The sequence below is a fragment of the Cinclus cinclus genome, unplaced genomic scaffold (assembly GCF_963662255.1).
Source record: "Cinclus cinclus unplaced genomic scaffold, bCinCin1.1 SCAFFOLD_32, whole genome shotgun sequence".
NCBI classification, from domain to species: Eukaryota; Metazoa; Chordata; class Aves; order Passeriformes; family Cinclidae; genus Cinclus; species Cinclus cinclus.
The window spans coordinates 2621480-2692554 of record NW_026912098.1 but is presented as its reverse complement, the minus strand read 5'-3'; the positions used below and the strand labels follow the sequence as shown (position 1 = coordinate 2692554).

General features: G+C 51.3%; 1 protein-coding gene and 1 pseudogene across 1 annotated transcript; both read left to right on the top strand.

Moving 5' to 3' along the window:
- Nucleotides 1-27627: 27627 nt before the first annotated feature.
- Nucleotides 27628-40572, top strand: LOC134057312 (olfactory receptor 14J1-like; the record flags this gene model as incomplete). Its single annotated transcript, XM_062514303.1, has 3 exons — nt 27628-28089; nt 39324-39330; nt 40451-40572. Coding segments are annotated over 3 exons (591 nt in total), but the record flags the coding sequence as incomplete, so codon positions are not given.
- A 22024-nt stretch (nt 40573-62596) lies between these two features.
- Nucleotides 62597-64978, top strand: LOC134057311 (serine/threonine-protein kinase pim-1-like; annotated as a pseudogene).
- The last annotated feature ends 6097 nt before the right edge of the window (nt 64979-71075 follow it).

Below are 71075 nucleotides of genomic sequence, written 5' to 3'. Positions count from 1 at the left end.
GATCCCTGCAGGAGCTGCAGCTGCATTGTCCTGCAGCCAGAGGCTTCCTGTGTCCAGGGCTGGGAGTGATTCTGCCCCAGGCACTTGTGAGCATCTTCCCAGCCCTGACGGATTGAAGCTCTCTGTGCCTCTGTGCTGTGCCCAGGGTGGCTGCAGGCAGTGCCCTCAGCCCTGCTGGGCTGGGAGAAGAGCTGCTCATCAAGAGAAATGGGTGTTTAAAGCTCTTCCTGGTTGCCAGGATTGTCCTCTATGGCAGGATCCCAGTCCAGCTCAGCAGCACAGACACAGCACAAGGACTTTAATGAGCCTCTAGTGGATTTGGTGCTGTTTACATCAGACTCAATCCCTCAGAGAGTGTGTTCAAAAAACTTGTCAAGAACTGAAACTCAGACTTGAACTTCCAAATATCTTAAAATTTTAATAGGTCCCACTGAGGGAAAGGACTGAGAAAGTCTCCCCACGTTCCAGTTAGAGCAGAATAATGAAGGCACTGATGACAGGTGGGGACAAACAAGGGAAAGGTGTCTGTGATGCTGAGCAAACCTGGATGTGTCTCAGCAATGCCAAGGGCCAAGGGCTGAGCCCCAGCCCCTGGCAAGGCAGATCCTGTCCCTCCCTCCTTGCTCAGGGCTCTTCCCGGGGCACTGGGCTCTGGGGATGTGCAATGCCAAGGGCAGCACCATGGGGCGGCCCCTGCCAGGCTGCTGAGCAGGGACAAGGAGGCAATGAGGCCCCAGCACAGCAAGGCTCACTTGTCCCCTGCTGGCCAAGGGCCCAGGGCCAGCAGCCATGGCCAAAGTGCTGCAGCACTTGGCTCTGGCAGGGCCTTTCAGCTGTGCCCATCCCTGTGCCCTCTGCAGCCCAGGCTGTCCTACGGTGTCCATGCCCTGCCCCTCTGTCCCTGCAGGCTGTCCTCATCCCCCGGCTGCCCCACCTGGCTGGCCCCTTCCTTTGCTGACAGCTCTGCGTCCTGCCTGCCTCTGCCTGCACACACAAAGCCTTGGGCTGCTCCAGACTCCTTCTGGATGCCAGGTTTCACTACAGCCCTGCCCTGCGAGTGAAATTTCTTTAACCTTGGGTCCAGTCTGGACCATCCCAGCTGCTCTTGGCATCAATTCTTTCTTTTTTTCTCAGGCTGTTTTCAACTGTGTCCAAAGGATCCCCTATCTATGAAACCTCCCTTCAATCCCTCCCTGGGCTCTCTTCTGTCCTCAGTCTCCACTCCACTGAACACAGAGCTCCTTTGTCCTTATACATTGGTCATGTTCTTGCAGCCTCCAAACCCAAACTTGGGAGATTCACAGAATTCTTAGAATTCACAAAACTCACAGAATGAGTGGGTTGGAAGAGACCTTCAAGAACATCAAATCCTACCCATGCCCTAACACCTCAACTTGACCATAGTCACAAGTGCCATATTCAGACTTTTTTTTTAACATCCATGGGTGTTGACTCCACCACCTCTCCAGGCAGACCATTCCAGTACTTTTATCGCTCTTTCCGTGAAAAACTCTTTTCCTAGTATCCAGCCAATTGTTCCCTTTAAACAATTTGAGACTGTGTCCTCTTGTTCTGTCAGTTGCTGCCTGGTGATCTCTGGGCCCTCTCCAAGGTGTTGGCAAATGAAAATATTCTGCTCATAGTCTAAGGAAATCACCAGAGAACAAGACAGCCAAACCTGTCTGTCCTGGCTACTTTTGTCTAGTCCCAGTTCTTGGACAGATGTAATTTTGGAGGTGGAATCCAGATTTGGCATTGGCAGCTTGGTAAGGAGGGCAGTTCTTTTCCACTGGAAGGAAAGCACTGAGTCCCAGTGTGTGGTGGTAGATGAGAGACAGCCCTCAGGAGGCCAAGGCCAGCCTGAGCTGTCTGTCCTGGCAGATTTTGGCTGGGAACAACCCTTGTATATGAAGAACTTTTCATGGGGATTGCCAATTCCAGCCCTGGGCACCTGGAAAAGGGGATGGTTCTGCTCCACAGGAAGGAAAGCCCAGAGCCCCAGTGTTCCAGGGGCTGATGAGAGGCAGCCCATGACATGCCAGGATCAGCTGGACTGTGCAGGTGGCCCCCAGGAGGCCAAACCATCCCCACCCATTCCATATCCCCTTGGTTCCTTGAGGCCCCACACTGTTGCCATGGTCTCCATGGATCCATGGTGCCCTACAGTGTCACAATGGCCCTTTGGTTCCATGGCATCCCAAAGTGTCACAATGGTCTCCACAGGATGGAAACCACAGAGCCCCAGTGTTTCAGGGGCTGATGAACTGCAGTCAGCAGAGGCCAAGGCATGACAGACCTCTCTGTCCTGGCAGGTTTGTATGGAAATAACCCTTGGATATTTGAAATTTTTTAATGTGGAACCCCAGTTTCACCCTTTTTTGGCTGGAGGAGAAGGCCAGTTCTTTTCCATAGAAAGGGATGCACAAAGCCCCTGGGTTTGGAAGGCAGGTGAAAGTTGTTCCTCAGGAGGCCAAGGCCAGCCAGACCTGACTGTAATGGCAGCTTTTGTGTAGGAGCAATCTTTGGATCTAGGAGTTTTGGAGGCAGAATCCCCATTTTGGCTATGGGCACCTGGAGAAGTAGGATGGTTCTTTTCCATAGGAAGGAAAGCACTGAGCCCCAGTGTTTCAGGACAGAATAGAGGTGAGTGCCAGAGGCCAAGACCAGCCGGACCTGTGTGTCCTGGTAACTTCTGTCTGGGATAGAGTCTTGCAGTAAGGAATTTTGGAGGAAAAGTACCAATTATATTGATGGGTGCCTGTGCAAGAGGTACTTTTCCTTTCCATTTGAAGGAAAGCCCAGAACCCCAGTGTTTCAGGGGCATATGAGAAGAGAGCCTTGACATTGCAAAGGAAGTTGGACCTGTCAGGCCAAGCCAACCAGACCTGTTCCCTGTTCCAAGGAACCCTGCACTGTCACATTGGCTGTGTCATGTTGGATCCTTGGTTCCATGAGGGCTTGCGGTGTCACACTGGTCCCTTGTTTCTAAGGGGTTCCACAGTGTCACAATGGTCTCTTGCCTCCATGATGACTTGAAATGTCACGTGAGTGATGTAACCCATCTGCCAGTCTTCCCCATATATATTTGGACCACCGCCCCCCATACCAGAGGGGCTTCACTCGCTTGGCTTGCTTGATGGCAGCACACATCTCACAGTCATGGATAACCTGGGAAATGCTGTCCATGGTGAGATCCACCCCTCGGTCTCGTGCCCACTTATAGGTAGCATCTCTGCCTTGGTGACCTGAGGCATCGTGGGCCCATCGAGCCAGGAACAACTCTCCCTTGTGTTGCCAGTCTAAGTCTATCTGTGACACCTCTATCCTTGCAGCCTGATCTACTTGCTCATTGTGTTGGTGCTCCTCATTAGCCCGACTCTTGGGGACATGGGCATCTACATGACGGACCTTTACGGGTAGCTTCTCTACCCGACTGGCAATGTCTTTCCACTCATCAGCAGCCCAGATTGGTTTTCCCCTATGTTGCCAGTTAGCTTTTTTCCATCTTTCCAGCCAGCCCCACAGAGCATTGGCTACCATCCATGAATCAGTGTAAAGGTAAAGCTTTGGCCACTGTGCTGTGTCACAATGGACACTGAGTTCCACGTGCCCTGGCAATATCCAAGTGGCACCTGGCTTCCATGAGGCCCCGCTGTGTTTGCAGTGGACACTTGGTTTCCCCAGACTGCCTTGTGCCACAGTGCTCTCCTGGGTTCCATGAGGCCCTGCTGTGCAATAATGCAGCCTTGTTTATACCAGGTCTGGCAATGTCCCAGTGTCACCTGTGGGCCATGGCACCCATCCTGGTCAAAGTAGAGCCTTGCGCTGATGTGGGTGAGGGTCTCTACTCAGTTACACAGAGTCCCCAGGCAGGTGCAAAGGAGAGATGTTTTATTGCAAATACCAGTCCTTTCTAAGCAGTTAGCCCATTTCCAGTTACACTGTTTTAAATCATAACAAATATTTTGGCTTACCTTAAAGGGAGACCTGTCCATCTGGAATTAAAGCTCCCTCCATCGTCATCGCACCTTTTGCTGCTTTTTTGCCTCTCTGTCTGACAGCTCATTTTTTCCTCCAATTCTGAGCTCACCTTCGGGTGTGCCTTAATGTGCATCATTGCTACCTGCTCAGGTAGCTGAATTGCTTCCAACAGCAATATTTCCTGTGCATGTTTGATATTTTCCCCTTTTGAATTCAACAGTCCCCTTTTCTTTCCAGATGGCTCCATGTGCTTGTAGAACTCCAAATGCATATCTTCAGTCTGTATGAATGTTTATTTTCTTTCCTTTCATGATCTCAAGAGCACAGGTTAGAGTAGTTATCTCATCTTTCTGTGCCAATGTACCTATTGGTAAAGGTCCTGATTCAATTTCCACTTTGCAGGTGGTAACTGCATACCCAGAATGTCGCTGTCCACTGATGACGTGGCTGGTCCCATCAGTGAACCAGGTTTCTGCATCATCCCAAGGGGTGTCCTTCAGATCTGGGCAGCTGGAGGAGGAGGCTTCAATAGTCTCCAGGCAGTCGTGGTGTACTGGCTCCCCTTGATTTCCACTAAGGAAAGAAGCTGGGTTGATAATGTTAGTCACAATTATCTCTGCATCATCTTGTTCTACCATGGTGACTTGGTGTTTCAGGAACCTTTGTGGGGAGAGCCAGTGCCTGCCCTTTACTTCCAGCACTGCACACACTGTGTGAGACACCAATGCAGTCATTTTCTGGCACAAGGTGACTTTGCATGCCTCTTGAATATTCAGCACCACTGCTGCAATGGCTCTGAGCCTTCCCAGCCATCCCTTGGCTGCTGTGTGTAGTTGCTTGGAGAAGTGAGCAGCTGCTCTCCAGTACAGACCCAGGTCCTGGACCAGTATCCCCAGGGCAATTCCCTGCTTCTCATGGAGAAACAAAAACAATGGTTTACTCACATCTGGGAATCCGAGAGCTGGAGCTGACATGAGAGCATTCTTCAGCTGGTGAAAGGCCAGGGTGGCCTCTTTTGTGCACTGGAGTTCTCTGTCCCCATTTGTAATGAGCGCATACAGAGCTTTCACAAGTACGCCGTAGTCATAAATCCATAATCAGCACCACCCTGTCATTCCTAACAATGTCCACACTTCCTTTACTGTCTGAGGTTTCAGGGTTTGGCAGATTGCTCCCTTGTGATCTTGCCCTACAGTCCGTTGTCCCACACTAATTTCATAACCCAGGTAAATTACCTTTTGCTTCCCTACCTGGGCCTTTTTCTTTGATACCCTGTATCCCTCAACTCCTATAAAGTTTAGGACGCTCACCATCCAAGGAATACAAGCCTCTTTCATCCTTGTGGCTATGAGGAGTTCATCCATTTACTGCAGTGGTTTTCCTTTTGCTGGGGAAGCCTCCCAGGATTCCAGATCTTTGGCAATTTTTTTCTCCAAACAATGGAGGAGAATTTTTAAATCCCTGAGTCAACACCATCCATGTTATCTGGGATTTGCACTCGCTTTTAGGGTTTTCCCATTCTAATACAAAGATTTCTGTCTGTGCTCATGGAGAGGGAGGCAAAGGAAGGCATCTTTAAAGTCTAAAATGGTAAAACAAAATCAGCTCTGGTGTTAAGCACATTAGGAAAGCCTATGGGTTTGCTACCACAGGATAGAGATCTGCAGATATTTTGTTCACAGCTCTTAGATGCTGTACTGTCTGATATGGCCCATCAGGTTTTCGGACTGGTAAGATGGGAGTGTTGAACTCAGAGGGACGTTCTTTTGTAACAACCTTAATTGCAAAAAGTTTTCAACTATCGGGGTAATTCCTTACCTGTCCTCTCTTTTCAAGTGGTACTCCTTAATTCTTGCTGGTTGTTTTCCTTCCTTAAGTTAAATTCCTATAGGAGTTGCATTTTTCACCCTCCCTGTTACCTTAGAAGCCCACACATCAGGGAACACTTGATTTATCATTTCTTCACTAATTTCTCCCTCCATTTGAATGGCTACTAAGATTAAACTTATTGCCTCTATGTACTGTTCATCATTTACCTCCAAAACAATCTCCTAATTTTTAAATTTAATGGTCACGTGTAATTGTTCTAACAAGTCTCTCCCCAGAAGATGTCCCAGGGAATTGGGCAGATATAGAAATTTATGAATGCCCCATTGCTTTCCTAGCCTATACTTTAATGATTTGCCAAAATATGCTTTTTCAGGTTGGTCAGTTGGTCCTATTACTGTAACATAATCCTTTCCCCACAGGTTCCAGAGTTTTATTCAGACCCTAATACGCTGCCTCCGTGTCAACCAGAAATTCCACCTCTTTCCCCTTTCCCCCCAGCTTCAATTTTATAACCAGTGGATCTCCTGGGTTTAGATCTACTGGTCCTCCTCAGTCTTCTTTCACATGTGCAATCACTTTTCCCTTTTCCTGGTTCTCCCTTTTCCTGAAAGCCACCCCAACTTCATTCTGGACATTGATTTTTCCAGTGACCATATTTCTTGCAGATCACACACTGGTCTCTGCCCAGCCAGGACAGGCCTTGTCTAGGTGGTCCCTGTCTGCCTCTTCCTCTCTCCCTCTCACTTACAAGAGCTGCAAACTTCCTCATTCCTTCTTTATATCCTTCTTCCCACTTTCTAAAGACTCTCCACACCTCATCCACAGAGTCTCTAAGTTCCTCCCATCTCCTCCCCCAAAGCTTTTCAAGTTTATGTCTTATGTCACCCGTAGACTGCGCCAGGAATAAATTGACCAGCTGCTGTATCCGTGTCAGACCCAGGGTCCAGTGATGTGTGGTGGCACATTCCATCCCTTAATCGATCGAGGAATTTGGATGGTGACTCAGAGGCCCTCTCCTTAATTTCATAGAACTCTGACCAATTTATAGGTTTGGGAATGCCATTTCCATACCCTTTGGGATCCATTTCTGATAGCTTTCCAACTTTCTCAATTCTGCTGATTGGTTTGGGTCCCACTGTGGATTTTGGAGGAAGAAATAATCTTTCATATCTAATTGTTGTGTTTTATAATAATCTTCTGCCAAGTCCCCTGCAATTTTTATAAATTATTGTCTTTCAGTCTTGGTCAGTGCATCCAATAATAATTACATATCACTCTAGTATGGATTGTGTTCTTTTATTATATATCACAGACATTTAGACGTCTTAGCTGGATGGCTGCAGTAAGTTTTAGCAACCTTTTCTCATGCCTTCAGGTCGATGGTGGAGAAGGGAACTTTAAGCAATACCGTTCCTCCCTCTGGTCCCACTGCCTCTCACAGAGGTGCCTGTCATATGTGTGTCTGTTGTCTACTCTGGTGAGCGATTCGAGGGGATGAATGGGCTGGGGCTGATGGTACTTCTGAATCTGCATCCTCATCCTCATCCCTTTCCTGTCTTATGAGGGGAGTCATGAGAAAATCATCAGCCAGATCTTGTTCCTGGGCCACAGTCTGGAAAACCTCATCCAATTTTGTACATCTTTGCCCTGGACTGCAGGCTGAACAACACTGCTTTCCTCTCTTAGTCTTATTCTCTTTCTCTAGGACCAATACCAAAGGCTCAGATGGAGCCCTGAGCCCACACATCCCTCTGCCATTTGGGGTGACTTTGAAGGGACAAAAAATATGACAGTACAGTACATGACACCTCTGTCCACTTCCCTTCCCTTCTAAGAAATAGCATGAGCTGTAATAGTGTGTTATAGTCCAAAGTTCCACTGGGTGGCCACTTCTCTCCATCATCTAATTTTTATCAAGGACACCAGTCCTTGCAGAATCTAATAAGGTCTCTCTTGTTTTCTGAGCCCCAATGTCCAGCAATGTCTTTCCAGTCTGCAATAATACAGCCTAGTGGACTGGCTTTAGGAATGTCTTTATTTTGTCCAGTTCCCATTATCTCCTCCTTCTTGTCCTGTCCAGTTTCCACCTAAATCTCTTTTCAGAATTTCTCACAGATGTTTCTCAATCTTCGTCCCATACCCATGCCCAAGTTGCAGGTATTAAATGTGATTTTCCAAAAATCAACATGAGAATCTTAGGTTCAAAACTAGCTCAGTTACGATGCCTTGATTTACACTGAGGGCATAGAGCTTGCTGTTTATCAGAGGAACAATCCCAACATTTTTCCCAAGTCCTACACTGTAACAGTAACCACGCACTGTGCCAACCTCTAGAAGCCCAAAAGCTGCTTAACACCTGCCAGAACAATCTATTGCACTTCTTCTCTCTTCAATGGCCAGTTCCTAATGCAGACTGTTCCCAATACAAAGGTACCACTCTTCCTGCTCAAGTTCTACATATTCCTTACAGATAAACTTGATTGTTTCCCCTTTCTATCCAATAATTCACAGGATTTGTGAACTCCCACGGATCCACCTCGAACCACTGAGGGAGAGGAATTCCTTCTGTTGGTCTAGGTCTAGCCATGGTTAAAACAGACACCAGCCACTCCACATCCAAGCACAACGCTCCTCCATCCACACTTGCACTCACCCCACACTGACCCCGGTCTCTTCCCTTTCCTTTGGCCGCCTCAGTCACCTGAGGTGGAAAACGCGGATAGAGCTGCACGCTCGCTCTGTACCAGAGGTACATCTCACCCACTCATTCACTCACTGACACACTCAACAACTCAACGTGTCCAGACTGAGCAGTCACACAAAACAGCAGCAAAAACAAGGGTTCACTCGACTCACCCCAGAGTCACTAGTGGGCTGCTCTATCAGCTCAGTGAGACCCCTCCGTCGGCCGCGCTATCAGCTGGGGATAAACTCCTCTCCCTCTGTCTCTGGTCCCATTGTTTGGCTGCTAGAAACCCACCATGACAGTGTTGTACTTCAGATGTCTCTGTACAACTTACCAGCAGCCCTGTTATTGATATTTCATACATGCCATTTTATCTGCAATGCCAGCAGATCATTGTCTGTCCCCACAGTGAGCGAGACGAGGTTCAGGTTCCCTCCAGGGAAGATCCTGGGATGCACCAGAGAATCTGTTCCTTCACTGGTCCTGGAGCCAGACACAGATCTCCTGGCTGGCTCGCCAACATGAAGCATGGAGAAACTCTCCACAAAAAATAAGTTATAAGAGCAGGCATGTATTTATTCAGTGCTGAGTTGCATGGTGGATAGCTCCTCCAAAAACACTCACACCTTCAGTGACCTGTACCTCTCTTTTTATTCTCCTGAAACTGTGATTGCACAATGCACTTAATACATATTTGTTTCCTAACCCCACTTGTCCCTGCTTAGTATTAAAATTAGCTCCATGTCTCTTTGTGATTGCACACTGCTCGTTGCTGGTTGTTCTGGTGGTCATCTGAGGGTCTTTGTGATGAAGTCTCCCTCTCAGTTGAGCTTTTCTCTGTGGAGAGCATAACAGAAGAATGGCTGCGTTGCAAAGGCCACGATACAATCAGGCCAGTCAAAGTGTAGCCGTGGCCTACGTGACTGCCTGCAGGGACACGGTATCCTTGAGCACAGATATTATACAAAAACAAGGTTGTTGAAAGCAGAAGGAGTGCAGAAAAGTATCTAAAATAGAGGAACTAGCAACTGCAAGGCTTACTGCGAAGGTCATATGCGTCATGAACTATATAACCAATGAAGAGCTATAAGTTTGCAATATGTATGAGCTAATTATTACATGTATAAAAGTAATTATCTAGCGCATAATAAACGAGGCTTGTTGATCATGATAGCTTGAGACTCGTCTCCCGTGTTCTCCTCCGACAAATGGTGACCACCGACATGATAAATGTGATACGCCACGGATTTCGGAGAACATGTTGGGTCCGGGTCCTGCAGCTAGAGGGATGAGTACAGAGCTAAAAAAGAAAGTGCTCCGTGTCCTGAGCGACCACAGCGGTGGGCTTGGCCGGTACGTGCTGCCGAAGCCTGGAGGGGCTGCAACAGCGCTGACGTGAGTATGGACAGGCAAGGGGCATATGATTTATTTACAGCCTTCTTAAGAAAGAGGCAAATTAAAGGAATAGATTTAGCAAAGGAACTCCCATCCCTTTTGCAGTATGCTTATTTGTATGGGTATTTTATAAACCCTCATACTGTGCACGAATTGTCAGAATGGAAACAGTTTGGAGATAAGTTGTGGGAATTAGTGCTAGAAGGTGATAAACCAGCAAAAAAGATGAGCAAATTGTGGAAGGTAGTACACAATGAACTCTTGATGAGTCAGGCGGAAAAAAGAGTGGCACAGGAGGTAGCGACAGCCCAAGAGAGAAATAAAGTTTATACCCGCAATGGAATGCTAGTGCTCCAAATCCTCCCACTTTCACCAGTGTTAATTTACTGGCTTCAGTGCCGCCAGCTCTGTCTGCACCTCCTGCTGAAGATTCAGCAGACCCAGGTCAGGCGCCGCAAGCCCCAATGAGCCCTGAGCCTGTCCCTGAGGCAAAATCTGACCTCGCGGAGGCCATGGCAAGGGAGAGGCGCGAGCTGTGGGCTGCGTTAGCTCGTCAGGGGGTGGAAAAGGGAGACTCTGACCTTGTCGAAGCTGCCACTGAGTCTCTTGCATTTCCAGTTGTTTTTACTCCCAGTCCTCAGGGAGGATTGCAGGCGACTATTACAACGCTAGATTGGAAGCTTTTAGCACAATTGCGTGCCACAGTGGGAAGTTATGGAGTCACTAGTGAACCCGTTAGACAAATGCTGGACTATCTTTTTAACTCCTATATTATGTTACCTTCGGATATAAGGGGTCTGGCACGATTGATTTATACACCTCATCAGTTAATGCTGTTCAATGCACATTGGCAGCAAGAGGCCATGGCATCAGCCAGTGTACAGAGAGCCCCAGGAGACCCGTTGCATGACCTGACAGTGGAAGAATTAATGGGGTTGGGGGCCTATTTGCGAGTTGAAGCACAGGTGCTAATAGGTCCAGATAAATGTCGGGAAGCTATGAATGTAGCAAGGAGGGCCATGAGCAAAATTAAAAGTCCAGGAGGAGTACCTATTTATATGGGCATAAAACAGGCAAGGGAAGAACCACTGGGAGCTTTTGTGGATAAAGTCATAGAGGCAATAGAAAAGGCCGGAGTACAAGAATATATGCAGGGAGCCCTATTGAAACAGTGTGTAATGCAAAATTGCAATACAGCTACTAGAAATCTTATAAGTTCTATGCCAGGAGATTGGCAAATAGCAGATTTACTAGAGAGGGCTGCCTCCCTCCCCTCAGGCTCGCAAGTCTTTTTAGTTAATGCCCTACAAAAGATAGGAGAGGGGTTGCAGGAACAGGCAAAAGCGCTACAAGAGCAGGCAAAATCTTCACAGACTCAAGTCATGGCAGCTCTTGCACCCCTCCAAGCGGCAGTGGTCAACTCTCACCCCCGCTCTAATGGTAACAGCAAGATAAAATGTTTTCGCTGTGGCAGTAGTGGACATATTCGACAAGAGTGTGCTGCGACGAGAGTCTGGTGTGGGAAGTGCCAGTCCAACACGCACAACACCAGTGCTTGTCGCCGAAAGTCGGGAAACTCGAGACACAGCGCGAGCAGTGGCCGCGCAGGGACACAAGTTGCAGCTGCGATGCCGTCAGGACCAACCAACAACTGCAGCCAGCCACCAGCGGGAGCCTCGGCATGGACGTGGCAGCCTCAGTAGACATCACAATCCTAACCACAATGCCACACAAAATTCCCACAGGACTCCTTGGACCTATCTTAATAAACGGACAACCGGTGGGAGGACTACTTTTGGGTCGCTCATCTGTGTCAATGTTGGGACTTTTTGTTTTACCTGGCGTTATAGACTTGGACTATGAAGGAGAAATCATGATCATGGTCCATACCCCCTATCCCCCAATAAAAATCACCAAAGGGCAAAGGTTGGCTCAATTGGTACCGCTCCCACAATTAACCAGAGAAATAACTCCTTTACAACAAAAGCCCAGGGCACAAGGAGGTTTTGGCTCCACCGGAGGACTGACATTGCTCACATTAGACCTGTCAACACGCCCTAAGCGACCTTGTCACTTACATTTCCAGGGCCAAAGCATTAAATTAATTGGACTGTTAGATACAGGCGCAGACTCCTGTATTATTTCCCCAGGAGAATGGCCTTCCAACTGGCTGGTACAAGCTGCAACAACCACTGTAACCGGCATCGGAGGAATGACACTGGCTAACCGCACTCCCGTCCTCACCGTAGAAATAGAAGGTAAACAAGCAATGGCATCTTTTTCAATAGCCACGCTTCCTCCCACAGTACAATGTTTAATTGGGCGTGACGTACTGTCGCAATTGGGACTTGTTCTCACTAATGAACACCCTTTAGGGTAGCTGCCATTGCTTGGACTTTCCCGCTCCCACTCACCTGGACCACTAACGAACCTGTGATGGTAAAGCAATGGCCTTTAAAAAGGGAAAGTCTAAAACATGCACATCAGCTGGTACAAGAACAATTTCAACAAGGACATTTAAAATTGTCTACCAGCCCATGGAACACACCTATTTTTGTAATAAAAAAGAAATCTGGGAAATATCGATTGCTCCACGACCTAAGAGCAGTAAATGACCAAATGGAGCCAATGGGGGCCTTTCAGCCAGGTCTCCCTAATCCGACCATGCTGCCTGAAAATTGGCCCATTCTCATCATTGACTTAAAAGACTGTTTTTTCACGATTCCACTACACTCGAGCGACACCAAGCATTTTGCATTTACACTACCAGCAATTAACAGAGGAGAGCCAGATAAGAGGTTTGAATGGACTGTTTTACCACAAGGCATGCGAAACTCGCCCACCATATGTCAGCTTTATGTTGATGCTGGACTGCAACCTTTGAGAAAACAAATGCCTGACACAATTATTTATCACTATATGGACGACATTCTGTTTTCACAACCTAAAGACTTTACAAAAGAGCAAATCAAGACTATTACAAAAACATTAGCAGATTCCTCCTTAATCATAGCTCCAGAAAAAGTTCAAAAAACCCCACCGTGGAAGTACTTAGGCTGGACTATAACTAAACAAATAATCAAACCACAAAAGTTGTCAATTGCCACCACTATCACGACTTTACACAATGCTCAAAGACTCTTGGGAGACTTACAATGGCTAAAACCAGTTACAGGCATTCCAAATAATTTACTGGAAAAGCTACAACCATTGCTAAAGGGAACTGATCCCTGTACGCCTGTGAGCCTCACACTAGAACAACAAAATGCATTACAACATATCGGCACTTGCATTTCAGAAGGTTTTGTGTCACGCTTAGATCCGGAGCTACCCCTATGCCTTACCATTTGGCATAATGCACCCCACTTACTTGGAGCTATTACGCAACGTAAAAAGAAAACGGGGGAGAGGGTGCTAGAGTGGATTTCGCCACCACTGCAGAAGCGGAAAACATTAACCACAAAAATTGAAAACCTGGCCATATTAATAAAAAGAGGTCGCATGCGAATCCTGGAGATTACTGGCTTAGAACCAGCAGTGATTAACCTGCCCATTGAAAAACCTACATTGGATTGGTACCTGCTGAACTCCACTGACCTTGTAGAAGCACTGCTGGGAGCAGGAGCACGAATAGAGACAGGGACTCTGTCACCTAGAGCACTGCGATGGATAGGAGAATGGAGTTGGATCGGCAAGCCACTAAGAGAAGAAAAGCCCATCCCTAATGCTGTTACGGCCTTCACCGACGCGGGAAAAAGGACGCGCAGAGCAGCGATTGTCTGGGAAAAGGGAGAGAAATGGCACCAGCAACTCCTGGAAGCAATGCCCGAGGATAGTTTGCAGACATTGGAGCTTTTGGCTGTCATATGGCAGTGACTCACATCACTGAACCATTGAATGTGGTGTCCGATTCACTTTATGTAGTGGGGGTTGCTGCCAGAATCAAGGATGCTGATATTAAGAACATGCAGAACAAAAGGCTGTATGAGCTGTTTTTACAGCTCAAGCATGCTCTGAGAAACAGAACAGAGGCCTATTCAGTGTTGCATATTAGGAGTCATAAATGGAATGTAGGCCTAGGAGAAGGAAACAAAAATGCTGACGACTTGGTATCTGCGGCCATTACAGTACCTCTGCCTCAGTTTATATTAGCCAGAGAAGCTCACTCAATATTTCATCAAAATGCAAAAGGCTTGCAAAGACAGTTTCGCATCTCGCAAGCCGAGGCTGCAGCAATTGTTAGGAGCTGCCCTGTTTGTGCCAATCACAATAATGGAGTGGGCTTGGGAATGGGGGTCAACCCAAGGGGGACCGTAATTAATGAAATCTGGCAGGCAGATGTCACCCATGTAGCTAGTTTTGGTCGGCTGAAATACCTACATGTTACTATTGATACACATAGTCATTTTATTTGGGCTACAGCACAGCCGGGTGAAAAGGGGCTTCACGTAGTCAGACACCTGACTAGCTGTTCCGCAGTCATGGGAGTTTGCCAGCAGTTAAAGACGGACAACGGGCCCGCCTATGTCAGCCGCAGGGTTCAAAGCTTCCTGAGTCAATGGGGAGTCAAACATCTCACGGGTATACCACACAATCCTCGGGGGCAAGCAATAGTAAAAAGGGCCCATAACACATTGAAAAGATATTTAGACAAGTTTAAAGACACCCTAGACATACAAGAAAGACTTCAAAAAACTTTGTTCGTGTTAAACCACTTGTGTATCTTTGGGTCAGAGGAGGTTCCAGCTGCTGTCATGCATAAAATACGTGAGCCAGACGATGACAGGAAAAAAACCAACAGGGGTGTGGGTCAAGTACAAATGTCTCCAAACAGGACTCTGGCAAGGTCCAGCTGAAGTTCTTTTTTGGGGAAGGGGTTATCTCTGTGTTTCCACCCCCACAGGGCCCGAGTGGATCCCTGAGCGCTGGACTAGGCCAGCGAACCGACCACAAGGTGGAGACCGTCAGGAACCGACCCCTGCAGTTGGAGCTGCTGATTCGACCGTACCGACCTTTTCTGCAGGCAATACTTAGCCCAGCTATCATAGAGCCAAGGACAGCAGACCAATTAGCATATTTGCTTGCTTGCTTAGCCAATTATTGTGCCGAAGAGTTAAGGCTTTATGGATGCTTAATCTGTGGGGACCAATATCATCATGCCTGGGCACTGATACATTGTGGGGGTTGTGGTCGAGACACTTGGGTACATCAACAGGCAACAGGTAGGAGATTGTGGTGTTTTTCGTGTCGGGGAGCCTGGAGAAATAAGACTCATCGACAAGCACTTGAGGAAAGCACAGGATTACCCTTCCACCAAGCGGTTCCCTTATATGAGAGCCCTGAGCAAAAAGCTCTGGCATATGCCCGTTGGGAGCTTCAACGCTCAGTAGAGAGGGCTAGAGCAATACGTAACTCTCACATAGTACAGAAGCAGTGTGACGTGTATTACAGAATCCCTCGACAGTGGGTAGTCCACCCCCAAGAGTGGGAAGCACTCTGTAACAGACATCAGCGGTTGAGAGTTAAAAAGCAAGCACAAAAGAATAGAAAGAAAGATCAGCAAAGAGAGAAAGCGAGTTAAAGCTAGTGTTAACTATTGTAACATCATTTTACCTATATGCTTCCGCTGCTATTTGGGTCCCTCCGCAGCCAAAAGAGAACATATGGGTGACGTTAGCTAACAAGACAGGGCAAGAAGCCATATGCCTGGCACTGTCGTCACCAGAAAATCCCTTTTCAACGTGCCTGGTAGGAGTGCCACTGAATTTGTGGCCATGCCCAAAAGGAGTATCCTCCTGTAATGCCAGCAGTCCTAGTAACAATGTGGACAGCTGGGACAAAATTATATCCCATTTTCCACAGGCTCCACTAGAACCTCAAGAACTTGAAATATTCGGCTCAATTAAAGCAGATGCATGTGTCCAATTTAATTGGACAAGTGTGTATCGCGCAGGCCCTGGTAAGCAGGGTGCCAATCTCTTATTTCCTATGGTTGTTAACGCTACCCAGCTGGTATACCGCAACGTCTCTAGGTGGTGCAATTATACAACTAGCAATTTGTCGCTGTCCTCTAACTCGCCAGTTAGTTTGCCTCCAGGAGTATTCCTTATATGCAGAGATCATGCCTGGGCAGGAATCCCCTCCAAATTAGTAGGAGGACCCTGTACACTTGGGCGATTAACATTGCTTACACCAAATACGTCCATGATTTTACAACGACGTAAAAGCTATTTTAAAAGCAAAAGGATGGCGCATGCTTTCACATCCGAATGTGATGATAAAGCCACCTTCTGGTCCCATGGAAAGATTTTTGGGGCATCATTAGTCCCAAATATAGGTACCGCGCAAGCCTTAACCACCTTAAGAAAACTAGGATGCTGGCTTGCAAAACAAACTAATGCCACATCGATTGCACTGTCACAATTGTTAACAGACGTTGATTCAGTGAGACACGCTACCTTACAGAATCGAGCCGCCATCGACTTTTTGTTATTAGCCCAAGGCCACGGGTGTGAAGACTTTGAAGGTATGTGTTGCATGAATTTATCAGACCACTCTGTTTCCATACACGCACAATTGCAGCAATTACATACACTAACCACACACTTACAACAAAACTCTGGGTTTGGGCTTGAAGACTGGATAAAAAGTCTTAGTTTAAGTCCCTGGCTGTCGTCCGTATTGCAACATTTAATTACAATCGGGATTGTAATTTTTAGTGTGCTTAATATAGTGCCATGCCTTTTTAAATGCTTGCAAAGCACAATAATGCGAGCTATAAATCAAAAAGGGAATACATCCCTATTAGCACAAAAAGAAAACGGGGGAAGTGTGGAGAGCATAACAGAAGAATGGCTGCGTTGCAAAGGCCACGATACAATCAGGCCAGTCAAAGTGTAGCTGTGGCCTACGTGACTGCCTGCAGGGACACGGTATCCTTGAGCACAGATATTATACAAAAACAAGGTTGTTGAAAGCAGAAGGAGTGCAGAAAAGTATCTAAAATAGAGGAACTAGCAACTGCAAGGCTTACTGCGAAGGTCATATGCGTCATGAACTATATAACCAATGAAGAGGTATAAGTTTGCAATATGTATGAGCTAATTATTGCATGTATAAAAGTAATTATCTAGGGCATAATAAACGAGGCTTGCTGATCATTATAGCATGAGACTCGTCTCCCGTGTTTCCTCCGACAATGATAGACAGTAACTAGAGCTTTTTGTCCATGTTCTCGGGTCTCCTTCAAGGTTTTAGCCAGGTCTTGATGTTTGGTTAATTGTCTTACCATTGTATGGTCCATTCCAATAAGTGTAGGTAATAATTTGTGATAATTGTGTAATTACATCTTATCAGCTGGTAGGATCCAATGGTGTAAAATATGAGAAGTCACATCCAACAATCTTAGCAAAATGACTAATATGAAAATTGGAGTGATTCTTATCAGACAAAGTTACATAATTGCTGTTATCTATTTCTGTAAAAGCACAAGCAGTTCTTAGGCATACACAGCCTTGGTCAATATATACAGGCACAGTCTTTTGACTCGGATTTGGATGAATTTCAAAGTGACAGACTCCTTGCTCAGTGTCCAGACATATATTTTGGGCATCAATTCTATTGCCCTCGCAAATAAATCCTCGCTGTTCTCGGGTGATGCAGGATTCTAGGTTTGCAGTTTGCCATTTCTCATTCGGTTTTTGGGCCCCCATTCTATGTTCTGAGGGGTGGAGCACTGTCCCCTCATGGTTTAATCCTAGTGCAATAATGGGGTGAGTGACATGAATCGTGCCATTACGGAGAGTGAGAACAAAGGCAGTGTCCACATCATCAATGGGATCATAGGTGGAATTCACCAGGGTCCACCACGATTGGAACTTTCTTTCAAAACCTGTGGCATTATCCCAAACTGCCTGTGGAATTTCAATCTGGAAAGCTCCTTCATTCCCTTCCCTTATGATCAAAGTAGTTATTGATTGTATCCATAACTGTGCTTGTATCCAGCTGAGAGCTAAAGACACATTATCCTGGGCCACATGGAGTGCATCTAGTATTAATTTGTGCTCTTGCTCCTCCACCTTTTCCCATTTTGGTAACATTCTTGAGATCTGCCATTGGTTAGTTCCTGACACTAATAGGGATGACTGTAGGGGTTGTTCTAGTTTTGTCAAATCATTGGTTGCCATGGCCAGCTTATTCATTATGATTTCTGAATCAATTCCATTTAAAACCCCCAGTCCTGTTCCTAATATCCCAGTAAGATCCCTTCCACTCCTGAAGTGTGCCTGCTTCTGTAGCAATGTCATCCATCCCTTAAAGGATGTGTCTAGGCAAGAAGTGCAGACTGGCTGAACTTCTGGGATATTAATTTGCATTAGCAATTCAAGACGTTTGAGAGATCACTGTGGATTAAACAATAATTGCTGTTGGCCCGTATTTCTTATTACACAGGGACTGACTTCATAGATTTTAGGTTCCAGCTTGGGTGGTGAAGTCTGGGCTTGAGGGCCTACAGCCAATTGAGTTGTTGTAATGGACTCAGTTGTTGTAGGGGTGGCATTTATTTTAAATTTAAATGAGAGTCCCATAGTATTCCAGACCCCAAAGACAAATCACTGTAACAGTCTGTGTTAGAGTAAAATTATACCAACCGTCTAATTCATTTGGACAACTACATAATTCCTCTACAGTAGCTGTTGTGACACAGATTTTGGGTACTTCCTCATGGGTAGTCCCATTAATCATTCAGCACCCTACTCTGATGACCTCTCCTGTAGTTCCTGGGTGTCCATCCTTCCCACAACCCCGACTCTATATATTCCCAATCATGCCTTTTTTATATCTGGTCCCCATGTATGCCCACAGTTGATAAGTTTAGATCTTTAACTCTTTGCCAGTCTCCCATGTAACCAGTGGCTCTTTTAAAGGCTTTGGACCAAGGCCATCCAATATCGTTCTGGCTAGAAATACTTTCTAACTCTTGAAATATAATTACAAACAGAGCAGCTTTCTTAATTCAATTCTTAATATTTTCAGATTGAAATGGCCTCATTTTGCTTGGGTGAATTTTAGCTTTAGTTCATCATTGCCCAGTGTAACTTTCCAGGGAGCTTTGGGAGCTTTCTTCACTCGAGTGTGGTGTATCCAAGCACTCTGTTCTTTGATCTTAACTGCGGTAGAGGTGGTGAGAAGCACTTGGTATGGTCCTTCCCACTCTGTTTTCAAGGTGTTTTCTGCAGGAGACTTAACAAACACATCATCTCCAGGCTGTATGTCATGTACTGGTCCATCAAGCCCTGCACTTTGAGTTCCAACCACATGTTTTTTCTATTTCTCTGAGTTATTTATTAAAGCCACTATATATGCAGTCAGTGTTTTTTCCCCATCGTGGGTAGATATTCCCTTCTGGATGCCGTACAGTTTCCCATAAACCATTTCAAAAGGGCTTAGCTTTTCTTTTGTTCCAGGTTTAGTTCGAATTTGCAGCAGTGCCAGTGGGAGAACTTGAGCCCAGGGCAAATCAGCTTCCTGCCCCAGCCTCACAATTTGTTCTTTGATTAAATGATTCATTATCCCCACTTGGCCACTTGACTGAGGGTGAGATGGAGTGTGGGGTTTCCAATTTGTGCCCAAATGATGGCTGGTCTGCTGCACTATTTTTGAGATAAAACGTGATCCTCTGCCTGAGGCCATGGCGGCTGGAACTCCAAAGTGTGCTATTATCTCTTGTAACAGTACCTTGGTCACCTCTGGAGCTTTAGCAATCCTGGTGGGGAAAGCCTCTGGCCATCCTGAAGAGGTGTCTGTTAACACCAGCAAACACAGATACCTCCCTTTTCTTGGAAGTTCTGAACAATCAATTTGCCATTGTTGCCCAGGCCCCTGGCCTTTTCCAATTTTGCCAAGTTTAGGCTTGGGGATGTTTTTGGGTTTAGTCCGGAGGCAAAGATCACACTGCCGAGTCACTGGAGTGACAGTGGCATACAATTTCCTAGCAACAATTCTTTCAATTAAGTCCTTGTACAAGGCCTCTACTCCCCAGTGTGTTTTCTGCTGTTCTTCCTTTACCAGTGACCACAATAAATTGGAGGGGATGACCAGCTTCCCTTTTCCTTTTTTAGTGACAGCCCATCCCATTGAGTTATATTTTCCTCTTTGACTTGTAATTGGTTTCCTCTCCTCTTTGTTACATACTGGTTTACCTTCTAAGGAAATCTGTCTGTCTGCAATCAAGGCTCCCTCAGTTGCTACTGCACCTTTTGCTGCTTCTTTGGTCTCTCTGTCCTCCAGCTCATTTCCTTCCTCCAATTCTGAGCTCATCTTCTTGTGTGCCTTAATGTGCATCATTGCTACCTGCTCAGGTAGCTGAACTGCTTGGACAAGTAAGCACCTGCCCTTTGATAGGGGCCCAGATCTTGGGCTGGTATCCCCAGGGCAATCCCTTATTCTTCATGGGAAAATACAAATCATGGTTTACTTACATCTGGCAGTCCCAGAGCTGGGGCCAACATAAGAGCTTCTTAAGTTGGCTCGTGTGGCCTCTTTTGTCCACTGAAGGTCCCTGTTCCCACTTGCAACGAGAGCATCCAGTGGTTTTACAAGTAGTCCATAATTACAGATCCACAATCTGCACCACCCTGTCATTCCTAAAAAGGTTTGCAGTTCCTTGATTGTCTCAGGTTTTGGAGTTTGGCATATCTCTTCTTCACGACTTTGCCCCAAGGTCCGTTGTCCAGCAGAGATCTTGTATCCCAGGTAGATCAATTTCTGTTTCACTACCTGAGCCTTCTTCTTTGATACCCTGCTGTTGCAGCGTGTTTCTTGTTAATGCTCTGTTCTGTTATTGCCCAAGCTAATGGTTTAGTCCAAAATTATACCCTCCCACCCACCTTGTCAATCTATTCTGAATTACTTGTCAATCCTGCTTTGTGCCAGCCCCCTGCTTGGAATTCCTCTTTGGAAATCCCCTAAAACTCCAGGTCTCATTGTCCATGTCACCCAGTTTTCTCCCCTACCTCTCTCACTGGACAACGCCTTTGGAAACCCTACCCTTAATCCCTCCTCAGAATTTCTCCAGTTTGCTAGGAATTTGTACCTTCCCCTTGAACCTCCCCCATATTTCAGTTGTTGCACCTTCACCATTTTTGTCTTTTGTCCCATGAATTCCCCAAAGTAACGAATCTATTTTATGATGCGCAAAAGACCTCCCCCTCCTCCTTGCCTCCCTCGAACGTGATCTGACAGCTAAAAAGGCCATGGAGCCATAGCTCTAGCCACATCTAAGGCCTCCTGTTCCCGGCTGGAACTCACTCTAGGCATGGGACCGTAGTGACAAAGTGAGCGCAGCTCTGGCTGCTGCGACACCTTCTGACACTGTGGGAGCTAATGGAACCCAAATCCATTTTGACAGAGTGGGGCCACATGGAAGCTATGGTCTAGTGTGAGACTGCAGATCCAAGGAGATGATTGTGGCACTGAGAAACCTCCTGGAACCAAAAGTCCATTGTGACAGAGAAAGGCCTCATGGAACCAAGAGGCCATTGTGGCACTGTGGATCCAAGGAGACCATTGGGACACTGAGGAACCTCAAGGAACCAAGGGTCCATTGCACACAGGACTCATGGAACAATGGAGACTATTATGAAACAGAATCAAGTAATTAACTAGATTGGAAAAGACCTTGGACAACATCAAGGTCAACGTCTGACCTAACATCACCTCATCAACTAAACCATGGCTCTGAGTGCCACGTCCAGTCTTCTTTTAAATGCCTTCAGGGCTGGTGACTCCATCACTTCCTCAGGCAGAAGATTCCAGTGCCCAATCACTCTTTCACTGAAGAATTTTTTCCTGATGTCAAACCTAAACTACCCCTGGGTCAACTTTAGACTGTGACCTCTCATTCTGTCAGTGGTTTCCTGGCAGAAGAGACCAACCCCACCTGACCACAGCCTCTTTTCCGGGAGTTATGGAGAGTCTCACTGCAGACCATTGTAGCCATTGGGGCCATTGTAGAATGGCAGGGCCTGATGGAATCAAGGGGAGCACAGTGACAGTGTGGGGCTCCGTGGGACAAAGGGGCCATTCTGACACCGTGGAACCAAGGAGACCTTTGTTACAGCTCAGGGCCTCATGGAACCATGGAGGCCATTGTGACACTGCAGAGCCTAGTGGAACCATGGAGACCATGATGACACTTTGAGGCCACGTGGAACCAAAGGACCATTGTAGCACTGCAGGGCCTCATGGAACCAAGGGCACAAGAGTGACAGTGTGAGCTCCAAGGGACCAAGGGGACATTCTCACACTGCAGAACCAAGGAGAGCATTGTGACACTGTGGAGCACCAGGGAGCCGAGGGTCCAGTGTGACACAGCAGGGCCTCATGAATCCATGGAGGCCATTTTTACAATTTTAGTGAAACATACATGAAGCAAGAATATAAGTTTGCAGTTTAAGTAAAAATATATTTTAGGCAAACAGAAATATGTAAGCAAAACAATATGTTAAATAAGATAGTAAAATATTTTCAAGTTTAGCAATTATTGGAAAAGTTCAGGATTTGACAGGAAGGTCTCACAGATATGTTTGTATAACAGAAAGATCTTTGAATGTAGAATCTTAAGAAGAAATAGAAATGATAGCAAGTTTAGATATAGAAGAAAAGAATTGCTGAGCCAGTTTTACAGGATAACTAGAAGGCAAAGAGCAAGTTAGTTGGAAGGGGATTTTTTTGTCTCTGAGCAAAGGATAAATCCACCTCAAAGAAATGGTTTTTACCAAGCAAACAGATTTTCACAGGCAAACCACAATACCATGTTGCAAGTAGAGAGGCAGATCTCAAAATTTTCCACTGGAAGAAAACTGAAAAACAACTTCCATCTTGAACTGTAATAACGCACTAACATTTTTGTGATTGGATAGTAACATAAGTATAATAATGTTAGCAGATCTCATAGGCTGTAGGTAATAGTAAAAGTATTAATTGGTTGTCATGTTTTAAGATGCTCTGAAATGGAAAGTATATAATGCACTGTGACCAGAACTAGAGTTGGCTTCAGAGGAACCCAGAGCTGTGGCTGAAAAGGCTGTGGGCTGGGCTCTTGTCACCTGTGAATTGCTGCAGCATTTGGATACAATAAACAGCATTTTAAAGAGCACCTGGAGCCCCCCATCCCTCATTTGGGCTCTTTCAGGCAGTAGAACCTATTAAAAATTTAGAAGTTTAAGATGTATCAATGTAGGTTTGTGAAGTGTTAGATGATTTGCTGAAAAATGACGCCTTGTGGCAAAGCCATGAAAAGCAAAGCAATTAATGATTGAGGTTAAAACCCTAGTGAGATTTACAGAAGTATTTGATTGGCTAAGAAACTAACATAAGGCATTGTAACTAAGAATTAATGTCTCACCCTTCTATGAGACTGATGCCATGAGGCAATAAACCATCTTTTACAATGTCTCTCAGTTGCCCCATCTCTCGTAATATTTATATCCCAAGACTGTGGTACCCAGGAGAGCCCTGTGACACTGCAAGGGCTCATGGAAGAAAGGGGGGCCCATTGTGACACACCAGGGACTCGTGCAGCCAAGGGGCCATTGTGACACTGCAGGACCTGATGGAATAATGGAGACCATTGTGACACTCTGCGGCCTCGTGGCACCAAGGGGTCGTTGTGTCATTGTGCAGTCCTGTGGAACCAAGGAAAGCATTCTGACACTGCAAGGAATCATGGCAGCAAGGGAGCATGGGGACACGATGGAGCCCCATGGAAACAAGGGGCCAGTGTGACACAGCTGGGTCTCATGGAGCCAAGGATCCAATGTGACACAACCAGTGTGACACTGCAGGGCTCCATGGATCCAAGGGAGCAGGTAACAGGTCTGGTTGGATTGGCCTGACTGGTCCAACTACAACTGGCATGTCGAGGGTCTCTTCTCATGTGCCCCTGAAACACGGGGGCTCTGGGAGTTCCATCAAATGGAAAAAAATTGTCCTTCTTATCCAGGCGCCCATGGCTGACACAGGATTCTGCCTCCCAAAATCCCTATATCCAGGGATTGCTCCCAGACAAAAAGCTGACATTTCCAAAAACCCTGGCTGGCTTTGGAGTCCTGAGGGCTGGCTCTCACCTGCCTTCAAACACTGGGGCTCAGTGCTTTCCTTCCTATGGAAAAGAACCATCCTTCTTCTCCAGGTGCCCATGGCCAAAATTGGGATTCCGCCTCCAAACCTCCTAGATCCAAATATTGCTCCTACACCAAAGCTGTCATTGCAGACAGGTCTTGCTGGCCTTGGCCTCCTGAGGAACAGCTCTCACCTGCCTTCCAAACCCAGGGGCTGTGTGCTTTCCTTTCTATGGAAAAGAACTGGCCTTCTCCTCCAGGTAGAAAGGGCAGAACCTGGCATTCCACATTCAAAATTCCATACATCCAAGGGTTGCACCCAGACAAACCATCCAGGATAGACAGTTCTGCGTGGCCTTGGCCTCTGGTGGATGCAGCTCATCAAGGCCCTAAAACACTGGGGCTCTGTTGTTTCCTTCATGTGGAGACCATGGTGACACTGTGGGACCCCACAGAACCAAAGGGACACTGTGACCCTGCAGGGTCCCATGGAAGCAAGGGGCCATTGTGACACTGCAGAATCCAGGAGAACATTGTGACACTGTGGAGCCTTGTGGAGCCAAGGGCACATGGAACAGGTCTGGCTGGTCTGGTCGTCCCGGGGGCCACCTGGCAGGTCTGGCTGATCCTGGAGAGCTGAGGGTTTCTTCTCATCAGCTCCTGGAGCACTGGGGCTCTGTGCTTTCCTTCCTAGGGAAAAGAGCTGTTAGTCTTTCCTGGTGCCCATGGCTGAAATTGGTACTCCCTCTATAGAGTTCCCTATATACAAGGGATGTCCCAGCCAAAATCTGCCAGGACAGACAGCTCTGCCTGGCCTTGGCCTCCTGCTGGCTGTGTCTCATCTACCACCAAACACTGGGGCTCTGTTCCTTTCTTCCTTCCTATGGAAAAGAACTGGCCTTTTTTGTCTAGGGGCCATGGTCAAAAGTGGGATTTAGCCTCCCAAATTATGTCTATGCAAGTATTGTTCCCAGACAAAAATACTCAGAACAGAGAGGTCAGGCTGGCCTTGTTCCTCTGATTTACTATGAGCTGAAAGTTTTGATTTGCCAGTACCATGAAGAGGGCTCAGAAAGCTCCTCAGGATGGGGTTTGGAGCCTCAAGCCCATGAACAATGCATAGGAACAAGGACCTCTGTGTTAAGTGGAGTGGGGTCTGGGGACCAAAGAAGAGAGGCCATGGAGGGATTGAAGGGTGCTTTCAGAGACAGAGGACCCTTTTCACACTGTGGAAAACAGCCTGAGAAAATAAAAAAATATAATTCCAAGGAGAGAAAGGGAGGTCCAGAATGGACCTAAGGAGAAAGGAATTTCTAACCCAGGACTGTGGTGCAACACATCCCCCAGAAGGAGTCTGGAGCAGCCCAAGGCTTTGTGTGTGCAGGCAGAGGCAGGCAGGACGCAGAGCTGTCAGCAAAGGAAGGGGCCAGCCAGGTGGGGCAGCCGGGGGATGAGGACAGCCTGCAGGGACAGAGGGGCAGGGCATGGACACCGTAGGACAGCCTGGGCTGCAGAGGGCACAGGGATGGGCAGCAGCTGAAAGGCCCTGCCAGAGCCAAGTGCTGCAGCACTTTGGCCATGGCTGCTGGCCCTGGGCCCTTGGCCAGCAGGGGACAAGTGAGCCTTGCTGTGCTGGGGCCTCATTGCCTCCTTGTCCCTGCTCAGCAGCCTGGCAGGGGCCGCCCCATGGTGCTGCCCTTGGCATTGCACATCCCCAGAGCCCAGTGCCCCGGGAAGAGCCCTGAGCAAGGAGGGAGGGACAGGATCTGCCTTGCCAGGGGCTGGGGCTCAGCCCTTGGTCCTTGGCATTGCTGAGACACATCCAGGTTTGCTCAGCATCACAGACACCTTTCCCTTGTTTGTCCTCAATTGTCATCACTGCCTCCAATGTTCTTCTCTAACTGGAAAGTGCAGACACTTTCTCAGTCCTGTCCCTCAGTGGGATCTATTTAAAGTTTAAGATATTTTGAAGTTTCAATGTGAGATTGAGTTCTTGACAAGTTTTTTGAACACACTCTCTGAGGGACTGAGTCTGATGTAAACAGCACCAAATCCACTAGAGGCTCATTAAAGTCCTTGTGCTGTGTCTGTGCTGCTGAGCTGGACTGGGATCCTGGCATAGAGGACAGTCCTGGCAACCAGGAAGAGCTTTAAAAACCCATTTCTCTTGATGAGCAGCTCTTCTCCCAGCCCAGCAGGGCTGAGGGCACTGCCTGCAGCCACCCCAGGCACAGCACAGAGGCACAGAGAGCTTCAATCAGTCAGGGCTGGGAAGATGCTCACAAGTGCCTGGGGCAGAATCACTCCCAGCCCTGGACACAGGAAGCCTCTGGCTGCAGGACAATGCAGCTGCAGCTCCTGCAGGGATCTCCTAAAGCTGGAACATCCCAATGCCCACAGACTCTGTGAGTACATTCTCTGATTCTCTCTCCTGTAGAGCAGCCAGGGGTGCCCAGGGCTGTCCTGCAGAGCAAGGTCCTGCAGCCCAGGGTGCTGTGCTGGGCAGGGACTCTGCTGCCTGCCAGGGACAGCTCTCAGCCAGCCCTGGGAGCTGCTGACAGCACTGGGGGACAAGGTCTGGGTGGAGGGAGACAGCTGGTGAGACTTGGAAGTGTTCTCCTTGAGTGGTGAGGATGGTGCATTGATCAGGACTGACCCCAGCATGACATTTAACTACAGAACATTTCCAAAAGATTATAAAGGGAGCACAGCAAGTCAGGGGCTGCATAAAAGAGAAAATCCTGATTTTATAATCTACTGCTCAGGGTCACCTAGATAAAAAATTGAACGTTGATATTCATGTTTCAGATGAGGTTGAGAAAGATGAAAAGGTTTTCTCTCAGGTCTGAATAAACCAGACAGTGACAGAAATCAGCACAGGGTCCCTTACAGGCAGCATCAGTGTAGCTTTTCCAGCCTCCTCAGGGCTGCTCTGCCATTGCCATCAGAGGCTGCAGAGGCAGAGCTGGCCCTGGCAGTGCCCTGTGCTGGGAGGGGTCTGCAGGGCAGAGCTGAGCCCCCAGGGCTGGGCTGGGCTCTGGCAGCACTGGCAGGGCCCAGCCCTGGGCACAGGGAAGCAGCAGCTGGCAGGGAGAGCTCCAGGCAGCAGAGCCCTGGGCAGGCAGAGGGGGGAAAGGGACACCAAGCTGGGCTGGGATATTTCAAGTCATCTCCAAACCAAACTATTCCATTATTACTGTTCTTACAGATCCCCATGCCAAGACACAGCAAATGTCCAACAGCAGCTCCATCAGGCACTTCCTCCTGCTGGCATTGGCAGACACGCGGCAGCTGCAGCTCCTGCACTTCTGCCTCTTCCTGGGCATCTCCCTGGCTGCCCTCCTGGCCAACGGCCTCATCATCAGCGCCGTAGCCTGCGGCCACCACCTGCACACCCCCATGTTCTTCTTCCTGCTCAACCTGGCCCTCACTGACCTGGGCTCCATCTGCACCACTGTCCCCAAAGCCATGCACAATTCCCTCTGGAACACCAACAACATCTCCTACTCTGCATGTGCTGCTCAGGTGTTTTTCTTTGCATTCTTCATCTCAGCAGAGTATTCCCTCCTGACCATCATGTGCTACGACCGCTACGTGTCCATCTGCAAACCCCTGCACTACGGGACCCTCCTGGGCAGCAGAGCTTGTGCCCACATGGCAGCAGCTGCCTGGGCCAGTGCCTTTCTCAATGCTCTGCTGCACACAGCCAATACATTTTCCCTGCCCCTGTGCCATGGCAATGACCTGGGCCATTTCTTCTGTGAAATCCCACAGATCCTCAAACTCTCCTGCTCACACTCCTACTTCAGGGAACTTGGGCTTCTTGCTGTTAGTGTCTGTTTGGTATTTGGCTGTTTTGTGTTCATTGTTTTCTCCTATGTGCAGATCTTCAGGGCTGTGCTGAGGATCCCCTCTGAGCAGGGAGGGCACAAAGCCTTTTCCACCTGCCTCCCTCACCTGGCTGTGATCTCCCTGTTCCTCAGCACTGGGTTTTTTGCCTACCTGAAGCCCCCCTCCATCTCCTCCCCATCCCTGGATCTGGCCCTGTCAGTTCTGTACTCAGTGGTGTCTCCAGCCCTGAACCCCCTCATCTACAGCCTGAGGAACCAGGAGCTCAAGGCTGCACTGTGGACACTGATGACTGGATGGTTTCAGAAACAGTAAACCTTTCCAATTTGTGCAAGTTGCCATTTTCTCCTAGTCACTTGCAATATGAGTCATTTTTGAGAATTCTTTTTTTTCCTTCATTGCCGGAAGATTTTACATTTGTTTTAGTCTAATAATTTTGCACAAAATCATGCCCCTATTTGTGATATTATTTTGTCTCTCCTCCTTTGCTCTGGCCCCAGACTCTGTCCAGGACGGGCTCTGTTCTCTGTAGCTTTAAATTAACTAAAGGATCTCCCAAAACTGTTTTTACTGGAGATCTCATTTCTTTGGAGAGTCCTTCTGCTCCCTTCTCTAGAGCTGCAGCAGCAATATCTGTGTGCAGAGGTGGGGGCAGGTCAGGGGTGGCACAGCAGCTCGGCTCCTGATGGCCACACCATTCCTCATCCATTAATATTTTTACAACAACAAAAAAAATTACACTACTCTTAAAAAAAACACTATATATATATACAAGTCATACCAAAATTACACAAAATACCGTAACAAAACTACAATAAAAAATTTAAAAAAAACCAAAACACAAAAAAACCCAACAAAATTAAAATAAATCATAGTTTAACCATTCCCCATAACTTACCACCCTCTTATCATCTCTTACCAAACTAATAATAGTACTAATTTTCAATTATCATTTAAACCATATATTCTTAACAAAATAATTACTATTATAAAAACCCACCTAAAAACTACCCATTTAATACTCACCCAAACTAAATATAAACCAACAAAAACCCCCCAATCTTAACTAAAACTCGAATTCTAGATCATCAAAAATTACAACAGTGCAATAAACAAAATAAAAATAATAAAACAAAATACAATCAATATTTATTCACCAAACCTAATTCACAACAACAAAAAAGCCCAAAATATACATTTCCCAAAATTTAACTACAAATATAAAACCTAACTACAAACATAAAATCTAACTACAACCATCCAATATAATTAATAAAAAAAAATTAAAAATCCTAAAAATTATATAAGAAATATATAAAAATTCATCAAAACACCAAAATAATAAAAAACCTTCATCTTCACAACGACTAGAAAACAAAAAAAAACCCTAACAACACACCACATATACACAAAACACAACAAAAAAGATACAGGACACAAAAAATTAAAAAATATATAAATCAAAACTATCAAATAAAAAATCATGAACCATTAATAAAACAAAAACTCCCCAATCACCCAACACTCTTTTACTTACTATAACTTACTCAATAAATCATACTAAATCTAATCAAATTTATTTCTATCAATTCCTATAACTCACTTATAACACAGGCCAGGTGCCATTGCCCACCTGGGCACACTGCTGGCTCATGTCCACCCTGCTGTCCATCACTGCCCCCAGGTCCCTTTCTGCCTGGCCCCTCTCCAGCCACTCTGTCCCCAGCCTGGAGCACTGCAGGGGTTGTTGTGGTCAAGGTGCAGGACCCAGCTCTTGGTCTTGTTAAACCTCACCCTGTTGGATTTGGGCCCTGGATCCAGCCTGTCCAGGTCCCTCTGCAGAGCTCTCCTGCCCTCCAGCACATCCACACTCACACCCAGCTTGGTGCCATCTGCACATTTGCTGATGGTGCACTGTGCTCCCTTCTCCACATCATCAATAAAGATGTTAAACAGGACTGGGCCCACACTGATCCCTGCAGGACACCACTGCACACACGCTGCATGTGGCACCATTCCCCACCACTCTCTGGGCCCCGATGTCCATCCAGTTCTTAGCCCAGGGAGGGGTGAACCGCTCCAAGCCACAGGCTTCAGCTTTTCCAGGAAATGCTGTGGGATAGGGTGTCAAAGGCTAAAGTTCAAGTAGACAACATCCAGAGCCCTCCCTGTATCCACCAGGCCCTGTCAGAAAACTCCTGGTGGGCAGGAGCTGGGCAGGAGGCAGCCGTGTGCCCTGGCAGCGAGGCAGGGCAGGAGCACCCAGGGCTGTGGGACCAGGACATCAAGGACGTGGATTATCCAGGGCACTGGGGCCTGGTTTGGGTTGCCCAGGGCAGGAAAGATGTCTGGCAGCTGGAGCAGGGTGAGGGAAGGGCCTCCAAGGTGGGGCTGGAGCCCTTTGGCTGTGAGCAGAGGCTGAGGGAGCTGGGCTTGTCCAGCCCGGAGCAGGGAAGGCTGAGGGGCTCCTCATCCCAGCCTGGCAGTGCCAGCCAGGAGCTGATGGAGAACACAGAGCCAGGATCTTCACCGGGGGGCCTGGGGGAGGCAAAAGACAATGGGTGGAAAGGGGGACAGAGGGGAGATCAGACAGGACATGTGGAAAAATCTTGTTCCCATGGTCTCAGACAGGTTCTCAGATAATGCCCTATCACTCTTCTTTTGGATAATCAAATTCTGATCACATCTGGCCTTAAACCACTTGGTCTGACCCAGTTTCTGACAGCTTGGGCTGCAGACTTGCTGAGGTCCCTTCCATCCTCAGCACCTTGATGATCCTGGAACAATGCTGCGCTCGATTTTGGAATGGGCCAGAGCAGATTTTTAAGGGACAGGAGCCCTCTGGGGGTGTAGGGAACCTGACACTTGCAAGGTGCATGAACACATCTCACAAGCTGGGGCATTTGAGTACTTGAAGAAATATCCATGTCTTCCCACCAGGAGAGAACAGAAATTTCCTGGATATGTACTGATGACAGGAGAAGAAATCCTGCCCCTCCCATCTACCTGTGTCACTTCTATGCTGTCTATTATTTCATGTCCCTCTTCATTTGGGTGTTACCTGCTCTCCTGTTTAAATGGCCATGTCTAAGGATGTCTCTTCACTAGACGAGATGGTTCTATGGCCTTCCAATTTCGCCCAGATTTCCTTCTCCAGTTGCACTCTGATAATTTCTCATGAGTTTTAGTTGTGTTTTCATTTGTAATAGAATCACCCTTTATAATGTCTTTTTCTAAAACTGTTTCTGAATGGAAATCCTTTATGCATGGTGGACATATCTGATACTGCTTTGACATTGCACAGAGCTGAGGGAAGAATTCTGATGTTTATTAAATTATAACATTGATACACTTCTTACGTTGGTATATGAAGAGAAGCCTTCCTGTGCCTCTGAGTCTCAGCAGTTCCTGACCCCCAAAGGACACAAACCTGATGAGCTGTGGTGCCCACTGCACTGGTGGCTCTTGCACCTCCCTCCATAGGCACAGCAGAGCTCCCTTGTCCCACAAAGTCCCTGGCAAGGCAGGGATGAAGGAAACAGGACAGGCTGTGGGGATCAGGGGCAGGGCACGGCCAGGGATTTGGGGTGGTTGTGAGCCCAGGGCAGGATCCGGCCCTTGGCCTTGTTGAAGCTCATCCAATTGTCCTGGGCCCATGGCTCCAGCCTGGCCAGATCCCTGTGCAGAGCTTGCTGCCCTGCAGCACAGCCACACTCCCAGCCAGCTTGGGCTCCCCTGGACACTGACTCAGGGTGCCCTCCATGGCCTGGTCCACATCAGCAAGGAACACATTGAACTGCCCTGGCCCCAGTCCTGAGCCCTGGGGACACCCCTGCATGTGGCTCCATTGCCCAGCACTCCTTGGGCTGCACTTGTGTTTGCCATGGAGCTGGGCCTGCCTTGGCTTCTGTTTGCTGACCCCAAATGAACATCCCTCTGTGTCTGGGGCAGCTCCTTCTCCAAGGAAAGCAGCTGGGACTTGGTGCCAAGGAGCTGAAAGCTGCAGGCACAGCCTGGACTGGAGGAAGCTCAGATTTGCACTGGGCTGCTCTGAGTGCCAGGGCTTGGATGAGGGAAATGGTGGGGTGGGGGTAGGGACAGACTGTGATTGATTGTCAGCCATAAAGGGTCTTGATGTTCATATCTGTTCAGAGTGCATGAGGAGGTGCTGGGGGTCAATATCAGCTGGAGATTGGCGATATCAGTCTATAACGTGGAAAAGAATAAATGGGAAAACAATATATTCCTGCTCATTGTTTTTAAATAAAATATGTTACAAATTCACTGAAAGCTTAGACAAGTTCTGCCTTATGCTCAGGTTTGTGGCAGTAGCTCTGTTTCAAATACCTAAACCCCAAATTATTTTTGCCCACAAGTTCTTTAGAATGGAAAATTAGGTCTATAATAAATTTAATTATTTACTGAATGGACTCAAGATTAACAGACAAGAGATGTTAAATGGACTAAATACTGCACAGATATAAACCAAAGAAGTACAGGTAGATACAAACCCAGTGCACAATAAAGTTACCTATATTACAGCCAGTGAAGAAATAGCAGAGATCAACAGTCAGTGTAACTTACCACTGAACTGATGAGGGAGTGCACATGGAGCCCTTTCACTCAGCTTCCAGAAAAGGAACCACAAAGATTCATCCAGTTTTGGGAGTGAAGCCCTACCTGTTTCCAGGGACTATGCAGAAGAGTTTTGTATGGTGAAAGTTTTGTGTATATTTTATAGTTTGTACAGTGAAGTGTGTGTCACTCAGAAATTCAAGGCTTATCTCCCTCCCTTCAGTCTGCTCTCAAGGCAGGATGTTGATGGTCAGCTGGGAATTCCACCTCCCTGGCACCAGAGATAACTCAGCACAGGACAGATGTCCAGCCTGGGTTATCTCAGCAATTGCTGAGAGGGGGAAGATGCCCTGAGTGATGGCCCAGCTGATGGACAGAACAGATGAGCTGTGCTGTGCCACAGGGGAAGTCCTGCTGCAGGAACCTCATGGAACCAGGGGGGTGTTGTGACATTGTGATGGCTCCTGGAACCAAGGAGAGAGACCATGGTGACACCAATGAACTTCATGGAACCAGGGAGAGAGACCATGGTGACACCAATGAACATCCTTGAACCAAGGAGAGCGACCATGGCGACAGCAATGAACCTCATGGAACCAAAGAGAGACCATGGTGACACCAATGAACCTCATGGAACCAGGGAGAGAGACCTCGGAGACACCAATGAACCTCATGGAACCAAAGAGAGACCATGGTGACACCAATGAACCTCATGGAACCAAGGGGCCTTTGTGACACTGCAAGACCTCAGGGAACCAAGGAGTTCAAAGGTCTCAAACATTCTTTCCAGGCTTCTGCCTTGGGGAAGGGGGAACCTCCTTGGTGGCACCTTGGGCTGGCACACACCTCAGGAGTGACTCTGTTTTTAATGGTGAAAGTTAGGAATTCTAGATTCTTCTAAAACAAGTAAAGGAAAGTCCTGTCTCTGTCTCAGTGCAGCCAGTTCTGCAAGCAAAGCTCGTCCCAGATGAGGGAGGACACACAGGATGGAGTTGGGGAATATGGAGCAAGGTTATCTGCACTGGGTCAGACTTCAAGTCACAGCTCCTCTGAGCAGGCCAGAGCTCCTGAGGACAGACCCAGGATCAATATCAGTCACAGAGTGCTGCAGTCAACTCTGCTCTAAACAGAGCAGTATTAAAAACCATTCATTCAAAATAGGAATGGATATTTCTTAGAAGCTCTTTGAAATATTTCTCCCTAAGTGGATTTGAAAACCTTCTTGATGAACTGCAACAGACCAGAGGGAAATCAAGGCAGAGCCGTGGTTTGTCAGGAGTTCTTTGATCCCAATGATCTCCGTGGTGCTTTTGGTGCTGAGCCCTTGAACCTCAGGGCCTGACAGGAGACTGCAGTTATCTTTCAAAGAGTGAGAGTCAGAAGAAAAACCCAAAGTGTCTCAAAGCATTAATGGGTGCCACTGAGGTCCATCCCCAACACAGGATTCTCTTTGACTCCTTCGAGGAGAGAATTGGAGGCCATGAATGTCCAAAAACATCTCAGAGACTGAGAGATGAAAGGACAAAGGAAAGTACCTGAAAAAATTGAAGTGCCTTAAAGATCCCATGAGCCCCACTGAGTGTTGTTACTGAGAAAGGCTCTCAAGAGACTAATTAAAGCAGATAATGGGAGGCCATGATTGCACGAAGCTCTCAGAGACTCCAAGGCAAAAGCAAAACCCAAAGTCCATGGAAAAACCTGCAGTCCCTGAGAGCATGAAGGAGCCCCCAGGGCCATTCCTGACCAAGGCTCCCCAGGGACTGGTCCCAGCAGATCCCTGAGGCCACTGGCATGTGGGGGGATGCTGAGGGCAGGACAAGGGCTGACAGTGCCCAGCCTTGCTGGGGCTGTGCCAGGAGGCCCCAGTGGCTCAGGACAAGGTGTCTGCTCACAGCCCTTGGTGGCACAGACCCTGCTGTGCCCCAGGCCACCAAGACTTGGCTTCTCTTTGTCCCCTCCTGTCATCACTGCCTCCAATTTCCTGCTCTGACTGCAACCTGGGCACACTTTCTCAGTTGTGTCCCTCAATGGGACCCATTAAAAGTAAAGGAAACTTTGGACTTCAATTCTGACTCAGAGTTCTTGAGAGGTTTCCTAACAAACCACAGCTCTGCCTTGATTTCCCTCTGGTCTGCTGCAGTTCATGAGGAAAGTTTCAACTTCAGTTAAGGACAAATATTTCAAGAAGAACTTCTAAGAAATGTAACCAGATTCCTATTTTAAATGGTGTCCTTTTTATTACTGTTCTCTATAGAGCAGAGGTGATTGCAGCATTCAGTGACCGATACTGATCCAGGGTCACTCCTCAGGAGGTCTGGCAAAGAGGGGTTTTCCTTTTTTCTTGAAGCAATCTTCTAATTTCCCCCACTGCAAACAGACACACTCCTCAGGTGTGTGCCAGCCCAGGGTGCCACCAAAACCACTGCAGAGCTGCCCTGGGCCAGCTGTGAGGGTGGATCATCATCCCAACCTGCACTGGGCACTGCCAGGGGCTGTGGCCATGGACACTGCACTGACCCCACTGCTGGGTTTGGATGCCACGGCAACCGTGAGAAGTTCAATATTCCTTGGAAACCTTGGGGAGGACTGGGACATACTGGGGAACACTGGCAATGCTGAGGGGGAAACTGGGTGGACTGGGATGGACTGGGGGCTTACACAGAGACACACTGGGACATACCAGGACATACTGGAAGTGATACTGGGCAATACTGGAGCAAAGTTTGAATACTTTGAGTGATAATGGGGTATATGGGGACAAACTGGAGACACTCTGAACAGCGTGGGGATGATGGGGGACACTGGGGATGACACTGGGGAGAACTGGGAGAGAGTAGGAATGAACTCAGGTGTATTGGGAGGGACTGGAGAGGCGCTGGGGTAGTATTGAACTGCGCTAGGGATGAACTGGGCTGTACTGGGAGGGACTGGAGGGGTTCAATGGGCTGCTCCCACCCCGGCCCATCACTGCCCTCAGCCAATCAGCGCCGGGGATTGGGGACAGGGGGCGGGGCCTGGTGACGGCGCCATCTTTTATTGCCTATATCTCCCATCATGCACCGCGGCCCGATAGAGCTCCATTGGAGCTGGGACTACAACGTCCATCATGCCCCGCGCTCTACAGAACTCCGCTATCTGCCCCCCTCCCCCCATGTCCCATAAGCGTCCCCCACACTCTCCAGGATCCCGAAGTGCCCCCTCACCATCCACTCAGAAGCCCCCACGATCGGCTGCGGATTCACTGGATGCTCCCAGCTCCACAGATTCCTGTTACAATCACTTCTGGGAATTCATCTCCTGTCATCTCCCGCGGCCCCACAGCACCTCATAACAGTTTCACTCTTAAAATTCCTGCCGTGCACCGCGCCCTAAAGGGCCCCGTTAAGATCTCCCCAATCTCCCCACAAATGCTCCCGAACCGTACACGTTCCGCCCTGAGCACCTCAAGTCACAGCTCGGACTCAAAAGTGTCCCCCAGGTGCATTCCCGGACCCCACATGCCCCGTCCAAACCACTTCCGGGACTACAGCTCCCATCATGCTCAGCGGTTCCCGTAGAGTGCTATTGCAGCCGTGACTTCATCTCCCGTCATGCTCCGCGCACTCCAGAGAGACATTGCGGCTGCGCCTTCAACCCCCGTGATGCTCCGCGGCTCCATTGAACAGTATTCTACCCGCGCCTACAACTCCCATCATGCTCCGCGCCCCAGAGAGCCCCGTTCGAGCCCCCCAAGTGCCCGCCCGGACCCCGAAGGGCTCCACATTCCCCTCCCTGACCTCCAAGTTTTCCCCCCGGACCGCCAAGAGCTCCCCCGGACGCCGAGGTGTCCGTCAGAATCCCTCAGTGCCCTGCCCAGTGCCCACCCTGCTCCCTGAAGTGTCCTCCAGATCCTCAACTTCTCTCTGAATTCCCTCCACAGACGCAAACCTGACCCACATATACCCCAGAAGTGTCTCCAGGGACCCCAGAGTGGCTTATTTTACCTTAAATGACAAACTGATAAAAAGGATTACAAAAGGACTGAAAAAAAACCTAATTAGTGTAAAGAAGGAGAAATGGAGAGCCAATAATTAAGGGAATTGTGTTACCTAGAGACAATGATAAGTAATTTCTCTGGTTGCTAAAAATGTATAGATTTTTAATAGGAATGCAAAAACAATAGGTAATAAAATATTATTTCTTCTTAAAAATGGGAACAAATATTTTTTAGTAAATTTAATTATTTTTAATTTATTAAAATTAATAAAATTTCCTTTTAGAGAGATAAAATATATTATGTAATTATTTACTTTATTTAGTATAATAAATTTATAGGGATATTTTTATGTTTCAGGATGTCAGTCCCGGGTGGGCAATGTCAGACACAGTGAGGGTGGGGGTGAGGAGCTGGTTGTCCAAACAGGGTCAGCCCTGAAAGGGATCATTCTTCTCTGTGCCCAGAACTCCTAGGGAGACATTCAGCATCAACATCACCTGGAGAATGATCTACCATTTTCTATCTCCTCTGCAATGAACTGAAAAATAAAAAATAATATGCCGTTGAGTAGAACCAAAAATCATGAGGTGCACTTTGGAATCCCCCTCCCTAACAGAACTCCAAAGTGACTGCAAGCAGCTGCACAAGCCCTGGAGACTTGAAGACAATGGAAGGAAGACAAAGAGCTCCCAAGGCCTTTGTGTATTTTAATGATGCCCAGATTTGGGGATTTGGGGCTGATGGCAGGAGCCTGAGGCACTGAGAGAAGGTTGAAGAAGCTGCTGCAGGAGTCAGCAGCAAAACTGCAAGTGCCTTGGAGCATCAGTGGCCGCCATGAGTGAGGGCAGGGAGTGCCCAAGGCTCCCCAGGGCCTGGGGAGAGCAGATCCTTGAGGGCAGGATTGCAGGAGCCAAAGGCTGTGAGCAGGGAACTGCAATGCTGAGCAAGGCCTGGGCTGGCTGGAGGAAGCAGAAAGGCCAAGGCTGAGCCCAGGCCTGGGACAGCAGGGCCTGTCCCTCACGGGTGGCTCGGGGCTGTTGCTGGGGCAGTGGGATGGCAGGGGCAGCAAGGACAAATGGCATCAGCCTGCAAGCCCTGCCAGCCTCCTCAGGGAGGGCCGAGGCAGAAGCAAAGTGCGGCCCCTGCCAGGAAAGTTCCTTCTGTGGGGCCTGCAGAGGCCCTGCCCGAGCCCAGGGGACAAAGGCCTGGGTGCCTCTGGCCCTGCCAGCCCTGCCCAGCCCTCGGCCATCTCTCCTGCAGCCTGTGCCCCCTCTGTGTGCTGCATAGCGAGGAGGTTGTGGAGCTGAAGCCTTGGGGCTCTCTGTCACTCAGGAGCACTGGGGTTCCTTTTTCTCCCCAGCTCTGCCTTGAGGCACCGACCCTGTAGCTCCAGACAAGTCATGGAGGAAAGATGTCACGGCAAACATGGCAATACAGAGTTCTTTATTTTGTGTAACCACATATATAATAAGGCTCTGGGACTATATAGTCTGAAATTTGCACTACAAATGCAAATACTGAGATGAAAGTGTTAGAGACCAAGGTTTTCCTGTTAACAAACACACAAAAATACATTACATGTGCCAGAAGAAAAAAAATACACAGGACACAGAGTGGGCATTAATGAGTAACATCGTAAGAGCTAGAAAGGAGAATGAGAGTTTCTTGCTTCTGAAAGCATGAACGATGATTTTTCTCAGACCATCCTTGAGCTCCTGTTTCCTCAGGCTGTAGATTTGGGAGTTCAGGGCTGGAGGCACCACCGAGTACAGATCTGACAGGAACAGATCCAGGGATGGGAATGAGATTGAAGGGGTCTTTAGGGGAGCAAATGTCCCAGTGCTGAGGAACAGGGAGAGCACAGCCAGGTGAGGGAGGCATGTGGAAAAGGCTTTGTGCCGTCCCTGCTCAGAGGGGATCCTCAGCATGAAACCTGAAGACCTGCACATAGGAGAAAACACCAAAGAAAACACCCAGATGCTAAACAGACAACAACAGCAAGAAGAACAAGTTCCCTGAGGTAGGAGTGTGAGCAGGAGAGTTTGAGGATCTGAGGGATTTCACAGAAGAACTGGCCCAGGGCATTTCCCTGGCACAGGGGCAGGGAAAATGTATTGGCTGTGTGCAGCAGAGCATTGAGAAAGGCACTGGCCCAGGCAGCTGCTGCCATGTGGGCACAAGCTCTGCTGCCCAGGAGGGTCCCGTAGTGCAGGGGTTTGCAGATGGACACGTAGCGGTCGTAGCACATGATGGTCAGGAGGGACAGCTCTGCTGACAAGAAGAACACAAAGAAAAAGAGCTGAGCAGCACATGCAGAGTAGGAGATGTTGTTGGTGTGCCAGAGGGAATTGTGCATGGCTTTGGGGACAGTGGTGCAGATGGAGCCCAGGTCAGTGAGGGCCAGGTTGAGCAGGAAGAAGAACATGGGGGTGTGCAGGTGGTGGCCGCAGGCTACGGCGCTGATGATGAGGCCGTTGGCCAGGAGGGCAGCCAGGGAGATGCCCAGGAAGAGGCAGAAGTGCAGGAGCTGCAGCTGCCGCGTGTCTGCCAATGCCAGCAGGAGGAAGTGCCTGATGGAGCTGCTGTTGGACATTTCTGCACTCTGGGCATTGTGGACTGTTCAAAGAAGTTATTGACAAGCTTGGAGCAATATCTCTCATTCAATCCTATGGAATAATTTCTGGAATCCAGTCAAAACTACTTATCTTCCTATGGGGAAACCTCACTACACATTTTTATTTTTAAGTTTAGGTTTTTGCTGCTGAGTTACTGCATCATCTTCAGCATCACACTCAGTCTGAACACTAGGGAGCCCAGAGGGAAAACAGAGCTCCCTGTACCCCAGTGCAGTCAGACCTAACTGTCCCACACAGGTGCCATTTCCTGATTACACCTTCCTCTATTTCAGTGTGAACGTAAGCATTCTTTAGAAATAAAGTGGACTCTTTGAAGACTCCAGTTAAATAATCATTTTCTCTGAATCATCCTCTCTTTCCTTGTGCATCTGGACATGGAGGGATATCCAGCTTTAGTCTGGCTCTCTGCTGCCTGGAGTTGTTCCTCCTGGGAGCTGTTTGTCTCTATCCAAGGCTTGACCCGCCAGTGCTTCCAGAGCCCAGCCCAGCCCTGGGGACTCAGCTCTGCCCTGCAGACCCCTCCCAGCACAGGGCACTGCCCAGGGGCATCTCCCTGGCAGCAGGGCCTGAAGGGCAGCTCAGATAAACTGAGGTGCTGCAAGCCAAGGTGCTGCTGCTGCTGTCTGTAGGCAGAGCAGGCTGAGGAGGAGGCACTTTGTGAGGCAGATCTGAGGCACATCTGCTGATGCCCTGTGGGACAGTGCAGGAGTCTCAGGGACACAGACACACACCTGACAGCCCCTTTGCCTTGCCTTGAGGAGAGAGCTGAGAGCAGCCCTGGCCATGCAGCAGCATCTCCAGAGCAGGAGGAATCTGCCCTGATGGGGGTGGCTCCTTCCACCTCCAACTTCTGCCCACAGTCCATGGGGAGCTGCCAGGCAGGCTGAGAGCTGTCCCTGGCAGGTGGCACATGCCCTGGACTGGCCAAGAGCCTTGAGGGCTGCAGAACAGGCACTCCAGCTCTAGGTCATATTCCCCCAAGTGTGTTTCCAGGTGGAGGTTCACATATGCAGCCCCAGGCCCTCTACAAACCCAAGCTGCCCGCTGCCTCTTCACCTGCCTGGAGTCCTGCCTGCGTTCATGGCAGCAAAACCAGGCTGTTCCTGGCCAGAGACCAGAGCTTTGCTCCTGCAGGATGCTCTTGCCAGCACTTTACAGGATTCTGCTCTGCACGCAGCACTTTTCCTTCCCCCTCTCAACAGGCTTTGGCACACAGAGCACAACCTGGCTGGCTCTGCCATCAGCACACCCCAATCACAGGTGGAGGAAGAAGAAGCAGGGGCTGTTTTGCAGCCATGCCCAAGAGAGACTGGAAGGGTGCCCTCCCTCTGGTCTCACTTGCTTGGCTTTCTGACTGGGTCTGGGGCAGGGGCTGTGATTCCTCATTTGTGGGGACCAGAACCGCACTCAGGATCCCAGCACTGCCTGACAGCGCTCTGGACACTGGCACGGTCACACGTCCGAGTCTCGGGCACTGTGCTGCTGCTTCATTTGTCCTTTGGCACACCCAACGCTCCCTGAGAAGCCCTGATGGTCTCTGGTTCTGCCCTCTTCCTGACCTGGGCAGGGATGGAGCATTGCTGTGCTTTCAGGAAGCTGGTGTTGAAACCTTGCAGCATTCCAGTCTCCTTTGCCCTCTGTGGATGCTTGCCATGGAATCCGTCCCAGCTGGGTTCAGAGCATACTCAGGTGGAGTGGCTCTTCTAAAACCCAGGGCCTCCAAGAGTGCTCAGCAAGACCTTTAACTCCACAGTGTTGTGGAACTGGACCTTTAGCAGAGAGATATTTCCAGCCTGATCTGTCCTTGTTCCTCTGCATCTCTGCACAAAACACAGCGGGGAAGAGAACGGCAGGAAGAGCCCATGTGTCCCAGGGCTCCAGATTTGCGGCGCTTGAGCTGCACAGAGATGCAGGCAAAGTGAAGAAGCCAAACTCTTTATTGATGGAGGGTAAAACAAAGGGAGGAGATGGAGGGGAGAAAAAGGATGGGTACAGTGTGAGGGCTGGAGGGAGGGGGCAGTGAAAAGGGAGGAATGAGGCATAAGAGAAAAAAGGGATGGGCACAGTGTGAGGGCTGGAGGGAGGGAGCAGTGAAAAGGGAGAGATAGTGGAGGGAAGAAGAGAGGATGGGCAGTGTCTGAAGGCTGGAGGGAGAGAGCTATGTACAAGCAGGGAGAGGGCTGAAGCCACATGAACTTCAACAGGCTCAGCTGTGCCTGGAGCTCCAGCTGGTTTCTTCTGGTCTCAAGGTTGCCTCATCTTCCATGGCATCTGGAGAGCTTAAAGGGATGCTGGTTCTTCTGAGCCAGCAGATGAGCATGGTTCTGCAGCTCTTCAATTGAGTGTATCTTGAATTCCTACGTTTGTCTGGGAAGGGCTGTCGTCTATCATCAGGGCTTGAAAGACTGGAAGAGAGAGGAAAGGAGCCATGGTCAGAGCCCAGATCTGTGGGAATCCAAGGTGACCTTCCTGCTAGGGCCATCCCAGCTAGCTTATTCCATGGCCAATACAGAGGAGGGGCCAAGGGGATCAGCTGCAAGGTGTTGGCCACAAATACCCCCACCCATGTCCCTGAAATCTCTGTGTGCTCCATCCACACCACCGTTCATCCACACAGGGAGTGAAACCCTCCGCAGCAAGGGCAGGGATTGCAGCTCCCTGCCCAGGGATTGCAGCTCCCCCCACCAGCCCCACTGACAGCCCGCTGCCCTCACTCACCCTCCCTGAGCACCTGGGGCTCTTCCTTCTGCCCCCTCAAGCTCTGCCCAGCGAGCCCTGTGAACACAGAGCCTGTCACTGCCCCAGCGGCACAGCTCCCTGCCAGCGGCGCTGCCAGCCCTGTGGCCACTCGCCCTCCTGGCCCGGCAGGGCTCAGCCCGGGCCCTCGCCACCTCCTGACACCCAAGGAAGGGCACGGCTGGGAGAGGGCGGCAGCAGCCCCGAGGGCAGCCGGGGCTCCACGGCGCCGGGCCCGGATGGCGCTGCCGGGGCAGCAGCCGGGGCCGGGGCCGAGCCGTGGTGGGTAGGGAGGGACCCCGGGCTCACCGATGAACCTGATGGCCGCCTCTCGCAGGGGCTCCTGGGGGCTCTGCAGGTACGGCAGGGCCAGGCGCAGGTGCTGGGCCGCTCGGCTCCTGTCCTCTGCCAGCTGGGGAGAGCGGCGGCAGGCAGGGAAGGGTCGGGGCGGGCTCTGCCCCTTTGGCAGGCGCTGCCCTGAAGCGCCCGGCCCCGGCCTCCCCTGCCCGCCCAGCCCTGAGGCGCGGCCGGCAGCCGCTGGCGCCGGGCTCTGCAGGGGCAGAGGGCCGGGTGCTGCCCGGGGAGCCGCGGAGCCCACCCGCCCCGCGGCCCCGCTGGGCCGGGGCTCCGTCGGCACCCGGCTCGGGGCCACGGGAGCCTGGAGCAGAGCCCGTGCGGCCCCTGGGTGCAGCACTGGGCACGGCCACAGCTGCCAGCCCCACACAGCGAGCACCGCGCTCAGGGGGCTTCTCCAGCCTGAGCCTGGGGCTTCCAGGCTGTCCTTACCAGGCACTCGGCCAACTTCCACAGCTGCTCCTTCTTCAGCAGCTGCTCCAGATTCCTCCTCTTCAGGAATTTGGTCGCACAATGCAGCGTTGCCCGAGAGGCCTGGAGAGCAGCAGAGATGTGGAGATGGCAGCGCAGTTCAGGGCACAGGACCCGTGTCCCTGTGCCAAGGCCTGGAGGAGGCTGCAGCCCGGGAGGTGCCAGGGCAGGAGGCAGCCGAGCCCCCTCCCAGGGATGCACCAGCAGCCCACGAGTCCTCACCTCGGCCACACGCCGATTTTCATCATGACAGTGGAATAAAAGTGGGAGTAGGCTCTGGCACACAGTTGACTTAAGGGGCTTTTTTCCCTCGTCTACTACCAATTCCATCACCTTGCAGAAGAGGTCAAGGGAGAGCAGTTTCACGTGGTTGTTGTTCTGGAGGAAAGGAAAAAACCTCAGCACCAACTACTGCAGCCCCTGAACAACAGCCCAAATAATCCACAGGGCACCAATTTTTGGGCAGCAGCCAGTGCCCGTGGCTGAGGACACTGAGCCTTACGTTGTCAAAGAGGGCCAGGAGTGCCTGGGCCAGCTTCAGGGCGGTGGTGCTGGATATCAGGATGTCTTTGTCCTGGAGCACATTGGTGAACACGTGGAGGCTCATGCCAACCACCTCTCCATCTGCATCACCCAGCAGCTCCAAAAGCCTTTGAGACAGGCTACACATTTTTAGGGCCTGTGTGGAACACAAGGTTGTGCTGTGAAGCCACGAACGACAGCACCACCAACACTGCCCTGGCACTGCAACCCCAACTGCAGGGCACAGAGGCCAAAGGTCTGTCCCAAAGAACTCAGGGAGGTGAGGCAGGAGAGCTGGGAGCATCTGCCTCAGCTCCTGAAGCCCAGCCAGCCCAAGGGGCTGCTTTCCCCAGCGCAGCTTCAGCCGCTGTCCCCTTCTCACCATCGAGGGATCCTTGCTGAGCACCACAAGGCCTCGGAGCGCCAGGCGACGCCTCTCCCTGCACTTGCTCTGCACATGCCTTGACATGAGCTCAAGGATGCTGTCAGCACAGTGAGTCAAATCCAAGCAGTCCAGGACCTGGAAGGCACAGGGCAGTGACAGGGGACCCAGCCAGCAGGAGCCCAGATCCGCACAGGGCTGGGCCCAGACAGCAGCACAGGGCACGGGCACCGTCCCAGGCAGCTGTGGCGATGACCACAGAGAGCTGGGAGGCAGCTCAGAGAGGCAGCGCTGGCCATCGGGCTCACCTCCACAAGGAATGCCAGGAAAGGCAGATCCCAGCGTGGCTCTTCCCTGCTGAGCCAGCCAAGCAGGCGGCGTGCAATCCCAGAACACACGGAGAGGGAGGCACGGCGCATCTGCCTGATGGGGGAAAAGGCACCAAGACACTGAGGTGGGCAGGCAAAGCTGTCTCAGGAGTGAGTCACAGAGATCCAGTCTTTGCCCAGCATCCCTGGAGCTGATGTGGGCATTTTGGGAGGCTGCTCCTTCTGGGCACCTCCTCTCCCAGCCTTTTCCAGTCTGCTTGGCTGTCCCTTGGTGACAAATCTCTCTGGCCCATGAGCACAGGGACTGTGTGGGGCACCCCGGGCACAGAGCACAAATGTCAGGGACAGAGGGGAAATGGGGGTCTCACCGGGCCAGCAGACCCACGGCATAGTGCTGGGTGTCAGCACAGAGCAGCGTGTCCCAGCCACGCTTGCGCTCCATGGCCATCACCTCAGGGTCATAGTGCAGACAGAAGAGCAGAGCCTTCATGGCCTGCACCGCAAACCTGTGTGCAGAGCAAAGTCCAGGTCACACTGGGAGCACTGGTGCTGGCCACAAGGACATGGGAAGGACAGGGGGACTGGGACCTGTTGGGGTGGCTGGGAAGGCGATGTTCCTCCCGGCACGCTGTCCAGAAGTTATCAACTTCCTCTGGCATCTGCTGTGTGGTGATGACAACGTGGAAGAGCAGAGCCACAAACAGGCGGGAGGAATAAAGGATCATTGCCTTCTGGCACTGAGGCACAATTAGCCAGATCACCAGAGTAGCCTGCAAAAGAAGCAACCCGAGACAGCGCTCAGGGCTGAGCTGTCCATGGGGCAGGGCCCGAGGGGAGACGCAGGGGGAGCAGCGGGCCCAGTGCCCCCTGAGCCTGTCCCTAGCCCAGGATTCAGCCCAGTGCCTGAGGCACGGAGAGGATGGAGATCTGCTGGAGAGGCGAGTGGAGAGCGATCAGAGGCCAGTTCCAGAAACTCACAGCCAGGGCAAACACGTCTTTGTTGTCTCCATCAGAGGTGCTCATGCTGTGCAGAGGCCAATCCTCCATCACACAGAGCAGTGTGGGCAGCACCTTCTCCACTGTTGGTCCTGAGGAGCCTATGGCTCTCCACATCCTTGCAGCAGCTCTGTGGGATCACAGCTCTGTGTCAGGGGGTCTCAGTCACAGGACCATGCCCTGTACAGCTGTGGGGCCCAGGTGACAGAGCCCCAATGCCCTGAGGGGGAGGGAGGGAGCATGGCAGCAGGCTGAGGAAACAGAGGGGCCTGAGGGTCCTGGAGCTCTGTGCCTGTCTGGCAGACCCCATTGGACAGGCTGTACAGGGCCATGGGCCCTAAAGGCTGTTGAGCCCTGAGCTCTCAAGGCACGTGGACCCTGTACCTGTCACACGTTGGGGCACAGCGCAGGAGGGTCAGCACCACATCAGCAGGGTGTTCTCCAGCCAGCCTCCAAATGTCAGTGCGCAGCCTGACACCCACAGTGGCATGGGACACGAGACTCTGGTGAATGCTTTTCACCATGGCTGGCACCTGGAGGAGGTGGGCAAGACTTGGAGCACTGTCCATGGGAGACACTCCCCAGCTTCCCCTAAGAAGTGCTTCCCTCCCCGCCACACTGTGCTGGCCTCAAAGACTGAGGGGGCCCAGTGACCATGGCGTGAGTGGGCATGCACTCCGGTGAGGCCTCAAGCCCTGGCCTCAGGCTGCTTACGTTTGGCTGGGAAGAAACACAGGGCTCCTTGAAATAGTCCCCAATGAGTTCCTGACTCAGAGTGGCAGTGGTGTCAGTATTTGTGATGCCCTCAGTCTCTGCAGTGCCGGCCATGTCCTCAGTCTCTGCCATGTCAGCCTTTGCCCTGCCATCATTCATTGCAGTGTCAGAGCCCTCTGAGCACTCAGGTGAATTTGGGCTGACATCTGGCTCTGCCTGGAGCTCGGTCAGCCTGGAGTCAGGCTCAGCTGTGCCCTCTGTAGCTGTGGTTCTGGTCTTCCTACGTCGAATGCGTAGGAACTTCTGGAACCTCTGCAGGAGAACAAAGGACAGGGAAGAGAGGCAAGTTCCATGCAATGCTCCAAGCGCTGTGCTGGGCTGAGCAGTGACAGCAGGCCCAGCCCAGGTAGGGATGGCTGCAGGTACCTTCAGTGTTGTGCGGAAGCGGCCGCGGGTGGGTTCCTGCTCTTGTGTCCGGTCCGTGGCTGCACCTGGGTAAGAGCGAGTGCAGCCAGAGCTGAGGGGATGTGGGAGAGGCCAGAGAACACAGCCCAGCCCTGTGCTCCCCAACCAGGGACATCCCCGGGATGCCCCAGGGGATGGAGCACGGCTGCTGCGGGGTGTCTGCCCAGCCCCTCTTCTGTCCTGTCCCTGGCCATGTCCACAGTGGGTGGGGTGGGATGGGATGGGATGGGATGGGATGGGATGGGATGGGATGGGATGGGATGGGATGGGATGGGATGGGATGGGATGGGATGGGGCCCAGCTGGCAGCAGCCATTAGCCCTGTGGCCCAGCTGTGCCACTCACCATCCTGCATTGGCTGGAACTGCTCCAGCTCTTCAGGTGGTTGTTCTGGAGATACTCCAGGGCCTTTCTCTTTTTTCCCTCTGCAAACATTGAACAGGCTGAGAAATCTGCCCGCCATGTCAGAGTCTGGCCTCAAGGGCACCTTCTAGAGAGATGCCTTGGGAAAGCTGTGAGGCAACAAGTCGTGCAGTTGTGCCTTGAAGACACCCACGACAGAGATGCCTCAGGAAGGCTGCAGGACAGCAAGTCCTGCACTCTGCTCTGGAGGGCTCCTGCCACAAGGACAGGAGACTCCTCGTAAGCAATTCTGGTCACCAAGTCCCACGGTCCGGCTGCGAGTGCACCTGCAAAAGAGAAGCCTCGGGAAGGCCACGGGCCACCAAGTCCCACAGCCTTGCCACGAGGTCACCTGCAGGAATAACGCCTCAGAAAAGCTCCGGGTCAGACACGAACGAGTGCGCTGTGTGGGGGCTCCTCACAGCACCGCTCCGGCGCGTCCTGTCCCGTCGCCTGCTCCGAGCACTGTGGTGTGGCTGTGTCACTGCCAGCTCCTATGTCAGCACAGGTCACAAAGGGTCCTTTGACACCGTGTCCCCTTCCATGCCATGGTGACCGTGCTGCTCTGTGTCACAAAGGCCCTTGCACACACTGCCACCTGCCCTGGGGACACCCTCAGCCCACCCAAAGTGGCCCAGGTTGGAAGGAATCCCTCGCCCCAAGTGTTTAAGGCAGCCTGACAGGATGTTTATGAGCAGCTCTAACCACCAGCAAACACTGCCCTGCTCTGCGGGCTCAGGGCAGCAGAAGGAGCCCCCAGGGCTGCTGACACAGCCGTAGCTGGAAGGGCACGGGGCCTTCCAGAGAAGCTGGCACAGCCTCCTTGGGACACATCCCAACTGCTGGCCATCCTAAACCTGGGCATCCAAAAGTTCCCTCTTGGTCAGCCCTTGTGGCCTAAAGCTTCAGCTGCTTTAGCTCCTGGGGCTAAGCTGCTCATGCTGAATGTGACAACACAGAGAGAAGAATACAGTTCATCCAAATCCTTCTGGGACACTGAGAGGGGAGGCTGTGCAAACAGGAGCATTGTTTGCTGTCACCTCTCTGCCCTTCATGCCCTTCAGCACTTTGGAAGCTCAGCCAAGCGCTTTGTCCAAGGGTGCAATGAAGCAGCTGTTCCTGCTCCCAGCTCTGGCTCTTTCCTGTCTCTGACCTTGACTGGTTTTGTCCCTCTTGCTGTGCCCTCTGTTGCCCCTGTGCTCAGTGGCTGCTCCCCAGGACTGTGGAACTGGCACAAATCAAGGGCTCCAGCCCCTCCTTTCTCTGCCCTTGCAGCTGCCTGGTCACAGCAGCCTTTTCCATCTGGAAGCTCCACATGGAGAGGCAGTCCCCACCTCTGTTCCCTGCACAACCGCCAGGATCCCAAGGCTGCCATCTCCAGTCCCTGCTGGCACAGAGGGCTCCCAGGTGCCCCAGGCTGCTGTGACACCACTGCACACGGCAGGGAACAGTGCCAGGGGCTGTGCTCAAAGTCAGGTCCATGTGCTGCTGCTGCTGCTGCTGCTGCTGCTGTGGGTGTCGTTTGTCCAGCCGTGCCCCAGAGTCAGGGATCAGATGCAGGCACTGCTGCTGCTCCCTCGGGATCAGCCACAGTTTGGGTGTTGCTGTCAGTGCCAGCAGAAGCGGTGGCTGGAGCAGAGGGTGCTGACAGTGCCCCAAGCCCCGGGGCCAGAGGGGTCCCTGGGCTGGGGCTGGGAGCTGGGAGGGAGCTGCCCCTTGTTCTCCCTCTGCCCCACACAGAGCTGGGCCGGGCACAAGGGGGGCAGCCCAGCAAACAGGGAGCCTGCGAGTCCCTTCCAGCCCTGTCTGCTCAGAGCTTGGGCCTTGGAGCTGCAGGTGGACAAAGGCAGCTGCTCCTGGTCCCTCGCTGTGTCCCCGTGCTCAGCAGTGCTGCTCCATCAGTCTGTGCCCAGCAAGGGGGAAAAGCCTCAGCCCTGCAGGGCCAGGAGCTGCCGGGCTCTGCCTGAGCAGCTCAGCCAGCGGGAAGGAGCTGCTCCACACGGGAACCAGGAGCAAAGGACTGTAGCACCTCGTTCTTGGGCAGAGCCCCGATTCTCTGGGGGAATAGCAGAGCTGTTCTCATGCACTGCTGTGTCAGAGCTGCAGGTGCTGTGCCTGCAAACACAGGGCTTGAGATCTGCACAAGGATTCTGCAACTCGTGACTGGATCAGGATGTCACCAGTGCTAAACTCCAGTTTAGTCCAAAGCAACCACTCTGCATCTGCTGCTGCTCTCTGCTACATTTTTATTTCAGAGTATCCAGACAAAAGTAAACAGAGGAGGAGCCTACATTTTCATTGTTTATCAGAAATGCATCTCATTTTGCTGTACATTCCTTTCTTAGGATGTGTTCTCTGTGTTTAAAAAAAAAAAAGTAAAAGAACAAAAAGAAAAGTGAAAATTAAGAGAACAAATAAACCCCAATGTGTAGTGAAAAATCTTCTGTAACTTTGGATTAATTAGTATCTGATCTTTCTTAAAAAGACAACTAAATTATTTGCTTTGTGAAAGTTCTGATGACATGGATCCATATTACTGACCTCAGCATCCTTTTTTAAAAGATTTTGGGATTTGATTGCAATATTAAGTCATTTTTAATTGTGGTTGAAGAAAGAGAAAATTGAATTATGGATTGTGCATGATTGTGTTTTGAGGGTAAAAACACTGCAGTTTGAAACTGTAACCTAAAAATTGAAAATTAATGTGATAGCTCCAAATGGATTGGGTGACAGCAGCTTTTCCTATAGGATGTGCAGCATCAGAAAGACTTCATCAGTGAGGTTGTGGGTGCTTTTATCTTTGTCCTGTTCCACTCTGGGATGTCATGAAACGGGACTTGACCTGCCACCAGCCACAGTTGCCCTCTGACACTGCAGATCCTTGGACCTTGTGTCCCCAGAGCAGACACAAAGTGTTTCTGCAGCTACCCCCTTGGCACAAATCCACGACGACTGGGATTTTTCCAAGTCTCATGTCTCCATTGTGCCATATTCCTCAATTAATAGCAGCCCATCCCAGCAGTGAATCCAGCGATTTATGCAGACGGTTGTCAGCTCCACTTCCTGCCTAGAAATCCTGAAACTGCTCCCAAATGCTGCTCCCTTCAGCTCTTGGACACCTACTCACAAAGCTGGGGAACAAATCCCCGGTCCACTGCCTTACAAGGTGAGTTATGCTAAAGTTAGAGCTCTGTGGGAAATCTCTGCCCATCCCTATCCTTTTAATATATCCATACATGGGGGTGTGCATGGATGTGTATGGTATAGAAAGGAAGGGGTGTGCAAGCAACGTGACTGACACTTTCACTCTCCATGTTGGTCCCACAGGTACAAAGACAATATGGATAGCCTGGCACAGTCAGACCCTTCTGTCCATGGGTACAGAGACATCCCAGAGCCCCTGGCACAGACAGACCCTTCTGTCCATGGATACAGAGACATCCCAGAGCCCCTGGCACAGACAGACCCTTCTGTCCATGGATACAGAGACATCCCAGAGCCCCTGGCACAGACAGACCCTTCTGTCCATGGATACAGAGACATCCCAGAGCCCCTGGCACAGACAGACCCTTCTGTCCATGGGAGCACAATGGGGGTGGGTGGGCAGTGAGTCCTGGACAGGAGCCAGACCTGTGTCCAGCCCTGCCAGGCCCTGCCAAGGCTCAGTGCTGGCTCCTCTGGAATGGGAAAGCCCTTCAGCCTTGTCCCTGCCCAGAGGGGCAGTGCTGGCCTGGCAGCACAGGCTGTTTTCCCCACAGGCTGCACGAGATGAGAACACAACACTTGCAAACACTGAGTGCAAGCCACAGCTCTGGGTGCTCCCCATGCACCTCAGCCCTGGTTCCACTCTCTGCCCCAAGACTGTGAAGTAAAAGGCAGTTGGGGGAGAGAACTGTTCAGAGAAGGACTGAGCTAGAGCTTGAGCAGGCTGAAAAATATCATTTGGGGTCATCCCAGATTGATTTCATTTCAGAAGATATTGAACAAATTTACTTTTTGGAGGATGTCTTGTTTTCCCTTGGAGGTGTACACTCTGCAAACTTGAGCTGCGTTGCTGAAATGCTCAAGCAAGTCTCTGCTGCAGGTCACTCCATTTCTCCTTTGGCTGATGCCAGCCTGGTGCTGAGCTGCAGCAGAGCCCTGGCAGAGCCCAGAGCAGCCTCAGCATCCACAGGGCCCGGCTGCAAGGAGAGAAACCAGAAATTGCCCGTCAGCTGAAGGCTCCTGTGCCCCTTGTCCCAGCTGCCACGGTGCCCAGGCCATGCTGGCCGTGCCCAGAGCAGTGCCCATCACTGCTGCCTTGGGCAGCAGAGCAGGAGGGCAGGACATGTGCCCAGCCTGCAGCCAGCCATGGCACATCCACCTCCTCAGCAGCTGCCACAGCAGGATGCTCCTGTGCTCACTGCCATCTCCCAAAAGCTCTCATCCCACCGTGCCAAGAAGATGGGAACCCACCTCATGCCATCACTGCTGGAATAAAAGCTGGTCCCAAGGGATGTCCTCAGCCTTCTCCAAGGGCACGGCCCATCCACGCCGCAGCTGGTCCCGAGCACTTCCTGATCCACACTGGAGCCCACCTGGAACACTTCCTTTAGAGAAAGAATCAACAAATTAATGAAAATAGATTACAGTCCAGAAGGGGAGAAAACAAAAATGTTCAAAATATCATCTCTGTCAGGGGCTTGAGGAAGGCCCAACCCTAGATGCCAGGGAAAAACACACCCACGGGTGAGAGAAGCCCATGCTTTCTCCCTTTTCCCCTGCACTGGCCCCACAAGTCATGGTGATCCCAAAGCAAGCAAGGGCAGTGGAGCAGCCCAAGCCCTTCCTTGCCTGCACAGGAAAGTAGCCATGCCCAGTTCTGGAGTCCCACCTCACTCCCACCATGGGGCTTTGTTTGTGTCGTGCTGGCTGCCCCAGCCCGGGGCACGGTGGGTGCTGGGGGCTGTTGGCAGGGCCAGGAGCTGACTCCCATTTCGTACCCACCCCAGCCCATCCCCCCGGCCCTGCCAAAAAGCAGCTTGGCAGATGACAGAAGAATCAGTTTCATCCTCCTCAGCAAAGGGGGAACCTTTGCTTCCTGGCCAGGCTGTGCAATGCCCAAATCTGGGAGCATCCCCCTGGGTCTGGACTCATCTGTAAATTCGCCGTGGAGCCTGGCTTTGAAGAAGGTGCCAGAATCCAAGTCCATCTTCAGCTTGCCAGTGGCCAGGTGGAGGAAGAGGTTGTCATCCTTGATGTCATCCTCACTGTCTCCAGCAGCAGCAGCCCCACCTGCTACAGCTTCTCCAGGGGCTCCTTCTCCTTCCCTGGGGTGAGACCAGGCTCTCAGTGTTCTGCCCAGGCCCCAGCTGTCAGTGAACCAGGACAAGCCAAAGCAGCTCAGATGGTGGCCACCAGTGCTGGGCAGAGCAGCTCAAGGGCTGTGTGTTCCCACCTGATGACCCCTGTACAGTGACACAGGCAGGACAAAAAAGTCTGGGCTTCTTTGCTTCTGATTGCCAAGGCCTGTGTGCAACTGGAACTTACCAGAGCCCTGCATCCAAGTGTGCCTGTGGCTCTCTCCCTTCTTCTATGGCAGGTGAATTTGCTGCATCCAAGGGTCACAAAACAGGTCTTCTGACAAGGGCCTTTCCATGTGGAGCATGGATAAGCACCATCTGATCAGATCTTGGCCCTCTGGACAGAGAAACCAGAAACCACCGGTCAGTTGGAGGAGGCTCCAGTCTGCTTTGCCCCACTGTTCTCATGCTCAGGCCGTGCTGCATGTGCTAAGAGCTGGGCCTAAACCTTCTGTCCTGGTTTGAAAGACACGTGTTTGCTACGGAAAACAGAAGCTTCCCTTTGGACTGAAAAAAACCAAATGTGATTCTTCCGATTATTATAATTTTGGAATTAAGAGAGCTCTCAGGCAAAGATATGGGGGTAGGAATAACAGTTCTTTACTAGTATATCTAACAAGACAAACAAGAACAACAACAGCTATGAAATTACCCACAAACAGAACAGTAACTCAGTCCCAGTGTTTTTTGGCTGCAGGCACCTTTTCCCTGAGCTGCAGTTCCCGGTGCTGGGGGCGGGCAGGTCCCGCAGAGCTGCAGGAGGGCTGGGGGTGAAGGCAGCACTGTCCCAGGGGGAGAGAGAGATGGAGAGAGCTCTCCGCTCACGGTGTGGGTCCTGCTCCTCAGCAGAGTGCTGGATGGTGGCAGGTTACAGTGAGAAGACAGCAGGGCAGTGTCCCATGGTGGTTTCCCGACGCTGGGATGGCAGGGATGGGACAGAGTCGGCGATCGTCCTTCTTGTCCGAACTCTGCGGGGGAAATGGGCCAAGGCCCAGCCTTCCTCTTCCTCTTCTGGCTGTTTGAATCTCGCGGGGTTTGTCTCTTCCCTCCCCTCCCCCCTCCCCCTTGTCACCAGGGACCAGTCAACAGGTATCTTAGCATGACAATGGGGAAAATTCCACAGAGGGAAAAAGGGAGAGAACCAACCCCCTACATTATCCACCCCGAATTTTCCCCTACCATCATGCTAAATCAAATTAAAATCTTCAAATTATAGACATCCATACAGTTACAGACACAGGCACAGTATTGTAGGTAGTTCACCCTAAAACAAGGTCTCCTTGGGGTATGCATCGGGTCTCTCCATCCCTTTGCATCACTCACCAGGTACAACCTGGCCCTTGAGCAAAAACCACCCCACAATTTGGATTGTCTTTGCTGGAGGCAGAGTTCACCCAAACAGTTTTTCCTAGCATACCTCTCATATGCACCACTGGAACCTTGTCCCCATCTGGTGTTCTCAAGGGCTCAGACTGGCAGGGGTGCTCAAGGCAGGGCCTGCTCGATTAGTGGAACCTCGGGTGTTCACTAACCATGTGGCCTTTGGTAGATTAATCTCCCAGTTCTTGAAAGTCCCCCCACCCAGTGCCTTCAAGGTGGTTTTAAGCAGCCCATTGCACCGTTCCACTTTCCCAGCCGCTGGTGCGTGATAAGGAATGTGGTACACCCACTCGATGCCGTGTTCTCTGGCCCAGGTGTTTATGAGGCTGTTCTTGAAATGAGTCCCATTGTCTGACTCAATTCTCTCAGGGGTACCATGTCTCCAAAGGACTTGTTTCTCCAGGCCCAGGATGGTGTTGCGGGCAGTGGCATGAGGCACAGGGTAGGTCTCCAACCATCCAGTGGTGGCTTCCACCATGGTCAGCACGTAGCGCTTGCCTTGGCTTTCTGAGGCAGTGTGATGTAGTCAATCTGCCAGGCCTCCCCATACTTCTATTTGGACCACCGCCCCCCATACCAGAGGGGCTTCACTCGCTTGGCTTGCTTGATGGCAGCACACATCTCACAGTCATGGATAACCTGGGAAATACTGTCCATGGTGAGATCCACCCCTCGGTCTCGTGCCCACTTATAGGTAGCATCTCTGCCTTGGTGACCTGAGGCATCGTGGGCCCATCGAGCCAGGAACATCTCTCCCTTGTGTTGCCAGTCTAAGTCTATCTGTGACACCTCTATCCTTGCAGCCTGATCTACTTGCTCATTGTGTTGGTGCTCCTCATTAGCCCGACTCTTGGGGACATGGGCATCTACATGATGGACCTTTACGGGTAGCTTCTCTACCCGACTGGCAATGTCTTTCCACTCATCAGCAGCCCAGATTGGTTTTCCCCTATGTTGCCAGTTAGCTTTTTTCCATCTTTCCAGCCAGCCCCACAGAGCATTGGCTACCATCCATGAATCAGTGTAAAGGTAAAGCTTTGGCCACTTCTCTCTTTCAGCAATGTCCAGGGCCAGCTGAACGGCTTTGAGTTCAGCAAGTTGACTTGATCCACCTTCTCCTTCAGTAGCTTGTGCAACCTGTCGTGTGGGGCTCCATACGGCTGCTTTCCACTTCCGGTTCATCCCCACGATGCGACAGGAACCGTCAGTGAAAAGAGCGTAGCGAGTTTCATCTGCTGGCAGTTGGTTGTATGGCGGGGCTTCATCAGCCCGGGTCACTTGTTCTTGCTCCTCTTCATTGGCAAGACCAAAATTTTCACCTTCTGGCCAGTTTGTAATTATTTCCAAAATCCCAGGGCGATTTGGGTTTCCGATACGGGCGCGCTGCGTGATGAGGGCAATCCACTTGCTCCATGTGGCATCGGTGGCGTGGTGGGTAGAGGGGACTTTCCCTTTAAACATCCACCCCAGCACTGGTAGTCGGGGTGCCAGGAGGAGCTGTGCTTCTGTGCCAATCACCTCTGAGGCAGCTTGAACTCCTTCAGAAGCAGCCAAGATCTCCTTCTCTGTTGGGGTGTAGTTGGCTTCAGACCCTCTGGAACTTCGGCTCTGGAATCCCAGAGGGCGGCCTCGGGTCTCACCAGGTACCTTCTGCCAAAGGCTCCAGGACAAGCCCTTGTTCCCGGCTGCAGAGTAGAGCACGTTCTTCACCTCTGGTCCCGTCCTGACTGGGCTGAGGGCTACAGCATGAGCGATCTCCTGCTTGATCTGGGCAAAGGCTTGCTGCTGCTCAGGGCCCCAGTGGAATTCGTTCTTCTTCCGGGTGACCAGGTAGAGAGGGCTCACAATCTGTCTGTACTCAGGAATGTGCATTCTCCAAAAGCCTATGGCACCTAGGAAAGCTTGTGTTTCCTTCTTGTGGGTTGGTGGAGACATCGCGGTGATCTTATTGATGACCTCAGTGGGGATTTGGCGCCGCCCGTCTTGCCACTTTACTCCCAGGAACTGGATCTCTCGGGCAGGACCTTTGACTTTGCTCCTCTTGATGGCAAAACCGGCTCCCAGCAGAATCTGGATGATCTTCTCTCCTTTCTCAAATACTTCCATTGCCGTGTTCCCCCACAAAATGATGTCACCGATGTATTGCAGATGTTCTGGAGCTTCACCCTTTTCCAGTGCAGCCTGGATCAGTCCATGGCAGATGGTGGGGCTGTGTTTCCACCCCTGGGGCAGTCGGTTCCAGGTGTACTGCACGCCCCTCCAGGTGAAAGCAAACTGAGGCCTGCACTCTGCTGCCAGAGGAATGGAGAAAAATGCATTGGCAATGTCAATGGTGGCGTACCACTTTGCTGCCTTGGACTCCAGCTCGTACTGGAGTTCCAGCATGTCCGGCACGGCAGCGCTCAGCGGTGGAGTCACTTCATTCAATGCACGATAGTCCACAGTCAATCTCCATTCTCCGTCAGACTTGCGCACAGGCCAGATGGGGCTGTTGAAGGGTGAGTGGGTTTTGCTGACCACCCCTTGGCCCTCCAGCTCACGGATCATCTTGTGGATGGGGATCACGGCATCTCCATTTGTCCTGTACTGCCTGTGGTGCACTGTGGAGGTGGCAATTGGCACTTGCTGCTCCTTCACCTTCAGGAGTCCCACTGCAGATGGGTTCTCTGACAGTCCAAGCAAGGTGTTCAATTGCTTAATGCCTTCTGCCTCTACAGCAGCTATTCCAAAAGCCCACCTGAGTCCCTTTGGGTCTTTGTAATAGCCCTTCCTGAGGAAGTCTATGCCTAGAATACACGGTGCCTCTGGGCCAGCCACAATTGGATGCTTCTGCCACTCCTTCCCAGTCAGGCTCACCTCAGCCTCCAGCAAAGTCAATTCCTGTGATCCCCCTGTCACCCCAGCAATGGAAACAGGCTCTTCCCCCACATGTTCTGATGGTGTTAGGGTGCACTGTGAACCAGTGTCAACTAATGCCCTATGTTTTTGTGGCTGTGATGTGCCAGGCCATCGGATCCACACCGTCCAAAAGACCCGGTTTTCCCGTGCCTCTCCCTGGCTAGAGGCAGGGCCCCTCTAGCACTGGTTATTATTTCCTTCCTGGGCATACATGGTGGAGGTTCCCTCAAGGGGATCTGACAAATCATCCTCCCTTTTGTAATACCCTGCATCTTGGTTATGGGAAGTTGAGGCTACCTTCACTTTAGTGCAGCTCCTTTGGTTAGTGTTTCCCTCCCTGAGTTGACGCACCCGCGCTGCCAGGGCAGAAGTGGGTTTCCCATCCCACCTCCTCATGTCTTCCCCATGGTCACGCAGAAAGAACCACAGGTCAGCTCGTGGGGTGTATCCTCTCTCCCAAGCTGGGGGACGTTGGGCTCTAACTCTGGCATCTGTGACTTGCACTGGTGCTGCATTGACCTTCCTCATCTCCTCCCTCACCCCTCTTATCTCCTCCTTGAACTCCTCTCTGAGTTCCCTAATCACGGCAGAGACCTGAGCCTGCATTGGGCCATTCATTATACTCTCAAAATTTCTGAGCTTATCGGCAACAGAACCCACTGTCTCGTGGTTGGTGTCAGCGTTAATGGCTGCAATGAATGTGGTGTATTGAGATGGCCCCAGGTGTGCCAGATTCCACAACATCTGCCCTGTGCACCTGACCTTGTTGGGGTCATTGTCATGTTGTCCACCCCTCCCAAAGAGTACCTCCAGTATTGCCACTTCTCTCAGCTGTTGGATCCCCTCCTCAGCGGTCTTCCAGCGCATTCTATGGTGGTGCTCCTGCATTGTTTCTCTATGGACAAACCTCTCTCTTACACTCATTAAAAGCTGCTCCCAGAGGGAAAGGGGGCCTGGTTCCCTTACGAATACGTGATCCACACCTGAGTCCTGGGTTAGGGGTCCCAAATTCCTTGCCTCAGTACCATCCAGCTGCACACCTGTACCCATAAGGTCCCAGACCTGCAGTAACCATGTTGTATAAGCCTCACGGCCCCTTCGTACAACATCTTTACGCAGATTACGGAGACTCTCGTATGACAGGGACTCCGTGATGATCTCAACCTCTGGCTCCCCTGCTGGTTGTGAGGGCCCTGCTTTCTGATCCTTATTATCTAGGTGCTTTGTTTTCACCCTAGACTTTCTAGTTTCCATGGGGGCAACTGCTGCTGGTTGTGAGTGCCCTTGCAGTTCAGCTGGAACCTTGAGAGATGTAACATTTGTGGGTTCCACTGCTGCACCATCAGGTTCTCCCTCTTTAAGGCAGGGGGAGAGTTTCTGAAGAGCTGGGGAAAGGTACTCCTTCAGCATCTGGGCCATCTCCTTCACTAGAAACCCCACCCATTCTGGATGGTTCCTTTCTGAGGTGAGCTCTGGGGCAGAGTCAGGCTCAGGGGCAACATCCTTAACGTCTGGGGCAGAATCCTTAGTCTCTGGGGCAGAATCCTTAGTCTCTGGGGCAGAATCCCTATTCCTTGGGGGAAGTATCAGGGTTGTCATCCAAGTCAATCTCCCCTCATCTCGGAATGTTAAATAGAATAGGTTTACAAGGCCTATTAGCAATGTCAGCCACTGTATGATATCATTACTACTTAGAAGAGATTTGAATCCTTCAAAACCTGGTGGAGCAGACCCAAAAAACTGTGTAAGGGGTTGGGACAAAATTTTTCCTGGTGTCATATCCTCACAGTATGTGCCATTATTAAAGTAACCCCAAAAACATACAGTTAGAGTGTGATAGCTCCGAATCCATGTGCCCACCTTCCAGAGGAAGTTAAAAATCCATGAATTTCTCACGTTATCAGCCCACAAAATGAACTGGATAACAGTTACAGCAGCCTGAGTTATAGGACCCATGTTCAGGTAAGGGATTGCAAATGGGAGAGATACAGCTGTGGCCACATGGAGCCCAAACCATGGTAAGCTGGACAACATAATGCCACCTAAAACAAAACTGAGGTAACTCAAGAACTGTTATTCCTTTTTCACCCTTTTCTCTCAATGCCCTCGGGCCCCACATTGCGTGGCCAAAATCTGTCCTGGTTTGAAAGACAGGTGTTTGCTAAGGAAAGCAGAAGCTTCCCTTTGGACTGAAAAAAAAAATGTGATCCTTCCTTCCTTCCCTCCGATTATTATAATTTAGGAATTAAGAGAGCTCTCAGGCAAAGATATGGGGGTAGGAACAACAGTTCTTTACTAGTATATCTAACAAGACAAACACAAACAACAACAGCTATGAAATTACCCACAAACAGAACAGTAACTCAGTCCCAGTGTTTTTTGGCTGCAGGCACCTTTTCCCTGAGCTGCAGTTCCCGGTGCTGGGGGTGGGCAGGTCCCGCAGAGCTGCAGGAGGGCTGGGGGTGATGGCAGAGCTGTCCCAGGGGGAGAGAGAGATGGAGAGAGAGCTCTCCGCTCATGGTGTGGGTCCCAATGCTCAGCAGAGTGCTGGATGGTGACAGGTTACAGCGAGAAGGCAGCAGGGCAGGGTCCGACACCAGTGAGGATGGCTCCCAGCAATGGGATGGCAGGGATGGGTCTCAGGCGGCGATCGTCCTTCTCATCCGAACTCCACGGGGGAAATGGGCCGAGCCAGAGCCTTCCATCTGCTCTTCTGGTTGTTTGAATCTCATGGGCTTCCCCTCTTCCCTCCCCTCCCCCCTCCCCCTTGTCACCAAGGCCCAGTCAACAGGTATCTTAGCATGACAATGGGGAAAATTCCACAGAGGGAAAAGGGAAAGAACCAACCCCCAACATGTATCTTTTTTTCAGCATCTTTAAAGCCAAGGAAATACAAACTAACAGGCCTTGTAGGACCACCAGGGCCTCATTGCCATATGTGTACTGACAGCCCTGAGATGGAGAACCCCCATTCCACCTGAAAAGAATCTGTAGAGTGAATAGGGCCCAAGGCTTGATGAACTGTTACTTCAGATATCAGCAATTGCAGTTCTTCCTCCTGAGAAAGAGCCCAATCCCATTTCACCCCTTCCCTCAGCAAGTCATAAAGACGCCTGGCAGTTTTTGAAAAATCAGGAATGGATTTTCTCCAGAACACTAAGAATGTCCAAATTTTATGGCTGCTGGCAGGAAAATGTGACTGTGAACCTGGTGTCTGCTGAGAAGGGGTTGTATAGGGAGGAAAGGGAATGGGCCCAGAGTCAGTGGAACTGTGTTGGTCGCTTGGGTTCTCAAGAATTCTGTCTAGTGTGTCTACAGGGGTTATAGCTGCAAAGGTGTTTTGAAGGAGAATTGCTGTAGATTAATTGATTCTGGAAGACCACAAATTAAGGGGGTCATAATTTCAGGCATTACAGGTCATTGCATAGGTGATTCATAGACAACAGTTAATTTTCTTTCATGTATCATTTGCAAGCAGGCAGCTTTGTGAATGTTTGCTAGAAGTTGGTTGGGAGTTCCAGTTAAAGCTACAGGGTCTCCCCTTTCCAAGGGGTTAAATCCCCCTGCCCAACAGGATGCGTGCTGGGTTAGGGACCATGGGTTACATCTGTGTCCTGTTGTAAAGAAAACCCCACGTCCCCAGTAGCCACCAGCTTCTTGTTCTGATAATTTAATCTGATCTCCCCCAGTGAGTGATGCTCAGAATACATATTAAGTGTCAGATTGATGGGAGAACATATTCAATCAATCACATTTTCTAAATTATACCAATTATTTTGTGCCCATTCTTCCTCTCCTTGAGGGGGTCTGGCACTTTAAAGAGCTAATAAAGAAAAAAATGCAGTTTTATTTGTTGCACTGGAATTTTCAGTCATTTTTTTCAAGGGGCAAGTAAAAACCACTACAGGGAGGTATATCACTTATGTTACACACTCACACACACACACACAGCTTTTCTCTGTGTTCCCCTTCACTTCTCTGTGTGGGTGAAGAGACCAAAGCTGCTTGGGAGGCACTACCTTCAGTACAAAACTCTGGTTGTCTCTTCGCTACACCAAGCAGTCAAAAACACAATAAAAACCAACAAAACAGTCCCGTCTTTCCACCAAGAGATCTTTAGTGAAATTCTGCAGACAGAGCCCTCAAACGAGTGTGGGGGTGTTTTTCACCTGGGCGTGTGCAGTTTGTGGGAAATCTGAACTTGCCCCCCTTGCTTTCTAGACAAGCTCACCCCTTTGGAGGTGGCCAGCTAGGTGTGGCTGGAGCAAGACGTCCTTCCCCTATTACAGACTGCACACAACCTGCCCCCCTTCTGTCTGTCAGAATCCTGTCCGTGATGCCAATTTAATATCGTGATCTGCCAGTACCGGTGGGGGATCGTGATGGCTCGTTTTGATCTCGAGGTATAAAAGACACAGAAGGGGGACAATAGTATGTTCCAATATAGCATTTTATTTGATGCTAACAATTCAGTTATCTGATAGAGGGGAGAGTTTAAGGAAACAAAGAGATAGAGAAAAGAGGGGAAATGAGAAGAAGGGAAATAGCTACCAACGATGGGACGGAGTCCTCGTGGTTTTCAGCCAATAGATGGGTCTTCCTTCCGTGGGGAGATCTCAAGAGGCTTCTCCAAAGAGTCACCTTTTTATAGTCTTTTCTCAAAGTGAGTGATGTCTGGCCAAGAGGGAGGCAGATTTATGGACCATTGTGTGCTCAGAGAAGCAGGTGCCGACATGTCTGGGCTATTGTCTGCTGGAGAGCGCTGTACCATGATGGATCAGCACAGCATGCACAGCACACCTGCAAACAGTTATTTGGTAAACATCTACCTCGGCCAGGCCAGAAGTCCTGTTCCAAGCCAACCAGGCCAGAAAACTCCTGTGTGGAGCGAGTGGGGTTCACTGGGGTCTTCTTGTGACGGTCGTGAGGCAAATGAGGGAAACTTCAGACTGTCTCTTCCAGGAGTGTGTCTGTTTGCAGTGGGGAAAGTTAGGAGTTTTAGAGTACTTAAAAAAAAAAGGAAAAGCATCTCTTTGCCTGAGTGCAGCCAGTTCTCCAAGCAAAGCAGGTCCCAGGTGAGCAAGGACAGACGGGATGGAGTTGGGGAATGTGGAGCAAGGTTGTCCACACTGGGTCAGACCTAAAGGCGCAGCTTCTCTGAGCAGACCAGACCTCCTGAGGAGAGACCCTGGATCAACATCAGTCACTGAGTGCTGCAATCACCTCTGCTCTAAAAGAAGCAGTAATAAAATACACCCTTTAAAATTGGAATGGATATTTCTCCTGAAGTGCAGCAGAAAACCTTCCTGATGAACTGCACCAGACCAGAGGGAAATCAAGGCAGAGCCGTGGTTTGTCAGGAGTTCCTTGGTCCCAATGAGCCCCGTGGTGCATTTGGTGCTGAGTCCTTGAACCTCAGGGCCTAGGAGGAGATTGCACAAACCCTTCCAGGAGTCCAAGTCAGAAGAACCTTTCAGCTGCTGTACATGCCTGTGCCTTGGGCTGGCCCAGGCACCTTCTGGGGGATGTGGTGCACCTCAGCCCTGCTCTAGGAGAGAAATTCCTTTCTCCTTGTTTCCAGTCTGGGCCTCCACAACTGCCCTTGGCATTAATTGTTTCTTTCTCTGGATATTCTCTGTCAAAAAATCCATCACCTCTGAAACTGCCCGTCAATCCCTCCCAGGGCTCTCCTCTGCTGTCCTCAGTCTCCAGCCCACTGAGCACTGAACTCCTTTGTCCACTCCTTTGACCACTATCAAATGGTCACATGCTTGAGGCCATGGGCCCCTGGACAAGAAGGACGGTTCCTTTCTATAGGAGAGAAACCTCAGAACCCAAGGTTTTGAAGGAAGATGAGAGACAGTCACCAGAGGCCAAGGCAAGCCAGACCTGTTTGTCTTGGCAGCATTTGTCTGGGAGATATCCTTGGATAGACCAAATCTGGGAGGCCAAATGCCAATTTTGTCCATGGGCATCAGGACAAGAAATTCTTTTCTGGAGGAAGGAAAGTAGGGAGCCCCAGTGTTTCAAAGGCAGATAAGAGCTGGCCCTCAGGAAGCCAAAGTAACCTACATAGTCCTGGCAGCTTTTGTCTGGGAGCTACCCTTGCATATATACAGAATTTTGGAGGGAGAATCCCAGTGTTGGCCATGAATGCCTGTGCTTGAAAGATGTTTTTTCCATCGGAAGAAAATGTTCAGGGACTGCCGCCGGCATACGCAGGGCTTGGCACGGGCCGAGAAGGCAACAGAAAAACAGACACGGGGACAAACAGCCCCAGGGCTTCAGTTGCAGCAGCAGCAGCAGTGACAGAAGCGACTTTGTCGACCCTCTGGCCCTCCTCTCCCTCTCCCGCAGTCCCACAGCCTCTCTTGGTCTCTCTTTCCCTGGGTCCCCCTCCTCTCCCAGTCTCCATCTCCCAGTTCTGAGCCGGTCCATGCCCTCGGGCTGCCCTGGCCCCAGGCGGGGCTTTCCCATCCCTTTCCCCATCCCCATCCATCCCGGCACGGTCTCACCTCCACCCGGCTCTGGCTGTACTGGCGGTGGTGCTGCTGGATGGACATCAGTGCGTGGAGCGGCATCGCCTCCCTTTGGCTCCGCCTGTCCCGACACCGGCCCCGGACCCGGCCCCGGCCCCAACATGGGCCCTGACCCCGACCCCGGCCCCTGGCCCGGGCCCCAAGGTGTGCCCTGGCCACGGTCCTGGTCTTGGTCCTGGCTCCTCCCCGGCCCGTGGAGCACACACACGGCACGGCTGCTCCTGCTGCCTGTGTTGCGGTTTCCCAGGCCCGAGCTCCACCGCTCGGCAGCGCGGTCGCTGGCCCTGAGCCTCTGCTGTCCCGTTCCAAAGAGCGAACACCTGGGGCTGCCCGGCCCGGGGCGGCTGAGGGGTGCTCAGGGCTCATGTCTGGCCCCGGGCCGAGCGCTGACAGCCGCGTCTCGCTGGCAGGGGAGGCGCAGCATGGCACGAAGGAGCGGTACCAGCTCGGTTTGCTGCTGGGGTGTGGCGGCTTTGGCAGCGCCTGGGCGGTGACTCGGCTCTCGGACGGTGCCCTGGTGAGTGGTGGGATCAGTGGCAGGCAGAGGAGGAGGAGGCAGGAGGAGGAGGAGGAGCTCAGCCTGCTGCTGCCCTTGGCTTGCAGGTGGCCATCAAAAGGGTGCCATGAAACCACGTCCAGCAGTGGGGCAAACTGGTGAGTGAGCGGGGACCAGCGGGAGAAGCTGGGGCGTGCTGGGATGGGATGAGTAGAGACCCGGAAGGGTGGAAGCCACCAGGAGCCTGGAGGGAGAGTGGGTGTGGGGCCAGCAGAGCATCCCGTGCTGGGGGAGAGCTTCCCGAGTCCTGGCACAACATCAGCCCCGCTGACGGCATCGTGGTCCTCCTGCAGCCCGATGGCACCAGCGCATTGCTGGAGATCATGCTGCTGGACAAGGTGTCCACTGGATTCCCTGGAGTTCTCCAGCTGCTGGAGTGGCTTGAGCTCCCCAACAACATCCTGATGGTTCTGGAGCACCCGGAGCGGTGTCAGGACCTCCGTCATTTCATTTGGTCACAGGGGTTCCTGTCAGAGGAGGTGGCACAGGAGCTGTTCAGCCAGGTGCTGGAGGCAATGCAGCACTGCACCAGCTGTGGGGTCCTGCACAGGGACATCAAACTGGAGAACATCCTGCTTGACCTGGCCACCGGGCAGGCAAAATTGATTGACTTTGGCTGTGGCACCTACCTGCAGGACACAGCCTACACTCACTTTACAGGTGAGCCCACACAGGGCTGTGTTCCCGGTCCCGGCATCTCCTGGCCCAACATCTCAGGGCCCAGCCTGGCTGTGGCAGCAGGGACTCTCCTATTTGCTGCCAGTCATGGCACTGAGTCTTCATCTGAGTTGCTTTTGACTGGGGTGGGTGGGGGGCCAGCTTCCAGCCCTGCTGGCAGCTTTTGCCAGCCACTGTGTCCAGGACTGGGGCTGGGGCAGCCAGCCTGACAAAAACACCCGTGGGTGGGGGTAGTGGGTTGTGGGGGGGGTCCAAACCTGTGCAGCAGCTGTTTTGGTGGGCAGGTGAGAAAGGGCTTGCACTACTGTGCTCACATTGCTTGCCTTGTCCTCATAATGTCTTTTGGGGCAATGCAGGCAGGGAGGATGAAGACATGGATTTTTTCCACCACGGAGTGGGTTTTTCCTTGTCATGGTCAGGCCTTGCCAGGGCTTCTGCTGCACTCTTCCAGCACCAGTGGCTCCTTTTCCACCCCCAAGTTTGAACACAAGTCCCAGGTGCTGGCCAGAGGCAAGGGGTCACACCATGTGCCACTGGTGCAGCCCTAGCATGCCCAAGGATTCTGGGGCCAGGCTCTGGGAGCAGCAGCATCCCCCTGATGAACTCCATCTATATTCCAGAGGAACACCGTCCTACAGCCCCCAGAATGGACCCACTTTGGCTGGTACTATGGCAAGCCAGCTACCCTCTGGTCCCTGGGCATCCTGCTGCACCAGATGGTCTGTGGGGAGCACCCTTTCAGGAGAGGCCAGAACATCAGCTGGAACCATCAGCTCTCACTGCCACAACAGGTCTCTCAAGGTGAATCCTCATCTATGGGCACGGGGGGAATACCAGTGCTGGGAGACAGCAGTGGGCTCGTGAACATCCCGCTCTGGCAGCTGCTGAGGAGGTGGCACATGTCCTGCTCTCCTGCTCTCCTCCAAAACAAAGAACTGATGGGAAGGTTTAGGCCCAGCTCTGAGCACATGCAGCACAGCCTGAGCATGAGAACAGTGGGGCAAAGCAGACTGGAGCCTCCTCCAACTGACCGGTGGTTTCTGGTTTCTCTGTCCAGAGGGCCAAGATCTGATCAGATGGTGCTTATCCATGCTCCACATGGAAAGGCCCTCGTCAGAAGACCTGTTTTGTGACCCTTGGATGCAGCAAATTCACCTGCCATAGAAGAAGGGAGAGAGCCACAGGCACACTTGGATGCAGGGCTCTGGTAAGTTCCAGTTGCACACAGGCCTTGGCAATCAGAAGCAAAGAAGCCCAGACTTTTTTGTCCTGCCTGTGTCACTGTACAGGGGTCATCAGGTGGGAACACACAGCCCTTGAGCTGCTCTGCCCAGCACTGGTGGCCACCATCTGAGCTGCTTTGGCTTGTCCTGGTTCACTGACAGCTGGACCCTGGGCAGAACACTGAGAGCCTGGTCTCACCCCAGGGAAGGAGAAGGAGCCCCTGGAGAAGCTGTAGCAGGTGGGGCTGCTGCTGCTGGAGACAGTGAGGATGACATCAAGGATGGCAGCCTCTTCCTCCACCTGGCCACTGGCAAGCTGAAGATGGACTTGGATTCTGGCACCTTCTTCAAAGCCAGGCTCCACGGCGAATTTACAGATGAGTCCAGACCCAGGGGGATGCTCCCAGATTTGGGCATTGCACAGCCTGGCCAGGAAGCAAAGGTTCCCCCTTTGCTGGGGAGGATAAAATTGATTCTTCTGTCATCTGCCAAGCTGCTTTTTGGCAGGGCCAGGGGGATGGGCTGGGGTGGGTACGAAATGGGAGTCAGCTCCTGGCCCTGCCAACAGCCCCCAGCACCCACCGTGCCCCGGGCTGGGGCAGCCAGCACGACACAAACAAAGCCCCATGGTGGGAGTGAGGTGGGACTCCAGAACTGGGCATGGCTGCTTTCCTTGGCAGGCAAGGAAGGGCTTGGGCTGCTCCACTGCCCTTGCTTGCTTTGGGATCACCATGACTTGTGGGGCCAGTGCAGGGGAAAAGGGAGAAAGCACGGGCTTCTCTCACCCGTGGGTGTGTTTTTCCCTGGCATCTAGGGTTGGGCCTTCCTCAAGCCCCTGACAGAGATGATATTTTGAACATTTTTCTTTTCTCCCCTTCTGGACTGTAATCTATTTTCATTAATTTGTTGATTCTTTCTCTAAAGGAAGTGTTCCAGGTGGGCTCCAGTGTGGATCAGGAAGTGCTCGGGACCAGCTGCGGCGTGGATGGGCCGTGCCCTTGGAGAAGGCTGAGGACATCCCTTGGGACCAGCTTTTCTTCCAGCAGCGATGGCATGAGGTGGGTCCCCATCTTCTTGTCACGGTGGGATGAGAGCTTTTGGGAGATGGCAGCGAGCACAGGAGCATCCTGCTGTGGCAGCTGCTGAGGAGGTGGATGTGCCATGGCTGGCTGCAGGCTGGGCACATGTCCTGCCCTCCTGCTCTGCTGCCCAAGGCAGCAGTGATGGGCACTGCTCTGGGCACGGCCAGCATGGCCTGGGCACCGTGGCAGCTGGGACAAGGGGCACAGGAGCCTTCAGCTGACGGGCAATTTCTGGTTTCTCTCCTTGCAGCCGGGCCCTGTGGATGCTGAGGCTGCTCTGGGCTCTGCCAGGGCTCTGCTGCAGCTCAGCACCAGGCTGGAATCAGCCAAAGGAGAAATGGAGTGACCTGCAGCAGAGACTTGCTTGAGCATTTCAGCAACGCAGCTCAAGTTTGCAGAGTGTACACCTCCAAGGGAAAACATGACATCCTCCAAAAAGCAAATTTGTTCAATATCTTCTGAAATGAAATCAATCTGGTATGACCCCAAATGATATTTTTCAGCCTGCTCAAGCTGTAGCTCAGTCCTTCTCTGAACAGTTCTCACCCCCACCTGCCTTTTACTTCACAGTCTTGGGGCAGAGAGTGGAACCAGGGCTGAGGTGCATGGGGAGCACCCAGAGCTGTGGCTTGCACTCAGTGTTTGCAAGTGTTGTGTTCTCATCTCGTGCAGCCTGTGGGGAAAACAGCCTGTGCTGCCAGGCCAGCACTGCCCCTCTGGGCAGGGACAAGGCTGAAGGGCTTTTCCATTCCAGAGGAGCCAGCACTGAGCCTTGGCAGGGCCTGGCAGGGCTGGACACAGGTCTGGCTCCTGTCCAGGACTCACTGCCCACCCACCCCCATTGTGCTCCCATGGACAGAAGGGTCTGTCTGTGTCAGGGGCTCTGGGATGTCTGTATCCATGGACAGAAGGGTCTGTCTGTGTCAGGGGCTCTGGGATGTCTCTGTATCCATGGACAGAAGGGTCTGACTGTGCCAGGGGCTCTGGGATGTCTCTGTATCCATGGACAGAAGGGTCTGACTGTGCCAGGGGCTCTGGGATGTCTCTGTATCCATGGACAGAAGGGTCTGTCTGTGCCATGGGCTCTGGGATGTCTCTGTACCCATGGACAGAAGGGTCTGACTGTGCCAGGGGCTCTGGGATGTCTCTGTATCCATGGACAGAAAGGTCTGACTGTGCCAGGCTATCCATATTGTCTTTGTACCTGTGGGACCAACATGGAGAGTGAAAGTGTCAGTCACGTTGCTTGCACACCCCTTCCTTTCTATTCCATACACATCCATGCACACCCCCATGTATGGATATATTAAAAGGATAGGGATGGGCAGAGATTTCCCACAGAGCTCTAACTTTGGCATAACTCACCTTGTAAGGCAGTGGACCGGGGATTTGTTCCCCAGCTTTGTGAGTAGGTGTCCAAGAGCTGAAGGGAGCAGCATTTGGGAGCAGTTTCAGGATTTCTAGGCAGGAAGTGGAGCTGACAAACATCTGTGTAAATTGCTGGATTCACTGCTGGGATGGAATTGAGGAATATGGCACAATGGAGACATGAGACTTGGAAAAATCCCAGCCGTCGTGGCTTTGTGCCAAGGGGGTAGCTGCAGAAACACTTTGTGTCTGCTTTGGGGACACAAGGTCCAAGGATCTGCAGTGTCAGAGGGTGACTGTGGGTGGTGGCAGGTGAAGTCCCGTTTCATGACATCCCAGAGTGGCACAGGACAAAGATAAAAGCACCCACAACCTCAATGATGAAGTCTTTCTGGTGCTGCACATCCTATAGGAAAAGCTGCTGTCACCCAATCCATTTGGAGTTATCACATTAATTTTCAATACTTGAGGTTACAGTTTCAAACTGCAGTGTTTTTACCCTCAAAACACAATCATGCACAATCCATATTTCAATTTTCTCTTTCTTCAACCACAATTAAAAATGACTTAATATTGCAATCAAATCCCAAAATCTATTAAAAAAGGATGCTGAGGTCAGTGATATGGATCCATGTAATCAGAACTTTCACAAAGCAAATAATTTAGTTGTCTTTTTAAAAAAGATCAGATACTAATTAATCCAAAGTTACAGAAAATTTTTCACTACACATTGGGCTTTTTTTCCTCTAAACTTTCACTTTCACTTTTTGTTCTTTTTTTTACTTTTTTTTTCCATTTTTTAAACACAGAGAACACATCCTAAGAAAGGAATGTACAGCAAAATGAGATGCATTTCTGATAAACAATGAAAATGTAGGCTCCTCCTCTGTTTACTTTTGTCTGGATACTCTGAAGAAAATAATGTAGCAGAGAGCAGCAGAGGTGTAAAGTGGTTGCTTTGGACTAAACTGGAGTTTAGCACTGGTGACATCCTGATCCAGTCAGGAGTTGCAGAATTCTTGTGCAGATCTCAAGCCCTGTGTTTGCAGGCACAGCACCTGCAGCTCTGACACAGCAGTGCATGAGAACAGCTCTGCTATTCCCCCAGAGAATCGGGGCTCTGCCCAAGAACGAGGTGCTACAGTCCTTTGCTCCTGGTTCCCGTGTGGAGCAGCTCCTTCCCGCTGGCTGAGCTGCTCAGGCAGAGCCCGGCAGCTCCTGGCCCTGCAGGGCTGAGGCTTTTCCCCCTTGCTGGGCACAGACTGATGGAGCAGCACTGCTGAGCACGGGGACACAGCGAGGGACCAGGAGCAGCTGCCTTTGTCCACCTGCAGCTCCAAGGCCCAAGCTCTGAGCAGACAGGGCTGGAAGGGACTCGCAGGCTCCCTGTTTGCTGGGCTGCCCCCCTTGTGCCCGGCCCAGCTCTGTGTGGGGCAGAGGGAGAACAAGGGGCAGCTCCCTCCCAGCTCCCAGCCCCAGCCCAGGGACCCCTCTGGCCCCGGGGCTTGGGGCACTGTCAGCACCCTCTGCTCCAGCCACCGCTTCTGCTGGCACTGACAGCAACACCCAAACTGTGGCTGATCCCGAGGGAGCAGCAGCAGTGCCTGCATCTGATCCCTGACTCTGGGGCACGGCTGGACAAACGACACCCACAGCAGCAGCAGCAGCAGCAGCAGCAGCAGCACATGGACCTGACTTTGAGCACAGCCCCTGTCACTCTTCCCTCCCGTGTGCAGTGGTGTCACAGCAGCCTGGGGCACCTGGGAGCCCTCAGTGCCAGCAGGGACTGGAGATGGCAGCCCTGGGCTCCTGGAGGTTGTGCAGGGAACAGAGGTGGGGACTGCCTCTCCATGTGGAGCTTCCAGATGGAAAAGGCTGCTGTGACCAGGCAGCTGCAAGGGCAGAGAAAGGAGGGGCTGGAGCCCTTGATTTGTGCCAGTTCCACAGTCCTGGGGAGCAGCCACTGAGCACAGGGGGAACAGAGGGCACAGCAAGAGGGACAAAACCAGTCAAGGTCAGAGACAGGAAAGAGCCAGAGCTGGGAGCAGGAACAGCTGCTTCATTGCACCCTTGGACAAAGCTCTTGGCTGAGCTTCCAAAGTGCTGAAAGGCATGAAGGGCAGAGAGGTGACAGCAAACAATGCTCCTGTTTGCACAGCCTCCCCTCTCAGTGTCCCAGAAGGATTTGGATGAACTGTATTCTTCTCTCTGAGTTGTCACATTCAGCATGAGCAGCTTAGCACCAGGAGCTAAAGCAGCTGAAGCTTTAGGCCACAAGGGCTGACCAAGAGGGAACTTTTGGACCCCCAGGTTTAGGATGGCCAGCAGTTGGGATGTGTCCCAAGGAGGCTGTGCCAGCTTCTCTGGAAGGCCCCATGCCCTTCCAGCTACGGCTGTGTCAGCAGCCCTGGGGGCTCCTTCTGCTGCCCTGAGCCCGCAGAGCAGGGCAGTGTTTGCTGGTGGTTAGAGCTGCTCATAAACATCCTGTCAGGCAGCCTTAAACACTTGGGGCGAGGGATTTCTTCCAACCTGGGCCACTTTGGGTGAGCTGAGGGTGTCCCCAGGGCAGGTGGCAGTGTGTGCAAGGGCCTTTATGACACAGAGCAGCACGGTCACCACGGCATGGAATGGGACACGGTGTCAAAGGACCCTTTGTGACCTGTGCTGACATAGGAGCTGGCAGTGACACAGCCACACCACAGTGCTCGGAGCAGGCGACGGGACAGGACGCGCCGGAGCGGTGCTGTGAGGAGCCCCCACACAGCGCACTCGTTCGTGTCTGACCCGGAGCTTTTCTGAGGCGTTATTCCTGCAGGTGACCTCGTGGCAAGGCCGTGGGACTTGGTGGCCCGCGGCCTTCCCGAGGCTTCTCTTTTGCAGGTGCACTCGCGGCCGGACCGTGGGACTTGGTGACCAGAATTGCTTACGAGGAGTCTCCTGTCCTTGTGGCAGGAGCCCTCAAGAGCAGAGTGCAGGACTTGCTGTCCTGCAGCCTTCCTGAGGCATCTCTGTCGTGGGTGTCTTCAAGGCACAACTGCACGACTTGTTGCCTCACAGCTTTCCCAAGGCATCTCTCTAGAAGGTGACCCTGAGGCCAGACTCTGACATGGCAGGCAGATTTCTCAGCCTGTTCAATGTTTGCAGAGGGAAAAAAGAGAAAGGCCCTGGAGTATCTCCAGAACAACCACCTGAGGAGCTGGAGCAGTTCCAGCCAATGCAGGATGGTGAGTGGCACAGCTGGGCCACAGGGCTAATGGCTTCTGCCAGCTGGGCCCCATCCCATCCCATCCCATCCCATCCCATCCCATCCCATCCCATCCCATCCCATCCCATCCCATCCCATCCCATCCCATCCCATCCCATCCCACCCACTGTGGACATGGCCAGGGACAGGACAGAAGAGGGGCTGGGCAGACACCCCGCAGCAGCCGTGCTCCATCCTCTGGGGCATCCCAGGGCTGTCCCTGCCTGGGGAGCGCAGGGCAGGGCTGTGTTCTCTGGCCTCTCCCACAGCCCCTCAGCTCTGGCTGCACTCGCTCTTACCCAGGAGCAGCCACGGACCGGACACAAGAGCAGGAACCCACCCGC